At 45.2% G+C, this 72,089-nt stretch overlaps 1 protein-coding gene across 1 annotated transcript; it reads right to left on the reverse strand.

Annotated features, from left to right (window-relative positions):
* Nucleotides 1–5,183: 5,183 nt before the first annotated feature.
* TMED7 (transmembrane p24 trafficking protein 7) lies at nt 5,184–24,594 on the reverse strand. Its single transcript, XM_069753142.1, has 4 exons — nt 24,393–24,594; nt 22,520–22,733; nt 8,692–8,937; nt 5,184–7,992 (listed from the first exon to the last, which is right to left on the reverse strand). The coding sequence occupies exons 2-4, from the start codon at nt 22,688–22,690 to the stop codon at nt 7,756–7,758; spliced, it is 654 nt and encodes a 217-aa protein (XP_069609243.1). The 5' UTR covers nt 22,691–22,733; nt 24,393–24,594; the 3' UTR covers nt 5,184–7,755.
* Between the last annotated feature and the right edge of the window lie 47,495 nt (nt 24,595–72,089).

Raw genomic sequence — 72,089 nt, forward strand, 5'->3', positions numbered from 1 at the left:
TTCCACCCATGAGTTCCTCCTGGTTCTAAGTATGGTCCTTTGTACTGATCACACATATACATTTAAGGCTACGGTTGCGTTGTGTTGTGGCGGACCGTCGGCAGCAAAAAACGCTACATGTAATGTTTTTTGCTGCGTTGTGTCCGCCATTTCCGACCGCGCATGCGCAGCCAGAACTCTGCCCCCACCTCCCCGCAACTCACAATGGGGCAACGGATGCGCTGGAAAAATGCATCCGCTGCCCCTGTTGTGCGGGGCTTGCACAGTATGCGTTGGTACGTCGTACCGACGCTAATGTGAAAGTAGCCTAAATGAGATCTCCTCAGACGCATCTTTTTTTTCTAAGAAAAATAAGCCCAACTTTTCCAACCCCTCATCATGAGGCCTTCCATCCCTTGTAATAATCTAGTTACCCGCCTATGAACGGACTAACTTCTGAATATGCTTTTTTTAAATGTGGAGCCAAAAACTGGATCCCATATTCGAGATGTAGCCTAACCTGTGATGTATAGAGTGGTAATAATATGTTGGGATTGCGGGATTTTATCTCTTTTTATACACCCTAAAATCTTGTTTGCTTTTGCGGCTTGGCATTGAGTACTGCTGCTCAGCTTATTGTAGCCAGACTACCCAAGTCCTTCTCCTGCTCTGTAATCCCGAGCATACTCCCAGTTTAGCTTCTATTTTTCCATGGCAGTTAAAAACATGAAAGCTAAACTATGATTGGTTGCTATTTGCAACATGAACAGATTGTAATACCCAGCCCGAACGGTGGGTGTCCTGCCATGAGTCCGGCCAATGTATCAGGATCCAAGCTCGGTTTGTGTTTCACAGACTGTTAATTTGGCCTACATTGTGCTCCCTCCATGTTAGGACACCTGAGCATTAGTTAGGTTATGTGATATAATCGCATGATTATACAGTACTGTGGAGAGCGCAGATAGCAAAATACTTAGAATAAGATCTTTTTCACAGCCCTTCATTTCTATGGCTTTATAGTATGACATATGTGAGTTTACAGATGGGTGGACAGAATGCGGCCGTTGTAGCAGGGTGTGCCGAGAATGTGTAATATACTATTTATCAGTCATCTGTCCTTTTATTACAAAAGACGATATGTAAGTGGCTGTTTGCTCAGCTCATTACTTGCCTTCACTGCCATCTCTGGGTCCACAGCAATTACTGCAGTAAGAAGAGGACATGGCCCTATTAGGACTGGGAGTGAGGTCTCTTAGGCCAGGACAGAAGAAAAATTGTGGCACAACCTTATGTTCTTTCCTGGAATTAATCTCACCATAGATAGGAAGTCCGCCGGGCTTGCAGGTTTTATGGCCCCATAACAAAGATGGTTCTGTGCACCCGTCTATGTCGTATGTATGAGCCCTAATTCACATGAACATGTCCTGGAATTGGAGAACACTGAAATACACCATGTATAAAACAGCAATCATGAGAAGTTTTTTTTTTAATTTTTTTATACTGCAGATATAACACCCTTCTTTTTTATCGTGCAATTCCCTGACATTTTTACCAAACCCAAATTGTTGTCATGCGTGGTTTACATACATTCACAGCGGGAACGCATTAAAAACGCATATGCATTTTTTTTTTTAATTAGCAGATTTTCTGTAGCTCATGCAATTCTATGCCAAAAATCCACACATAACTCAAGAGGTTAACATGTTGTGGATTTATTAAAAAACAAACAAACCGCACCACAGGTCAGTTTACACAGCATAAAAAAAAAAGCACAGTGGGCAGTGTAGGACAGAAACTGACCTATTGTAGACATGTGGTGAGGGCAAATTAATCGGAAAAGGAGATGCTGCCCGGAATAGTTAGCAGTAGACGGAAACAGGGGAGACCAAAGGTCTGTAGGCTGGACACCATCAAGGAACAGGCAGGGAAACATGAAGACAACCAAGTCTACACAGTAACCAAGGATCGGCCACAACTCAATGGATAGAATCAAAATCAGATTTATCAAAAGTTGAGTTGGAAGCGTACATTTATGGAGTTGGTAAAAATTGTGCTATTTAATGTCTATTGGCAAAATCTTTACAAAATGTCTGACTTGACTGCACGGTCTATACACCATAAAGAAATGGTAATTAGATATATTTCAAGTCATCTAATGCATGAAAATACGCAAAAAATTGCTTTTAGGTTACACTCAACACTATAGAAGCCGGTTGCTGAGTCACCAAGTGTCTGGAGAAAATGAAGCTAACATAATGAGCTTGGCACTTCAGAAAGTTTAGGCCTTCAAATACATGCCCATGGTGTTTGAAGTAGACAAATTAACTTATTATGGGATTTGCTGTCTGTTTGGGCTAGTAGTGGCTGATGCAGATGTGAATAACGTCTTAGATTAGTTTCATACTTATGACATTCAAGTTCTGAGCACAGATCACGATGTCCGGACCATCCGTGGATCTCAAAGCTCAAACTCATCAGCCTCATCTATACCTTATAGACTGTCGAGTTCAAGCCAGGAGACCCACAGCTGTTTGGACAATCGTGGTCCGTACTTGGACAGTGAGTGTCAGAAGTGTGAAACAGATGTAAGGCCAGTATCAGGCATAGGTAGTACTGGCCTAACGGAGGGTCTACAAACCCTGGGTGTGAGGTTGGGTCGGTAGATTTCTGGTTGTGTTAACTCATGCATCGTTAATATGGGTGCTCCCGTTCATCCAACCTAAACTGCTCTCATTCATATAGGTTTTTAGAACTATTTTGTTCCAACTTAATATACTTAAAGGGTCATTCCCATCTTCATAAAAGGGTATTGTCGGATACTGCTTGTAAATACAAACAAATTTGCAATTTGCTGCTAGTTAAAATTTTCACCCGTTCTTGAGCTATTGCCACGTTTGTTTAGTTTATAGTTTTGGAGACCCATTAACCTCTGTAGCTTGCAGAATTTGCGCGGAGCTTACCAACGTTTGTTTATTGAGCTCCTGTTCTGCAGCTGGCCAGGATCGCCGGAGCATAGTCACCTCCTCATCCCAGTCAGCTTCAGCTCAGGGCTTGCAATCTCCACAGCAGCAGTAGTCTGTCTCCAAGGTAACAGGCTGTGAAAAAAAAGTGTTAACATCTCCAGTATGACTGAATATTTTAATAGCCCTGCCAATTTTATAATTGCAAAATTTTTTTTTTTTTTACAAGCGTTCTATGACTAGTTTTTCACTATGTAAACTAACAGTATTATATAGAGGCAGAGACCTTGATTCCAGCGACATGTCTCTAGTCTGTCATTTTGATACAGTCGATATTTTCTTAGCTGCCCCTAGAAAGCTAGTAAGTGGTGGGGGCGAGGTTACACAAAGCAGTTCACTAGGACCCACAATACATCTAGTCCTGTAGTGAAAATTTCCTGGTATAAAACACTGATTTTATTGAAACCGCAATTTCACACATGGATCTTTGTTTTTCATAGTTTTATCTATAGATCCACAATATTCTAGGGTTATGTGTGTTGTGCTAGAAAAAAAAAAAAAATACGGAAAGCACGTGCATGTGAGAATGTAGCATAAAACAAAGTAGGAACCAGTCTCTACTACATGAGGGTAGCAGAACGGACAGTGAAACTGCTGCCTTGTCTTGGAAGTGCCGCAGCATCTACGGCAGTGGACGGCACTTCCAGCCACCAAAAGGCCAACGCTACAGGTACGAGACCTGTTCTTCCGGCACCGGGATGGGCCTGGGACATTTTCCCTTCACCCATTACAGGTTACCGTCCAATTTCAGCAGGGAATCCCATCAAGGACAGGAACCCAACTGAAGCGGGTGAGAAGTACCGCCCTTTTATTACAGTAGTTTATGGTCCTGGTGGTGCAGATCCCTCTCTCAGGTGTGCTGTCATGGGTGAAGGGAAAATGAGCAACGTTGTGCAAAAAGGAAACAAGCAGAATCAGGTGAGCACAAGGGTGTTCACAAGGTCTTTAATGCAATTCTTGGAGCAAGTCACAAGTCCTCTTTAGGCATCAGCAAGAAGATGCAAGATGATTGTGTCCAGGTTGAGAATGCAGCCCAGAATGAAGGATATTATGTCATCTCAGGCTGTGTAGATTATACATACATATACTGGGTGGTCTCTTAAATGAGAATCATGAGATCCTGCCTCTGCATATGGTGCAAAATGTGTAAGAAACACTGCTTATGTAGGATGTAGCACGCTCGGGTGGTCTCTGAGTATTTGCTAATGCTCGGATTTAGTTTTTGTCGATGCAGCTGCATGATTTACGGCTGCTAGACAGCTTCAATACATGTGGGGATTCCCTAGCAACCAGACAACCCCCACATGAACTCAGGCTGGCTAGCAGCCATAAATCATGCAGCTGCATCGACAAAAATTAAATCTCCGAGCACTAACAAATACTTGGAGACCCCCAGAGAATGCACAGACAAACCCGAGCAACGAGTACACCCGCTCATCACTAGTAGATGGTAAAACACCTGCAAGACTCTTCCTATTGAATTCTGGTCATATGTTCAGTCTTTTGAACGTTTTTTCTTCTGCTACAGGTTTTAAAAACCCTTAATAAGAAAAACACTCTTGATGGGAAAATACCCCTAACTAGGCACTGTCCAATCGGACAACCACAAGAAATGCGTTGGAAAAAAACTCTGCAAAAAAACACTTAAAAACCTCTTCAAAACTGCTTCATGAAAAAAAAAAAAATTCTGAAAACTTCCAAAAAGTAAGTACACATGAAGTCTTTAGGATGTTTGTCAAGACTGCCACTGCTTCGATAAAATCCAGCAAAGCATTCCTGAAGTGCATCGTTTTTGTCTGGCATGTTTTCTTTCCAGAGCTGAAGCTATAACTGGTGAGGAATGAACACGATACTGCCTTTAACAAAATAAGTGGCAAATAACCGAACATGTACACAGCAATGTTGTTTTTACATTGCTGTGCATCATGTTCATTTTTTTGCGGAGCTTTTGCAGCTTTTCACGGGAGGATTCAGACGTCGTGCGCACATACCTGAAGCTATTTCCACGAGAAAACTTGTCAGGTTTGACTGCCTCAAAATTCCTCTAAATGCACACAGCCTTAGAAGTATTAAGAAACTTTAGTTTAATGTATGCCTTCAACCTGATAAATGAGCAGAGCAGATACCTGAAGAAACACGCCATATATTAGTCATCAGACGCCATTAAAATACCACAAGGCAAGATTGTATTATTTTTATCACTTATTTTATTCATTCCCTCAGATGTCTGGTTATACCAGCCAATACAGAGCTTGTCCCCTCTCATTCCAAGCCTCGGGCTGCAGCGTCCCACAGCAAAGTAATGATATTCTTTCCCCTTCATGACTAATTAAATAAGATAAAATTATGTCTACATATTTCATCAACACAAACCCCCCCCCCAATTGTACTGTTTGGAATGCTTCCCCCTTCCTGCGAAATTATAATCCAATGCAAACTTAGGCCGACATTTTGTAATATGCTTTAAATTTATCAGTTCATAAAAATATTAATTTTTTCTTAAATAGGAAAAAAAGACATAACTTCCAGTCTTTATTTGGGTGAATATTGAAAAAAGTTGCCAAAATATCAACTCAAAACTTATTTCATATGTAAGAGCTCAAGTTCATTGACCTTATTAGTCCTTTATACAATTTTGGAGATTTATGGACTCGTAATCCAGCACCCAGACTACTGTGGGACCTGACTATACCTACACGTGCCTCTGCTTCCATGTCCCATCAGATGGCGTATTGGAGAGAGATTCTTCCCTAGGGTTACTTCTAGAAATGAACATTTTCATGTATGGAGGCACCATACAGCGGAAAAAGATCTGAACGAGGCCCAACTGTGATCCAGAGAGAAAATTTAGGCAACAGCTGAATTTCTGAGGTCAAAGTGACCTGGCATAGAGGCATAACTAATATTTTTAACCCGAAAGTAAAAAAAAACAAAAAACTAAAAACAAAAAACACCCTGTCCGTTAACCATAGTGGTTATGTCTGATACTACAATGAACATGTCCCATAAATATATTGACTCCAATGTTAACATCATTAAAGGGAACCTGTCACCTGAATTTGGCGGGACCAGTTTTGGGTCATATGGGCGGAGTTTTCAGGTGTTTGATTCACCCTTTCCTTACCCGCTGGCTGCATGCTGGCCGCAATATTGGATTGAAGTTAATTCTCTGTCCTCCGTAGTACACGCCTGCGCAAGGTAATCTTGCTTTGTGCAGGCGTGTACTATGGAGGACAGAGAATGAACTTCAATCCAATATTGCGGCCAGCATGCAGCCAGCGGGTAAGGAAAGGGTGAATCAAACACCTGAAAACTCCGCCCATATGACCCAAAACTGGTCCCGCCAAATTCAGGTGACAGGTTCCCTTTAAGTGAGAATTTGGAAGAGGGGCAAATATGAACAATATTTACAACAAAAGAAGCACATTTTCCATATAGAAAATAATTACGTCATATCCAGATCTATAAGCTTTGGGCCGGGTTATGTATATGTATTCTCGGACCAGTCATTTGTCAATTGTGTACGTGACTGGGACCACTTGAAGCCCCATGTGCTCGTCTGCCTTGTGCATGGGTGCAGGAGCTGCCTGCCATTAAAAAAAAAACTAATCTGTAAAATCGCTGGCAAATTGACCAACATTGGGGACGGCGCTGTCCGTTGTACATACGTTCAGCCGTAGGCCAGTTCAACACACATGATATTGACGGTCCAAGTACAGGACCCTTGATCAAAACGCACCATGCTCACAGGCATGTATGAGGCTGTTGAGTGTGGAGCTAGCAGTCCTGGTACTAACATCGTGGTCCATACTCGTGTGAAACCGGCTTAGGTTATGGCAAGTTTCAAATAAATGTATGAAAATGAACAACTTAAATTTATATCGAACACACGTTTTATACAGTTTCAAAAAAAAAGGCAAAAACCCCAAAAGCATTTGACTATACATCAACTGTAGAAGAATGCAAATTTATGCCCCCATAACTAGGCCGAAAAAGCTAAACTAAACCTTCGTGTGCAACTATGAATGTACGCTTCATATCAACAAGCCGATGATTGGAGGCTCTTTCTTAGGTCGCACTCTGGACACCACTGAAGATGCCCTCGCGGAACTAAGCATAAAAAGACTTTTGCTTTGAAAGAACATCAAGTGGACAAAACATCCTTCGGAGGGAAATATATTAACATTAGTGATGAGCACAAGCACTCGTTACTAGACTTTGCCTAGGATGCTCGGGTATGCACAGAGTAGCGTGGGTCATCGAGTGACATGTTCGAGTCCACGGCTATTAGACTGCCACAAAACATGCGGGGACTGCCCATATTTGCCAAGCAATGGCTGCATGATTTGTGGCTGTCTAACAGCAGCGATATATGTGGCCACGGGGACTTGAACATGTCACTCGAGCACCCGCGATACTCAGTGCATACCCGAGCACCCTAGGCAAACTCGAGTACCGAGCACTTGCGCTCATCACTAGTTAACGTTAAAGATCAAAATCGAAATCCCCTTTGGAAGAAAAAAAAACCTTCAGACAGTTTAAAATAAAGTTATGTCTTAACACCATTTTTTTTAAATTCCTTTTATATATTTTTTTTTTCTTTCAGGGGATGGCTATAGTGGAGTTTAAAAGGTAAAACCTAGCTTTAGCAATATATACAGTCTTTTCCTTATCAATATCAGGAAAAAGAAACAAAAATCATTTGCAGTTGGGACAACAGTGTGTAATTAAAGAAAGCTATCCGAATAATTCTGGGTTATGATCCAACGCGTGTTGTGGTTGTTCTTTTATCGGAAAAGAAGCTTTTGAGGAGAAACACCTGTCCAATGCTGACAACTAGGAGTATAATGGCCTCGCCTACGGACCAATAGGCTACACGGGTGTTCAGATCCTCTGCCCTGCTGCGGCCCTGCGCCTCTCGTAAACGGAAGTGTGTCTGGTAATCGATGACCGACTTCAGAGCTTCGTGGATTGAAACACAAGCGGATTCCATCTGTACAACATAGAAGCAAGAAAAAAAAATATTTATTAGAAAATGCAAATATAGTTATAACTTCCAAGAGAACCTATGCTATAATAGAGAAACTACAGATTATTTTTCTATGCATTCATCCCATGAATTTTACCTGCTTTTCAGTACATTATATGGTAGAATGAACGATTTAAACTCAAAACTACACTTCATCCTGACAACCCCTCATACGGCTGGGCTGTGTAGATGGAAAAATAAAATATTATGGTCCTTGTAATAAGAGGAGGAAAAAACAAAAGTAAAAACCAAAAGCTGCCCTGACAAAGGTGTTATGGGCCTGTCCCCCAAGGGCTATCAGAAGTTTATGTGTTGTACTGTGATCTCAGAAGTGATTGGTCACGGTCGAGTCCTGGCCAAATATCAATGTCTCCTGGGCATCTAGCAGAGACGCACACAGACTTCATCCATCCATTTAGTATCTGTTTGGGCTGATGGCCCGGTCTGTTGCACAGGTAGAAGATGATGTACCAGCTCATTGGCATTACTGCATCCCACTTCTTCACGTACACTAAATGCGTGGGATGCAGCTGCACACCATGTAACAATGCAAATGGCAGCAAGATCAGATATTATTTCACTATACGCGTTTGGTTATGAAATGCTTTATAGGCTTCACTGATTAATATAAAAGCAAAAGAAAAAAAGAGGAGAGCGTCTGACCTGGGTCAGGGCTGTGGCCCGGTTCTCACTGGGGAAGAGAGGAGGGTCTTCACCAACTTGGAAGTCAAAGTAGACAGTCTTGTGTGTGAAGGTGGAGAACTCATTGCTGAAGCAGAACTTGTATGTTCCATTGCGAGAGGCTGTGAAAGTGAAGCTGTCGTACTGTTTCTTCATCTCCTTATACAGCACATTCCCATCTGCGTCTTCAAGACGGCAATCCACGTCATAATGGCCGCCGGTGATGACCTGTAGAAAAGGACAATGTTAGAGCACACATTGGAAGTGAGGAATACCAGTTTCTACTTGGGGCAGCCATTTTTCCAATATGGTTGAAAAACAGGCAATGTGAAATATAGAAGTATCAGGTTTTCTAAATTGAATGATTAAAGGGAATCGGTCACCCCCAAAATCGAGGGTGAGGTAAGCCCACCGGCATCAGGGGCTTATCTACAGCATTCTGTAATGCTGTAGATAAGCCCCCGATGTATCCTGAAAGATGAGAAAAAGAGGTTAGATTATACTCACCCAGGGGCGGTACCAGGAACGATGGGTGTCGCATTCCGGGGCCTCCCATCTTCATCAGATGACGTCCTCTTCTTGTCTTCAGGCTGCGGCTCCGGCGCAAAGTACTGCAGTGCGCAGGCGCCGGGAAAGGTCAGAGAGGCCCGGCACCTGCGTACTGCAGTACTTTGCTCTGCCCTCAACAGGGCAGACAAAGTACGCCTGCGCCAGAGCCGCAGCATGAAGACCACAAGAGGACGTCATCGTAAGAAGATAGGAGGCCCTGGACCGCGACGCTCACCTGGGCGGGCGGCCCGATCCTATGAGTATAATCTAACCTTTTTCTCTCATCTTTTAGGATACATCGGGGGCTTATCTACAGCATTACAGAAAGCTGTAGATAAGCCCCTGATGCCGGTGGGATTACCACACCCTCGATTTTGGGGGTGACAGATTCCCTTTAGACTTAAAGGGGTTGTCCATTACCTGGATAACCCCTTTAAAGAAGTAGTCCACTTTGTAAAAGTAACATATACTTACCTCCTGTACTAGCACTAGGTCTCCAGGGGCTTGCGTGACACTTATGCCATGTGAGCCCTGCAGCCAATCAGCGTCTTCTCTAGTCGTGAGACTGCAGCAGCCCAAAGCTGCTGCTGATTGGCTGAAGGGCTCATATGGCATAAAGTAATGGGAGTGTTGGGGCAGACAACGCTTAACCCCTTCACGACCTTGCCCTTTTCCATTCTCGTTTTTCACTCCCCTCCTTCCCAGAGCCATAACTTTTTTATTTTTCTGTCAATATGGCCATGTGAGGGCTTGTTTTTTTGCAGGACAAGTTGCACTTTTGAACGACATCATTGGTTTTACCATGTCGTGTACAAGAAACGAGAAAAAAATTCCAAGGACGGTGAAATTGCAAAAAAAGTGCAATCCCACACTTGGTTTTTGTTTGGCTTTTTTGCTAGGTTCATTAAATGCTAAAACTGACCTGCCATTATGATTCTCCAGGTCATTACGAGTTCATAGACACCAAACATGTCTAGGCTCTCTTATCTAAGTGGTTTAATTACAAACTTTGCTAAAAAAAATAAAATAAAAAAAGCGCCATTTTCCGATACCCGTAGCGTCTCCATTTTTCATGATCTGGGGTCGGGTGAGGGCTTATTTTTTGTGTGCCGAGCTGACATTTTTAATGATACTACTTTTGTGCAGATACGTTCTTTTGATCGCCCGCTATTGCATTTTAATGCAATGTCGCGGCGACCAAAAAAACATAATGGCGTTTCGAATTTTTTTCTTGCCAAGCCATTTAGCGATCAGGTTAATCCTTTTTTTTTTTTTTATTGATAGATCGGGCAATTCTGAACGCAGCGATACTAAATATGTGTAGGTTTGTTTTTTCATTGTTTTATTTTGAATGGGGCGAAAGGGGGGGGGGGGTGATTTAAACTTTTATATTTTTTTTTTTTCACTTTTTTTTTTTTTACACTTTTGCCATGCTTCAATAGCCTGGGAGGCTAGAAGCTGGCACAACTCGATCGGCTCAGCTACATGGGAGCGATCATCAGATCGCTCCTATGTAGCTGAATTCCTGCATTGCTATGAGCGCCGACCACAGGGTGGCGCTGCCAGCAAATCGGCATCAGTAACCACCTCTATGGTTACTATGCAGATGCATCGCTGACCCCCGATCATGTGACAAGGGGGGGGGGGGGGGGCTTGGGGTCGGCGATGCGCTCATTTCCGGCCCCGTGGCCGGAAGTGCCGGTTAAATGTAGCTGTCAGGCCATGTTCACACTATGCGGTTTTTACTGCGGAACCGCGGCGATTTTGCCGCTGCGGGTCCGCAGCAGTTTTCCATGCAGGGTACAGTACAATGTTACCCTATGGAAAACAAAAACCGCAGTGCACATGATGCGGAAAAACCCGAAAAAAACTGCGCTGAATTGCTGCGGAAAAAAAGAAGGACCATGTCACTTCTTTGTGCAGAATCGCAGCGATTCTGCACCCATAGAAATGCTTTGATCCGCTTACTTCCCGCATGGGGCTGTGCCCACCATGCCGGAAGTAATGCGGATAATGTGCGGGTTATACCCGGGGTGGAGGAGAGGAGACTCTCCTCCAGGCCCCGGGAACCATATTTGTGTTAAAAAAAAAAAACAATTAAAATAAAAAATAATGTTATACTCACCTCTGAAGTCTCAGCGCTGCACGCGGCCGTCCGGTCTCAGGTTTGCTGTGCGACCAGGACCTGCGGTGACGTCGCGGTCACATGACCGTGACATCACCGAAGGTCCTGGTCGCACAGCATCTTTGGAACCGGACCGCCGCCTGCAGCGCCGAGGAGATCGGGACGTCAGAGGGTGAGTATACCATGATTTTATTATTTTTAACATTACTATTGATGCTGCATATTGCTGCATATGCAGCATCAATAGTAGGGGTAAATCCCGCAGCGGGACCCGCAGCACAAACCGCGATAAATCTGCAAGGATAACTGCAGCGGGTTTGCCCTGCACATTTATCAAATCCGCTGCGGGAGAACCCGCAGGACAGAACGCATAGTGTGAACATGGCCTCAGCGTTTGACAGCGGCATTTAACTAGTTAATAGCGGTGGGTGAATCGCGATTTCACCCGCTGCTATTGCGGGCACATGTCAGCTGTTCAAAACAGCTGACATGTCGCGGCTTTGATGTGGGCTCACCGCCGGAGCCCGCATCAAAGCGGGGGATCTGACCTCGGACATACTATCCCGTCAGAGGTCAGAAAGGGGTTAAAATTCTAAAACTATTTTTTTTTTTTTGCATAAAACATGTCAGCTAGAGCACATTACACCAGGTCCAACAAGCACTAATGTATGCCCCTATACCACAAATGTAACTTAAAAGCAAGGGATTGTCTTCTATCCAAACTGCCAGGCATTCAAGAACAGCTTGGCAGGTTAAAAGTGGTATTCCCATCTCCAAGATCCTATGCCAATATGTAGTAGGTGTAATAATAATAATAATAATATTAGCAAATATCTCCAATTAGAAATGTAGGTCGTTCTGATTCGCTATGTCCCTTACCCATTGTGCAGGGCATTGCAGTATTTTAGGTATCCATGGATACGACCACTAAAAGCTAACTCACTATATCAGTGGCTGTAATAATGGATACTTAAAATACTGCAGTGCCCTGCACATGGGGTAAGTGACATAGCAAATCAGAATTATTTTTATTACACCAACTACATATTGGGATAGGATCTTGGAGATGGGAATACCCCTTTAAAATAACTATGGGGGATGTCCAACGAATGCCAATCCTGCCACCTTTACATTCCCGTCTGAAAGACTGATCACAGAAGTTCCTATGTTATAAACTCCTACACATTGAATACAGGACACATGAGCTGAAATACCATAAGGCTATGTTCACACTTTGCGGATTCCACTGCGAATTTTTCCGCAGCAGAATTCCAAAATCCGCAGTGAAAACCCATCGCGGTTTTTACTGCGGTTTCTTCTGCGGATTTTCATCTGCAGTTTCCTATTGGAGCAGGTGAAAATCCGCAGAAAAGAAGTGACATGCTGCGGAATGTAATCCGCAGCGTTTCCGCGCGGATTTTTCTGCAGCATGTGCACAGCGTTTTTTTTGTTTCCCATAGGTTTACATTGTACTGTAAACTCATGGGAAACTGCTGCGGATCCGCAGCGGTCAAATCCGCTGTGGATCCGCAGCAAAATCCGCAAAGTGTGAACATAGCCTAAATTTCCAGAGTGTGTGGCCAAATATGCATTAAAAGGTGTCTACGGCTAAATGAAGGAAATGGTCGTTAACTACAGATATACCATTACGTTTTTATGTTCAAAAACAAGCACCACCGCCTCGTATTTAGCCCATAAACAACGAGTTACTGTAAAATGCCACATGGCAGGAGTTTTAGGACTTGTCACACCATGTTTTAGAAGAACAAAATGGGAGACTGATACATCAATAACAGTCATAAAACAATTTGCAATTTTTATTTTATTTTTTTAACACAATGCAGAGTTGTACAAAATTTTAAGCAACTTTTAGCATTTAATTTATAGCACTTAATTGTAAAGTGCTGCGGAATATGTTGGCACTGTATAAATAAAAAATTATTATTATTATTATTAGCATTTACTCACCAATTTCAAGCAGTGACTATGCTCGCCTGTCAAATTCATGGAAAGTGGCGGCGTTTATTAGGCAAGAAACTTTGCTCCAGTCCTTGATTGGAGTAACATTTCTGGCAAGGTGCATGCCTCTTAGTGAATTGGAGCATCTTATTCCTGCACACCCGTCACTAAGACTGGCACACGAAACACTAGTCTTAATGAAATCAGGGACCCGCTGTTTACCAAAACACGTAGGAGCGAATATTTCTTGGACGCTGCAGTGTTGACACATTGGGATGGTCACTGAAAGGTGTGATAAGATTGTGGCTAGGCAGCAGATGGCGAGAAATCATTTATTAATATCACCCAAACAACTGACAACAGAAGTGCACCCACCAAATACTGGGCAGGGGTAAAAAACTGTAGCAAAGGGGTTGTGCAAGTTTCCGCTTTACTTAAAGTTTCTAAGGGTTGTCTGACACGTAACCATTAGACCACCCCCTCCAGTTGGTTTTCAGGGCTAGAGTGGTGCTTCTAAGGTCCCTGCCCGTAGTCTTGTACTTACCAGCTGCCGCCTTCACCAGCTATTGGCGCTGTTTTGGTAGCACGACACCATCTTATGGCCGTTAACTTCAGACTAGCCAGAAGTCAGAAGCTACGTCACAAGTGCTCAATGCAAGTCTGTGAGAGAAACAAGGATCTCATAGACTTGCATTGAAAAAGTGACCTCCGACTCCCTCCAGCAAACAATGCAGCGCTCCGGCAGGTCACAAACTACAGGAGAAGGTGAAGATGGCGATGGGCAAGTACAAGACATTATAGGCCAGTTAGGGACCTTAGATAACAAGGACGAGCACTGCAATAAAAATAAAATAAAGAGCTGGAGAGGTGCTTTACTGACCAGATAGCTCATCAATAGGAGATCAGGGATCAGATAAAATAAGCTTCGCAATAAGAAGAACTGGGAAAGAGGCTGCTAAACAATGTAAGGAGCTGCAGAGCGCTTTCCAGCACATTATTTGTATCCGGTCGATAACAGCTGATTACTGGGGTGAGATGGGGAAGGTGGTCTGGTTTTTGGACCCCTACAAATTTTATTTGACTGTTGGAATTTTTTTTTCATCCAGTAACTTAATGTATTGGTTAAAAACAGATGAAACACGGAAGCCCAAAGTCCACCTTCCTAGTTTCATCCATTTTAATGTCTGATCTACACAAAGGAGGAGAATCGGACATGTTCTGGGTCTTCTGGATCAGAGACACGGACCCGTTTTTTAAAACGGATGTGTGTAAGCATCAATAGAAAGCTATAGGTCAGTGTGCTGGCTAAGAAAAAAAAAAAACAGACTGCACTAGGATGTGTCACACAGATGTGTGAATGGAGCCTTATTCTGATGTGTTAGCATTGGCAAATAATACATGGTGATTCACTCGCTACTGAAATATGGTTTATGATAAACGGATGTTTTAAAGCAGGTGTTGAAAATGTCCACCGTTCGCATCCAAGCACGCCTGCACGTGCAGTTCCATATGTTGAATATATTCCGCAGGAAGTCTGGGGTCATAGCCTGAATTTCTCTATATATGCTTGCTCAGAGTGAGTGTAATGTTTGCCCCTTGTTTCTGTACAACCGACCATTCAAATGGCCATAGAAGGAAAAATCTGGCTGTACTGATTTAACACAATGACTCTGCATGGGGTAACACAACCTTTCTAGGAAGCTCATTGACAGTTGAATACAACAAGCCAGTCTCCTGAGAAAGCCTGTACAACAATTTACGTGGAGATGCCAGAAGTCACCGTTTCACATCTTTAATGGTTTCCTTAGACATTTTTAGACGTCCTCCATCATGCCTATCCAGAAGTGTTCTTGTACGTTGCAGCTTATTCACCAATGGCAGAATACACTGTTTACACAGCAGATCTCGTAGTGGAGACAAGTCGGTGAGACCACTTGGTGCGAGGAGGTTTATCGTCACTGAGGTTCACTGCACGCTCACTTGTCAAGAACCAAGGTGTGTACGGCTGACCAGTTCTTTTAGAATAGTAATAAATCACTTGGCACGCAAATGGTTTCTTTCAGATGAAAAAGTGAACATCCCATTTATTTGTGCATCCAGTTCAAAGATTATTTAAACGTTTTCGGTCGAATCACAAGACCTTCATCAGAAATATCTTTAACAAAACTGGAAGCATAGGACAATGGGGTATATGAGCCTAGGCAACCCGGGATGGAAAGCGCCCCCGGGACTACTCCACACAGCGCGACGGACCATATGCAGCGGCGGATACACGCCCTCCTTCTCCCTTCAGGATCCGTGAGACGTCTCATATACCCCATTGTCCTATGCTTCCAGTTTTGTTAAAGATATTTCTGATGAAGGTCTTGTAATTCGACCGAAAACGTTTAAATAATCTTTGAACTGGATGCACAAATAAATGGGATGTTCACTTTTTCATCTGAAAGAAACCATTTGAGTGTCAAGTGATTTATTACTATTGGATTGACGGGCTGGAAACCTGACTTGAGCACCACACAGGATCCTTGAGTGCCGTGTGTTTTGTCTTTTCTAGTTCTTTTAGGGTACTGTCACACTATAACATTTCGATCGCTACGACGGTACGATTCGTGACGTTCCAGCGATATCGTTACGATATCGCTGTGTCTGACACGCAGCAGCGATCAGGGATCCTGCTGAGAATCGTACGTCGTAGCAGATCGTTTAGAACTTTCTTTCATCGCTGGATCTCCCGCTGTCATCACTAGATCGGTGTGTGTGACACCGATCTAGCGATGCGATCCAGCGATGCGTTCGCTTGTAACCAGGGTAAACATCGTGTAACTAAGCGCAGGACCGCGCTTAGTTACCCGATGTTTACCCTGGTTACAAGCGTTAAACTAAAAAAAAACAAACAGCACATACTTACATTCTGGTGTCCGTCAGGTCCCTTGCCGTCTGCTTCCCGCACTGTGCTGCCGGCCGTAAAGTGAAAGCAGAGCACAGCGGCTGTGCTTTCACTTTCACTTTACGGCCGGCAGTCACTGAGTGCGGGAACCAGACTGCAAGGGACCCGACGGACATCAGAATGTAAGTATGTGCTGTTTTTTTTTTTTAGTTTAACGCTTGTAACCAGGGTAAACATCGGGTAACTAAGCGCGGTCCTGCGCTTAGTTACCCGATGTTTACCCTGGTTACCCAGGGACCTCGGCATCGTTGGTCGCTGGAGAGCTGTCTGTGTGACAGCTCCCCAGCGACCACACTACGATTTACCTACGATCACGGCCAGGTCATATCGCTGGTCGTGATCGTAGGTAAATCGTATAGTGTGACGGTACCCTTAGAAGTTACAGCAGTTTTCCATGGTAAAGTAGCTAGTGAATCACCCTGTACAATGACTGCATAGCTAAGTGGATTTGCGTTAGCATACGGAGACAAGTCCAACAGATCAGCTTTACATTGAAGACAATCAAATCACTGCCAGGAGCAACAAATGCCAGCTCATCAACTACACCACACATGACCAAAGCCTAAAGGTACCGTCACACTAAGCGACGCTGCAGCGATACCAACAACGATCCGGATCGCTGCAGTGTCGCTGTTTGGTCGCTGGCGAGCTGTCACACAGACAGCTCTCCAGCGACCAACTATGCCGGTAACCAGGGTAAACATCGGGTTACTAAGCGCAGGGCTGCGCTTAGTAACCCGATGTTTACCCTGGTTACCAGCGTAAAAGTAAAAAAAAACAAAAAAAAACCACTACATACTTACCTTCCGCTGTCTGTCCCTCGGCGCTCTGCTTCTCTGCCCTGTGTAAGCACAGCGGCCGGAAAGCAGAGCGGTGACGTCACCGCTGTGCTATCTGGCCGCTGTGCTTACACAGGGCAGAGAAGCAGAGCGCCGAGGGACAGACAACGGAAGGTAAGTATGTAGTGTTTGTTTTTTTTTACTTTTATGCTGGTAACCAGGGTAAACATCGGGTTACTAAGTGCGGCCCTGCGCTTAGTAACCCGATGTTTACCCTGGTTACCAGTGAAGACATCGCTGAATCGGCGTCACACACGCCGATTCAGCGATGTCAGCAGGAAGTCCAGCGACGAAATAAAGTTCTGGACTTTCTGCAGCGACCAACGACATCACAGCAGGATTCTGATCGCTGCTGTGTGTCAAACTGAACGATATCGCTAGCCAGAACGCTGCAACGTCACGGATCGCTAGCGATATCGTTTAGTGTGACGGTACCTTAAGGGTATGTGCACACATTGTGGATTTGCCTATGGAATTTTCTGAGTGGATTCTTCCTCTCTTGGCAGAAAACGGAGTTGACAATCCGCACGTTTTTCATGTGGATTTTCATGCGGATTTGCATGCGTTTTTGTAAGCTAAATAAAGATATATTTAACAAAAAAAAAATAAGAAGAATTGTGATGTCATTTCCTTGTCCAACGTCTTACATACTCCACTGAAGAATAAGGTTTCCACACACAGATAGATATATCTATAGATAGATATGGGACAGATAATACACCAAGCCCCATGTTTAGTAATAAACATAAAATGGTACATAAAGAGTTAAATAAAGACAATCTGCGTTAGGCCGGGGTCACACTTGCGAGAAACTCACACCTCAATACCCGACACTGCCGCCAGCACTCAGACCGGAGCGTTCAGCTGCATAGAAATACATGCAGCCCCACACTCTGGTCCCAAGTGCCGGCAGCAGTGTTGGGTATTGAGGTGTGAGATTCTCTACAGCGTGACCCCGGCCTTAAACGCATTATCCGTTTAACAAAAAACAAACAAAAACAAAAAAAGTGGCGTGGGCTCCCGCGCAATTTTCCAAACCAGAGAAGGAAAGCCAGCGGCTGGCGGCCGATGTTTATAGCCTGGGAAGGGGGTAATACCCATATAGCCTCCCAAGCTATTAATAGAAGCTCACAGCTGTATATTTAGCCTTTACTGGCTATTAAAATAGGGGAGCCCCCCAAAAAAATTACATGGGGTCCCCCTATAATAACCAGAAAAGGCTATGCAGATAGCTGTTGGCTGATATTAATAGCCTAGGAAGGGGCCATGGATATTGCCCCCCCCGGCTACAAACACCAGCTCTCAGCCGCCCCAAGAACTGGCGCATCTCTAAGATGCGCCAATTCCGGTACTTAGCCTCTCTCTTCCAAATTGCCCTGTAGTGGTGGCAAGTAGAGGAATAGTTGGGGGGGTGGATGTCACACACACACATTCTCCGTCCAAACACTCTTCCTCCTGCCTTTCTGCAGCTTTTTTCGCACACACATCCGCAAATCTTTTTACACCTTCGGTTTTGCTGTGTATTTGACTGACTCAATGGAAGTCAATGGGTGCAGAAATGCTGCAGATCCGCAAAAAGAATTGACATGCTGCGGAAAATAAAATGCTGCAAATCTGCTCGGATTTTTCGGCAGCATGTGAACGCCAATTCTGGATTCACATACATTAAAATTGGTTGTGCACTACAGTGCGGATTTGGTGCAAGTCCAAAAACACCGCGAATCCGCAACAAAATCCGCAACGTGTGCACATACCCTATAGGGTCACACACAAAAAAAAGAATAAAAAAAATCTATCATTTGTACCAATTGTAACTTCTCATTAGCTAAAAGTAAATGTTAGGATTATGCATTTAAAGCTGAACCTCAAAACCAAGGTAAAATATAGTCGGCACAGCATCAACAGGAGGACCTGACATACAACACCTCGCCTTCTACGCAGAACTGAACTTTCCAGTCTGACAGGCGGCGTGCCTAAATTTTAATAAATAAAATAAACACAAAGGGCTGAATGAATGGAAGTTTTCACACCAGTATTCTTGCAAAGTTGTACCAAAATTTTGTGGAATTTGGCAGTTTCTCTCAGCTCCGACAAGATGGGCAAGAGCGACAGACCCTCGTCATCATTCATGATGAGTGGCAGAGTTGGCTACAACACAAATCTTACTCCAGCGGGGACTGGATTAATATTTGTGGTGAGGCGCACACAGCGGTGTACGACGCTCCCGATTCATGAAACGGCTTATGCGTCAGGAATCAGGAGCGCCCGACTCCAGTACACCATCGGGCCCAAAATTCAGAGAAACAATGGCAGTAAAAGGAAGGCTAATGGCAGCTTTTTTTTTTTTCAAACTAAACAAGCCTAGATATAATTACTGAGAAATAGATGTAGACTGCTGTCAGACACTGGCTGTGACCATCGCGTTAATGCGCTCCTTGAGCACTCTTAAAAATGGAACCCTCAACCAAATATTTGGCGTAAAGTATGAAAATGATATGAACCTAATGGGGATATGGTGCCATGAAGGGTCACTTTAAAGGGAATGTCAGCAAGATCAAGACCTCCTGAACTATTTATATGGGCAAGATGATCACTAAAAGAAACGCGTTGGTACTACTATATATGCACTATCCATTACCTGAAGGTGGATAAATCCGTGCTTTTTGCGATATGCAAATGAGGCTTAAGCTACAAGTGATGGGTCAATTTGTCTACCGTCAGCTGCAGACCAAGAAATCCGATGTAGATCAGCACTTTCCTCGCCTCTGTGCACTAAGATGTCTTGCGGAGGGCACTGGCTTTTGTGTTCTACTGCGCATGCGCCACTCAGCCTCGCTGTATGCCAGAACATACCAAGTGTCCTCAATGCTTTTCTTCCAGGTGTACAGCAAAGCTGGGTGTCGCATGCCCAGTAGAACACTAAAGCCAGGGCACCTGAGTGTAGAGGCGAGGAAAGTGTTGATCTATGCATGAGCTAGATTTCCTGGCTGGCGCCTGATTGACACACATTGACCCATCTCTTATAGAAAGAGGCACCAAGGATGTTAAAAACTCAAAAAACTATTTTGTTATGTGCCCTGGGTGTAGCAAAGCACACAACGCCTCATTTGCATACTGCTTAAGTTATGGATTTTTTATTCAGGCAACAAATAGAGGTACCAATACATTTGGTGGCTTCAAATGTATATACACACACACACACTCCCAGCATATTTGGTGTTTTGCCACCACAACTAGGAATTTCAATTTTTTTGTTGAGGGTCTGAATCAGTTCATGTAAAGAATATGCCTGCATCTGTGAACATTTTGTTTATTTTTATTGCGAAGTAAACAACAAAAAGGGCAAAATAACTGAAAACTTCAGTGTGCATATCTATTCACCCCCTAAAGTCAGTACTTTGTAGAGCCTCCTTTTGTGGCAGTTACGGCTACATATCACTTTAGATAAGTCTTTATGAGCTTTCCACATCTTGCCACTGGGATTTTTGCCCATTCATCAAGGCAAAACTGCTCCAGGTCCTTCAAGTTAGATGGTTCCCTCTCGTGACAAGCAATTTTAAGTCTGACCAGTTTCCCCTTAAAGTACTTGAATGTTGATTTAGCAGTATGCTTTACGTCATTGTCTCGTTCAAATGTGAACCTTCGTTCCAGTCTCAAATCACTGACCGACAAACAGGTTACGTCCAAGAATATCCCTATATTTCACACCATCCATCTCCCCCTAGACTCGGACCATTTTCCTTGTCACTGCTGCTGAAAAACATCCCCACAGCAGGATGCTGCCACCACGTTTCACTGCTTGGGGTGATGAACCATGTTGGTTTGGCACCAGACATAACGTTTACCCTGGTGGCCAAAAAGTTCAATTTTGGGCTCATTTGACCACACCTTCATACATTTGGGGAGTCTCCCACATGTCTTTTGGCAAACTCAAAACGAGCCTGACAATTATTTTGTGTGTAAGTAAAGGCTTTTTCCTGCTCACTCTTCCATAAAGGCCACCACTATGGAGGGTACGGCTTATTGTGGTTGTGTGGACAAATGCTCCAGTCTCTGCTTGGGAACTCGGCAGCTCCTTCAGGGATACCTTTGGTCTCTGTGCTACCTATCTGATTAATAACCTCCTTGCCCGGACCTTGACTTTTGGTCGGGCGGCCCTTTTCTTGGCAGGTTTGTTGTGATATTTTTTCCCTTTGATGATAATGGATTTGATGGTGCTCCGGGGAAGGGTTATCAGATTGCGATATATATATTTTTTTTGTAATAACCCCAAACACCTTTGTCCTTGGCTTGTTTGCAGATCTCCTTGGTCTTCATGGTGTTTGGTTAATGGTGCCTCTTGCTTAATGGTGTTGCAACCTCTGTGGCCTTTCAGAAAAGGGGTGTATATACTGACAGACCATGTGCCATTAGATTGCACACAGGCGGACTTCCTTTCACTAATCATGCGATTTATGAAGATAATTGCTTGCACCAAAATTTTGGGGGGGGGGGGGGGGGGGGTGCTTTGTAGGAAAAGGGGTGAATATATATGCAGGAACATAAACCAGCTCACCCATGATTCAGCAACCAAACCTCGGGAGCACGGACCCGCTGTGTCCAGGCGTGCAAGATCCAAAAAAAGAGAAAGCAATGTCCAGCTTCACTGGACTGGTCATGATTAAGGGAGCCTAGTCTCCAGAAACGCGTTGAGATTCTTACCCATATGGTTGTGCTGAAGTCTGTATCCTCCATGTTTAAAGTTTAATAAAGAAATCGCCTTTTTACGGACTCGGTGAAGCTGGACATTTCTTTCTCTTTTTGTGAATATATATGCACATGCCAATTTTTTCTTATTTGATCCCATAAATTTAATTTATGTCTATATTTTTCTCACTTCACCAACTTAGACTCTTTAGTGCTAATGCATCATACGCAAATCAGATTATAAAAATATTTAAACACAGGATGTAATGTAACAAAATAGGTGAAAAGCCAAGAAGGTGAATACTTTTGCAAGACACTGTACATTTTTTCACCTACATGGCCATATAAACAGTTGATCTTGCTCATGAGCCCAAACACCACACTACTCTAGTCTCCGTGCAGTGCGAAACACCGCCAAACCGCCTCTGCACTGCACCCCATAGTCATAAGGGGTTATCCGGCACCTGTCACTGCCCTACTGAAAGGCAAATGGCGCTACTGTCGCAGGGCGCCAACAAATGCTACAAGTATTGGGACAAGTACAGGATACCAGCGAGACACCTGTGTACAAGACCTGGGAAGCAGCCGACGGACGCAGCGCCAGCAGTGCCCCTCACCTCCCAACGCCGAAGAAGTCAGGCACACTCAATAACCCAACTGTATGGGAGGAACACACGGACTAGAGAATAACGGAGTGAGATTTACCTGGAATTCGAGCGTACACTTGGTGCCCTGAATGATGTCTTCATAGAAGCACTGCTTGGCGTTATCGGGAAGTTCAAAGGTAATTTCGGAGGCAGTGGCACAACCCAGAATAAGCAGGAATAGAGATAGCAAGGAGCCGACCCTGGAGTCATTTACCAGACACTGCAGCATCTTCACGTTATTACTGGCCACAATCCACAGAGACAATCACCACCTACAAGGAGCCAAGAAACGAGAGCATAAGAGATATTAAACATTGGATATCACTCTTCACAATCCTATCTGATAAATCCAGGTAACATGGTAGGCGCTATTCATACACCGTGCATCAGAAGAACATTTCTGTGGGCTCCCAGCCCAGTGTCCCCCGATGTCACTGTGGCTGCACCCCTGTATTACACCAGGTGCCAAATATGCCTTCCAATTCAGTCATGACAACCAGTGTGGCCATCGAATTACAGGCTGAAGTCGGCCATGCACATACCACAGCGGACGGCAGAATGAGCTGCAGGCTGTCAGTCATCTCCCCAACTCACCAGTCACACGAGTGCTCGGCACCGCAACGTGTTCATGTGTTTTCAATGGGGAGAGCGGAGAAAGCGGCTACAAATGTTGGATGTAAGCCCGGACATGAGCCACTGAGTGCACAGTGACAGCGCCATAACACAGATTCTATTAAGAAGCCGAACATGTGCGACAGCAAATCACATCATACACGGACTGCAGACTTGTCCCAAGCAAGGACGCCCCTCCTTGGCTACTGCCAGATGTGCTTTGCGGGAATTGTAGAATTAGGGCCAAGTATCAGACTGGATCCTTTCAGCACAAAGGTTTTATTTGGGTAAGACGCCCATGATAAGGCCTTACAGAATCAAACCCCTTTCTTGGCCCTGCACAGCACAATCATAGGGCTAAAGGTCCCATACACCGCAGAGACGTCGTCCAAACCGGCAGATGACTTGTGTATTGGGGCTTGTTGGGAACGTTGTTCCATCACCCGATGTGTCTGGCAGCGCCTTACGCTACTCATTTCAATCGCCTCCAACCCACAGGAGCGACACGTGCAGATGTGGGGGGCCGGGAACTAACAATGCCACTGACCATCAATAAGCCCCTTGTGTGCAGGCTCCTGGAGAGATGGCCGATCCGCACTACGCTGCCATCCAGTAAGGCGACAGTTCACCGAGGGGCATTTACACTGCACCAATATTGGGAACACGCGCCAACCGGGAAATCACGTATTGGGTGGAATCTTTTAGCTTGCTTCTGTACGGTGGCATCCTGCCCGTCCCAACGTACACCCCTGACCGATACTACCATAGGCCCTATACCAGCAGTGTGCGGCCATATTCACACTCAGGGACTGCTCTACATGTGCAGCGGCGGTCCGTCCAGGTGTAAGAGGGGCATCATTCCACAAAGGAGCCAACATCTTCTGGGGGTCTCAGGGCAACAATACAGCCCGCGCCCTACATACAGACACCGGCACATCATGGCCACCGCGCCCTACACATCCTCAGGGCGGCACCAATGCCCCTTCATGGGAAGAAGGCCACATAGATGTGGTTACCAGGGGTCCATCTGCCGGAGCCCCCACAATCAGCGGACGGTGGGCAGCGCTGCACACACCACAGGCTGACGACCCATTATACAGGCTCGCATACACCATGGAGGAAGGAGAATGACGGGCGCCTGCTAACAGCTGATAACAGGGAGCAGTAGCTTGCCTTGGGCCGCACACAGACCGGTTACCCTGCGCCTGCTGTACGAGTCCCACAGTAATCCGTGCACATGGCCGGCGCCTGCATTGCTGTCCCCAGAGCTCCCGGCCCTGCACGGTCCCCCCCGGCGCCGACCCCCGGCTCTCACTCACCCCGGCCGTGTCCCGGATGTAGGGGACAAGCAGCTCCTGTAAGCGTGGCAGATGCGGAGGAGGAGGCTCGGGACGAAGGAGCCTACAAAGCGGAAACCGGTGACTGCTGCCCCGGAAACAACCGCACAATGTCTACGTGTAGGTCAGGGAGTGAGGAGGCGGGAGCGGTCTCCATGGCGGCGGCCAGTGTGCCTGCTGTCCTATGGGCGGGAGGGTGTACGATGAGGGCTGGTCTGCGTACACAGGCATCCAGAGCTAGTGCAGTGGGTTTTGTGAAGAAGAAACCTACCAACTATGGAGGACTAAGGAAATACAGGTCCGAGGCCACAGTTATTATATATATATATATATATATATATATATATATATATATATATATATATATATATATATATATATATATTAGTCCTCATGTGCCCCCACACAGGAATAGTGCCCCTAGTGAAGCTGCATGGTGCCCCCTCACAGGAATAGTGCCCCTAGTGAAGCTGCATGGTGCCCCCTCACAGGAATAGTGCCTCTAGTGAAGCCGCCTGGTGCCCCCACACAGGAATACTGCCTCTAGTGAAGCCGCCTGGTGCCCCCACACAGGAAACGTGCCCCTAGTGAAGTCTATTGCTGCCCCCACACAGGAAGAGTGTCCCAGTGAAGCTTCCTGGTGCCCCCACACAGGAATAGTGCCACTAGTGAAGCCACCTGGTGCCCCCATACAGGAACAGTGCCCCTAGTGAAGCTGCATGGTGCCCCCACGCAGGACTAGTGCCCCTAGTGAAGCCGCCTGGTGTCCCCACACAGGAATAGTGCCCCTTGTGAAGTCGCCTGGTGCCCCCCCACAGGAATAGTGCCCCCCATACAGGACCATTGCCTCTAGTGAAGTCGCCAGGTGCACCTACACAGGAAGAGTGCCTCTAGTGAAGCCGCCTGGGGCCCCTACACAGGAAGAGTGCCTCTAGTGAAGCCACCTGGTGCCCCCACACAGGAAGAGTGTCCCAGTGAAGCTTTTTGGTGCCCCCACACAAGTGCCTCTAGTGAAGCTGCATGGTGCCCCCACACAGGAATAGTGCCCCTAGTGAAGTCGCCTGGTGCCCTCACACAGGAACAGTGCCCCTAGTGAAGCTGCATGGTGCCCCCACACAGGAATAGTGCCTCTAGTGTAGCCGCCTGGTGCACCCACACAGGAATAGTGCCTCTAGTAAAGCCGCCTGGTGCCTCCACACAGGAAGAGCGCCTCAAGTGAAGCCGCCTGGGGCCCCTACACAGGAAGAGTGCCTCTAGTGAAGCTACCTGGTGCCCCCACACAGGAATAGTGCCTCTAGTGAAGCTGCATGTGCCCCCACACAGGAATAGTGCCCCTAGTGAAGTCGGCTGGTGCCCCCACACAGGAATAGTGCCTCTAGTGAAGTCGTCTGGTGCCCCCACACAGGAAGAGTGCCCCTAGTGAAGCCGCCTGGTGCCCCCACACAGGAAGAGTGCCCCTAGTGAAGTCGCCTGGTGCCCCCACACAGGAAGAGTGCCTCTAGTGAAGCCGCCTGGTGCCCCCACACAGGAAGAGTGCCACTAGTGAAGCTGCATGGTGCCCTCACACAGGAATAGTGCCTGTAGTAAAGCTGCATGGTGCCCCCACATAGAAATAGTGCCCCTAGTGAAGCCGCCTGGTGCCCCTACACAGGAATAGTGCCTCTAGTGAAGCTGTATGGTGCCCCCACACAGGAATAATGACCCTAGTGAAGCCTCTTAGTGCCCCCACACAGGAATAGTGACCCTAGTGAAGCCTCTTAGTGCCCCCACACAGTAATAGTGACCCTAGTGAAGCCTCTTGGTCCCCCCACACAGGGCTATACCCCTTTACTGGCCTTCGCACACACAGTCAAGGCCCCGTCACACATAGCGAGATCGCTAGCGAGATCGCTGCTGAGTCACAAGTTTTGTGACGCAACAGCGATCTCAGTAGCGATCTCGCTATGTGTGACACGTACCAGCGATCAGGCCCCTGCTGTGAGATCGCTGGTCGTGTCGGAATGGCCTGGGCCATTTTTTGATCGTTGAGGTCCCGCTGACATCGCTGAATCGGCGTGTGTGACGCCGATTCAGCGATGTCTTCGCTGGTAACCAGGGTAAACAGGGCCGCGCTTAGTAACCCGATGTTTACCCTGGTTACCATCGTTAAAGTAAAAAAAACAACCGCTACATACTTACCTTCAGCTGTCTGTCCCCGGCGCTGGGCTTCTCTGTTCTGGCTGTGAGCACAGCGGCCGGAAAGCAGAGCGGTGACGTCACCGCTGTGCTTTCCGGCTGCCTGCCGCTCACAGCCAGAGCAGAGAAGCACAGCGCCGGGGACAGACAGCGGTAGGTAAGTATGTAGCCTTTGTTTTTTTTACTTTAACGATGGTAACCAGGGTAAACATCGGGTTACTAAGCGCGGCCCTGCGCTTAGTTACCCGATGTTTACCCTGGTTACCGGGGACCTCGGGATCGTTGGTCGCTGGAGAGCTGTCTGTGTGACAACTCTCCAGCGACCAAACAGCGACGCTGCAGCGATCCGGATCGTTGTCGGTATCGCTGCAGCGTCGCTAAAGTGTGACGGTACCTTCACTCGCCAACATCTCTGGGGACTTATAAAGAGAGCCTATCACCAGGTTTTACTCTAGTAAACTAAAAGCACCCACCTTAAAGGGAACCTGTCACCCCCAAAATCAAAGATGAGCTAAGCCCATCAGCATCAGGGGCTTATCTACAGCATTCTGTAATAATGTAGATAAGTACCCATGTAACCTGAAAGATGAGAATAAGAGGTTAGATTATACTCACCCAGGGGCGGTCCCGGTTCTGTTCTGGTCCGATGGGTGTCGCGGTCCGGGGCCTCCCATCTTCTTACGATGACGTCCTCTTGTCTTCAGGCTGTGTCCTCTTGTCTTCAGAGAGGCCCAGCACCTGCGCACTGCAGTACTTTGCTCTGCCCTCAACAGGGCAAAGTACGCCTGCGCCGGAGCCGCAGCGTGAAGACAAGAAGAGGACGTCATCTGATGAAGATGGGAAGTGCCGGACCGGACCGCGATGCCCATCGGACCAGAACAGAACCAGGACCGCCCCTGGGTGAGTATAATATAACCTCTTTTTCTCATCTTTCAGGATACATCGAGGGCTTATCATTTATTCCAAAATGGTACCATTAAAAACTACAGATTGTCAAAAAAAAACCTTTAGCGCAGTTACATCAACAGAAAAATTTAGGGATCTTGATCTTGCAATATGGCAACCAAAGAGTTTTTTTTACGAAAATGAAGAAAAACATTAAAAAAATATAAATTGGATATCAATGCAATCGTATTAACCCGCTGAATAACAGAGAAATTTGTAAAAAATATCATTTAAAAATTACAGATTTAATAGTTTTTAAAAAGTTCATGCCTACTACAAAAAGAAAACAGTGATCAAAAATTACTGCTTATCCCTCAAAAAACAAGCTACAGATTTATGTAAGCAAAAATAAAATTATGGGTGTCAGAATAAGGTGACCAAATAAAAAGGTGTTTTTTTATAAGTAATTTATGAAAAATAGCAAAACATAAAAATAAAATATCTAAATTTGGAATTGGTGGGATCCTATCAATCCGTAGAATTAAGATATGTGAATTATGCAGATTGGTGCAAATAATTGGTAAAATAATATTACTGTTTTATTTTTATTTGCCTCACAAAGAGTTAATCAACAGTGATCACAAAGTCACATGTACCACAAAATGCCACCAATGAAAACTACAGCTTGTCTTCCAGAAAATAAGCCCTCACACAATTCTGCTGACGGAAGGATGGGAAACATAAGGCTCTCAGAATATGACGACCCCAAAAGAAATGATTTATTTTTCACAAAGTGTATTAATTGTTAAAGCATAATGAAATATAGATAAAAATAAATAAATGATTTTATGCCACTGAGAAATACAACTCACCCCTCTTCCAAAAAAACGAACATGACTATGTCACCAAGAAAAAAAAAGGGCTTCTGGAATACGACAATAGAAAAGGAAAAAATGGTTTGCTATAAAGGCCAAAACTGGCTATGGCTCCATAGGGTTAAAAGTATCAGAAAGTAGGACCTACATAATGGTTCACTGATAGTACAGCAGTAAAGGGGTTGTCCGCCAAGTTTGGCCCCTGTTGAACACCAACGGTAAGTCAGGGCTATGGCTGCTCTCAGACTTCCTCTTGATTTTCGATTTGTCCTAAGGCGGGGACAGTGAAGCGAGCGCTGAATTGGGTCAGGACTCGTGTGACATAACTTCCTCACGTGAGCGCCAAGGAGAGCGTGTACCAACACCACTGGAACAGCGCCAGCAGTGGAGACGAGTATAGGTGTTTTTATTTTAACTGTGCCAAACATGAGGAATGAGAAGAGGTTGTCCTAGTAGTGTTGCTCCAATATACACAAAGGGAATAAACAGCGAAATTAGTCCAAATGATAGAAGGCACTTCAACAGAATTCAACAACAAAAGCTTCCCATATGTAAAGTACCCATGCGAATATGAAGAGATTACAGATTCATGTAAAATCCAACACTTTTTAAAATATTGATTAAAATTACCATATGAAAAAGCAAAATACCATCAAGGGACACCAAGTAGAAAAAGGGGGGGGGGAATTTGCACCTAAATTAATATGAATAACCAGCACTATGCAAGTCCTCTGCCAAAAAGCCGGTCATGTGTACAGTAAGAATTCTTTCAATAAGTAGGACTATACATAAGTTATGTCTCAATATGGTTACTCATTAAGAATTCAACTAATAACCAATGTAAAACAACATCTAAACAATGTCCCCATACAGTTACCCCTCATAAGCGAATACCGGTAGGAAAATAAGACAGTACCTATCCCAAAAATCATGATAACGAAAAGTCAGATACAATATTCATGCTATAATAGCTGGGAGAGAGATAGTTAATACTGCCCAAGATAGTTATATTCTTAAAAGTAAAGGTAACATTACCAGTAGCTAGAGGTCCTGCTGGTCTGCTGGCATCCCCTCACCCCGACGTGCGTTTCGCCCCCAGCTTTTTCTTCCGGGGACGCCGAGCAGACCTAAATGGGAAATCAGACTTTTTTTGTGTGGGGAATAACAGTGATCATAACACTGAGGTTGGTAAAAACCGACCTGAGTCATGTCTCAGCTACCCCGGAGAATTTGCAACAGTGGCGGGCGCTATACGCTTATTTCTCAGCGCTGTTAACCAAAAAAAGTCCCCTATTTATGTTCAAGTGTAAAATTACAATTCAAAAACATTGTGCTTTGGAGCAAAATTGGGATTTTATATAATTGTAAACCGTTTTTTGTATTGTTTACTGTTCTTTATTGTTTTTGTCACAATGGTTGTATAACAACAGAAAACAAAATGTTGATAATTCTTTGTTTTGTTCCATAAAAACGAACTGATTGAAAAAGTTAGGGTCCATGTTTTCTGTAGACAAAAAGAGAAATGATCCAGCTGGAGGTGGAGGCAGTTCAGACTTTGTGAGACTTTATTAGACAACTAAAGCGATAAATAGTTCTTCAACAAGAAAAATCTTTACATAGCAAACACCTGGCACACCAGTGAGGAGGATCAACGCGTTTCAACTATGAAGTCTTACTCATGATCTACCTAATAGTGCAATAAGAGCATATATATATATAGTGTGCACATGACATTGATTGGACAAACAATTAAAAATGCAAAAAAAAAAAAAGAAAGAAAAAAAAAAAAAAAAAAAGGGGAAAGAAAAAGGGGAATCACCAGTTAAAATAATCATAAAAATAACAGATTGATATATGAAATACCCTTAAGAGACATTGCTAGAACATTACTTGAACATTAATTAATATTGCTTTATTAAATCATGTCTAGCATTAAGGCCATAGGGAATACGTGTGTCTAACATAAACATCCAATACGTTTCCCGATTAAAAAGTTTCTGCTGTAAATTCCCTCCTCTCGGAGGTTTGTAAACCTTTTCTATTCCACAGAATCTAAGACTAGTTAAGTTACCTTTGTGCACGTTGTAAAAGTGTCTGGACACAGCTGTGGCAGAGAGGGCTTTAGAATTCACTGCATCTGATAGATGCCGTCTCACTCGTACTGACATGTAGTGCAGCCTATGTACTAAACTTTACATGTAATACATTCTACTAAATACACTACATTTTCGGTGTTACAATTAATGTAGTCATGTATATCAAATTGTTTATGGTTGTGAAAAGATGAGAATTTGTTAGTTTTATGCACATAGTTACATGTTTTGCAACGAGTGGCTCCACATCTAAAAAACCCTGTGGCGTTGAGCCATGTAACTCTGTTAGTGTCCTGGAGAATAGGCTTGGAGATAGGATCGAGCCCAAGGTGGGAGCTCGTTTAGCAACGAATTTGATATCGCTCTGTATTAAAATTCGTTTTAATTTGTCATCTTGTTTTAGCATGGGTAAATGATTCTTGACAATATCCACGATCTGCCTGTATTGTGAGCTATTGGGGTACTGAATATTAACATTATTGTTGTTTTTCTGGGGATTATTATAAGTAGATTTATAATTTTTCGTTGTTAATAAATTTTTGCGATATACTTTGGAGATTTTTCTACGTGCTTTGTCCAGATTCCATTTAGGATACCCTCTATGAGAAAGACGCTCACAGGTTTTCTCTGTCTCTGCCAAAAAGACGTCATTATCAGAGCAATTCCTTCTTGTTCTGATAAGTTCACCATATGGAATGTTATTTATGACATGATTTGGATGGCAGGAATTGGCTCTAAGAATTGAATTACTTGAGGTAGGTTTTCTCTAGGGAGTAATCTCAACAGTATGTTTTAGTGTATTACCTGAGAGATTCAAATCCAAAAAATTGGTGTGTTTTTTCTGAAAGGAATGGGTGAATTTTAAATTAAAATTATTATTGTTGATATGATCAACAAATTTAGTCACTTCCTCCTGTGAACCCCTCCATACTACGGAGGAAGTGACTAAATTTCATTGAGAGCGGTCACTCCAGGACGCAGCTCATTACAGCTTCCTCGGATTTGCTGAGCGGTTACCTCGAGACACAGCTTACTATAGCTTCCTCGGTCTGCTAGAAGCCCCACACCTTACCCTGATGAACCCTGGTGTATTATCCTAGGGGGAAACGTGTCGGGATGGGCGGTAGTATTAAAATGAGTACATCCTCTTTTTTGACCATCTTTTTCATGTTTATTATGTGAGAGGTGCCGGTGTATGGCATATTGACGCTTGATTTTGTCTAATATGTTGCCTGCATAGGTGTATACCCCCTCCTTTTTTCAGTTATTATACTGTATTAACTATTAAGGGTATACTATAAGTGTCTTGTATAGGTGTTAAAAACAGGTTCATTGTTGCCGTATATCGTAATTATTTATCTTGTCTCTGAACATTAGACACTTTGTGCACCTGTCTTTATTAGAAGGGTAACTGTTTATATGACCCCTTCTTGTGGAAATTATCCCATATTAGATGTTTTAAGCTATTTATTTGCACCTTATAAGTATTTGTGCACTTTATGTTAAGTTATGGTGTGGTGGTAGTTTCATTTTGTTAAGATCCTGTAGGGTCACAAGGGAGAGCCGTCGACGAGTGGGGGCGCCACATCGATTTTAGGGTGCCAACCTCCGCTGTGAGGTAGGGCGAGTTAGGGAAAGATCACGCCCCCCCCCCCCCCCCACCGTCTAGTCTCTATCCTTTCATATATTATTTGTGTTAAGATAGATTAAGGTGTTACTGTCTCCCGACCCGCCTATATGGGTATTTTTACTCAATATTTATTAAAAGTTACATTTTAAAAGGGTTTTTTCAGTCCTATGGTTATATACGCTATTTATACCCTGTATATATTATTTTTTGGTTATTAGTAGAATGTATTACATGTAAAGTTCAGTACATAGGCTGCACTACAGGTCCACTTAAAGTACGAGTGAGACGGCATCTATCAGATGCAGTGAATTCTAAAGCCCTCTCTGCCACAGCTGTGTCCAGACACTTTTACAACGTGCACAAAGGTAACTTAACTAGTCTTAGATTCTGTGGAATAGAAAAGGTTTACAAACCTCCGAGAGGAGGGAATTTACAGCAGAAACTTTTTAATCGGGAAACGTATTGGATGTTTATGTTAGACACACGTATTCCCTATGGCCTTAATGCTAGACATGATTTAATAAAGCAATATTAATTAATGTTCAAGTAATGTTCTAGCAATGTCTCTTAAGGGTATTTCATATATCAATCTGTTATTTTTATGATTATTTTAACTGGTGATTCCCCTTTTTCTTTCCCTTTTTTTTTTTTTTTTGCATTTTTAATTGTTTGTCCAATCAATGTCTTGTGCACACTATATATATATATATATATGCTCTTATTGCACTATTAGGTAGATCATGAGTAAGACTTCATAGTTGAAACGCGTTGATCCTCCTCACTGGTGTGCCAGGTGTTTGCTATGTAAAGATTTTTCTTGTTGAAGAACTATTTATCGCTTTAGTTGTCTAATAAAGTCTCACAAAGTCTGAACTGCCTCCACCTCCAGCTGGATCATTTCTCTTTTTGTCTTCATTTGCTGTGGGCGCTCACCCCGAACCGTGCTGGGCGTTGGCAGGTCTGGGGATTTCGTCTAAGACCGGTAAGCTGACTACATTCCTTTTTTCTTTAGTTATTCATGTTTTCTGTAGTTTGACTAGTCAACACAAGATGGCGTTTATGTATAATGAAAAGTCACCAGAGGTAACTGGTATAATTGGTAATGTATTTACTGTGCAGTGTGCTGTTATCAAAACTACATTATTTTAAGGACATGTATGACAATCATCTGTTCACCTAATTACATAATAAGCATTCCACAGACTCGAGAGACTTGGACAGGTTTTCTACACAACACTGCTGCAGTTCTTAAAGAGGTTTTTGCCACCTAATCTGAGCATAATGAAGGGCTCAGCAGTCAGAGAACAGGTAGATCTGCAACAGATAAAACAGGGATTTTATAAAAACTGAAGCAAGTAGTTCAGTAAGTGACACATCACTGGAATGAGGGTCTCTGCCCTTACATTATGCTGCTCTCATATGAGGTAGCAAAAATCTGGTGACTGATTCCCTTTAAGATATTAATGGCCAGTCCTAAAGCGGGCAATATATGTTAGATAACTCCTGACTGCCACATAGATAGGAACAATTGGCTTGGAGAAGCAATCCTGTGTTCTCTAAGGAAATAGCGTAGTAACTAGTGATGAGCGAATATACTTGTTACTCGAGATTTCTCTAGCATGCTCAGGGTCCTCTGAGTATTTTTTAGTGCTCAGAGATTTAGTTTTCATCGCCGCAGCTGAATGATTTACAGCTAGTAGCCAGCTTGATTACATGTGGGGATTCCCTAGCAACCAGGCAACCCCCACATGTACTTATGCTGGCTAACAGATGTAAATCATTCAGCTGCGGCGATGAAAACTAAATCTCCGAGCACTAAAAAATACTCGGAGGACACCCGAGCGTGCTCGGTAAATCTCGAGTAATGAGTATATTCTCTCATCACTAGTAGTAAGCTGTTTACAGTCAGATGGCTCAATACATGTTAGATGGTCAGTCAATCCAACTGAATTGACTGACTTTAATCTAAAGTGTATGAGGGTCTTAAGGATCATCAATATCAGATTGGTGAGAATCTGGCACCCTCACCGGTCCGCTGTCTTAAGACCTGGTGACAGCCAGACGTTATCCATGAACAGAGCCGAACAGCACAGCTGTGTTCATTGTGTAGTGTCCTTTCCCAGGTACTACAGCTCAGCTACTATTGTAAGGAAGAGACAGGTATTATATGCGAGGGTCGCTATGTGTCCCCCAGGTTACGCATAGAAGCATATTCAGACCGCTGAAGTGCATTGCAGTCACAGATATAGCTGTGATTGCAGGGCAAAATAACAGTAAGTTTGGTCTTGGGCAAGCTGTTTGCACCTAGGCAGATTTAAGAAAATCCAGCATAGGCTTTTATTTTTGGAGCAATCTACAGGATGGTAGTGGGGCAGGTTGCTCCCTCCAGGCTGGGTCTTACAAGTGGCCATGGCTACAGATTCCATTTTAAAAACCCTGCAGCAGAGGGTTGGGTGTGTCAGTCTTGGTTTGCAATATACAGAGCAGGTGGCTCTGCAGAGCTTCAGCCTGTGTGAAGTAACACAGAGCCAAAAAGGCCTGTCACCCCTCAGCGTGACATGGCGGTGCAGTCACCCACGGCAGTCGGTCTTGGACACAGACTGTCTTGTTTCCCGGCTGTGATCCAGAGGATACCTTTTGTTTTCCATTTGTGAGTACGCTGAACATTAAAGAGACTTTGCTTTGAACTTTCCTGTGGTCACTTCCTGTCTGTTACACTGCACCAACCCTGCTGCACTACATATGGTTGGAGAATGCAGGCAGTGTGAACTGAGGCATACCCCAAAGCATGCTGCATATCAGTGATTAAGCCTGTAATGCTGCAGCTAAGGTCTGCCAACAAGATGGAGGAGCTTTTGAAGCAGTTGTTCCTCACTCAGCAGCGGCAATAGGAGCAGCAGCAGCTACAGTATCAGCCGATAGCAGCAGGAGCAGCAGCAACGGCAGCAGGAGCTATATAATCAGCAACAGCAGCAAATAACCTGTTGATGCAGTAGATCATGGCTATGTGAGAGGCGGCCCTTCCAGCGACCTCATTCCTATCGGAGGCCTGGTACAAATTCTGGTCAGCGTTGAGGAAGATGAGTCCTGAAGATGATTTGGAGGTTTTCCTCACCGTGTTTGAGTGCACAGCAGAGAGGGAGAGCTTGCCGATGATTCAGTGGTCTGAAATGGTGGCCCCTTTCCTGACGGGAGATACCCAGAAAACATTCCTGGACCTCAGTCGAGACGATGCCCTGGACTATGAGAAGGTGAGAGGTGATATCCTTGCCCAACTGGGGGTTAATACATATGTGCCGGCTCAGCGGGTGTGCCAGCGTCTCACCCTGCCAGGTCTCAGGCATATGACTTGCTGCAGCTGGTAAAAAAATGGCTCCAGCCTGAGACCTTAACCCCTCTCCAGTTGGTAGAGAGGGTGGTGGTCAACCAGCTGGTTAGGGCTCTGCTAGCGGCCATCCATTGGGTGGGGCACGGGGACCCGGGCATTCGGACTGGTTGAGCAGTATACGGCCACTCAGGACTTTATATGGGACACTACTCCACTTCGGCTGTCACATTGGACACCGCCAACCCAGGAGCCTGGGAAAGGTCCCCGACCCTCTGCTGGGGCCAACCAGGACTGAGCCCGTAATAAAGGAGTTCCCTGAAGTGAGGGTGACAAAAGTCCCGCTTCCCCTAAACCGGTCCCGAGGTCCAGTCGTGCCACCGTTATTAGGTGTTGGCAGTGTCAAGGAGCCGGATATCTGGCTGCCAACTGCCCCCTGACGAGTGAACCTATTGACTGCAGGTTTATGCGCAGAGTCTTTATGTACGCGCAGCCAGTCTGCACTGCAACTTTGAGCACTGCCGGTAGCGAACCCCAACTGTGCCAGCTACTCGTCAACGGGTACCAAACGGAGGCTTTCTTGGTCCCGGGGATCTTAGTGACTCTGGTCCATGGGTCTCTTGTTGCTGGGGATAACCCCAATGGATGGAAAGTGGGGGTGGCGTGTATACATGGGGATCTCCGAGAGTTCCCAACTATGGACGTTACTTTTTCCACACTGTGGAGAAAGAAAACATGTGACTGGTGAAGACCCTTCCATAAGGAACTGTTTTGGAAAGAGACTTGCCCCTATTCTGGTCCCTGTGGGAGACCAGAGTTAACCTTCCCAGGGTAAATATTATTCCAGACGCGGAACACCCTTGATCCCGAGTCAGGGATACCTGCCATAGGCATCGCCAACCTAGGGACAGAATGTAGCCCCGATAGGTTTCCCCTAGAGGTATTGGCAGGAGAGGTCGAGGAGACTCCACCGATCCCCGAGCTGGAAGTGTCCCCTGGTAAGTTCAGGACAGCTCAGCTCCAGTATCCCACTCTGGCCTGGGCATGAGAAAGGGTGATAGAGATAAATGGCTCAGCAACTGAGTGCCGAGGCAGTTTTTCCCAGCAGGCTATCCACCATGATTTGTTATATGGGGTGGATGAGGTGGTGGAACAACTGGTAGTGCCCCAATCCTACCGTCGGGCGGTTCTCAAAATGACTCCCACCCACATGCACTTGGGGCCCAAAAAGACGCAGGAGCACATACTGCAGCATTTTTTTTGGCCTGGAATCTGCGTGGATTTCCAGAGGTACTGTGACATGTGTCCGGAGTGACAAGTAACCTCGCACACCGCGAACTACTGGAGTCCATTGGTACCTCTGCCCATCATAGAGGTACGATTTGAGTGGATAGCAATGGATCTGGTGGGGCCTATAGTGAAGGCCGCCTGTGGCCACCAACAAATTTTGGTCATAGTGGACTACACCATGCCGTACCGAGAGGCGATACCTCTCCGCCATACTTCGGCAAAACTAATAGCCTGCCAGCTGTTTGCCATGTTTTGTCACCTTAGGCTACCAAAGGAGATCCTCACAGATCAGGGGACTCCTTTTATGTCCAAGGTGACCAAGGAGTTATGTAAGCTGCTACGGATCAAACAGCTACGCACGTCGGTGTATCACCCACAAACTGACGAGTTAGTAGAGAGATTTAATAAAACCCTTAAATCCATGCATAAAAAGGTAGTCTCCAAGGATGAGAGAGACTGGGACATGTTATTGCCCTGTCTAATATTTGCTGTCCGTGATGTGCCACAGGCATCTGTTTCTCCCCGTTTGAGCTATTGTATGGCAGGCAGCCAAGGAGGTTGCTCGACGTAGCTAAGGAGACGTGGAAACAGAAGCCAACTCCACATCGGAGTGTAATTGAGCACGTGGCAAGCATGCAGCTCCAGATTGTGGTGATCAGGTCCATAGTAAAAGAGCATCTAATGGATGCCCAGGCCATGCAGAGCCGCAGGTATAATAATAGAGCCTCAGTCACGTTCTTTAAAGAAGGGGACTGGGTGTTGGTTCTAGTGCCCACCATGGAAAGTAAATTCATGGCCAAGTGGCAAGGGCCATATGAGATATGGGGGAAGGTAAGAGAAGTAAATTATAGAGTGTACCAGCCCACAAAGAGGAAGCCCGAGCAACTGTACCATGTAAACCTGATAAAACTCCGGTCGTACCAATAGGGGACCCTCTGGCACCGACCAGGACACGGCCGGGGATCAGGTTAAAATAAATGATGCTCTCACCAAACAGGAGAGATGGGAATCTCGTGTTCTGGTGCAACAGAATGCGTATGTATTCTCAGAACTGCCAGGGCGGACCTCGGTGCTCCAGCATGACATTGTCACCTAGCTCTGGGTAAGGGTACAGATGAAACAGTACCGAGTGCCAGAAGCCCGAAGGGAAGCCATCGCGGCCGAAGTGAAGCAAATGCTTCAGTTGAGAGTCATCGACGAGTCTCGGAGTGAGTGGGCTAGCCCCATTGTGCTAATTCCAGTGCCAGACAGGTCATTACGATTCTGTAATGACTTCAGAAAATTAAATGAAGTGTCAAAATTTTACCTCTATCCAATGCTCTGGATGGACGAGCTAATTGACCGACTGGGCGAGGCCCAGTACTTCACCATGCTCGATCTCACCAAACGTTACTGGCAGGTTGCTTTAACAGAATCGGCGAAAGAAAAGACAGCTTTTAATACGCCAGAGGGTCTCTATCACTATGTCGTCTTGCCCTTTGGATTACATGGGGCTCCGGCCACATACCAGGGGATGATGGACATAGTGTTAGAGCTTTATCGGAAATACGCATCGGCATATTTAGATGACATAGTCATCTTTAGTGCTGAATGGAATACCCACCTATCCCAGGTACAAGCAGTGCTAGAGTCTCAAAGAATCGTGGGGTTAACAGTGAACCAAAAGAAATGTGTGATAGGACTCATGTAAGCCTGGTACTTAGAATACGTGAAGATCGAGGCCATCCAAAACTGGCCCAAGCCGTTAAGTACCAAACAAGTGAGGGCGTTCCTTGGCATCATTGGGTACTACTGATGGATTATACCCAAATTTGCTGGGAGATCAGTACCCCTAACTGACCTGTTAAAAGGTAAGTCGGTTATGGTCCAGTGGAATCCTCAAGCGGAGGAAGCATTCCAGTCCCTAAATTTGGCGTTGTGTGGACTGCCATTCCTCGTCATTCCCAACTTCAGAAAAACCTTCATTGTACAAACGGATGCCTCAGAGGTAGGCCTAGGGGCGATGCTGTCATAAGAGGTGAACGGGGATGAACAAACAATCAACTACTTGAGCAGGAAACTGACCCCGGCGGAGAAAAATTATAACATAGTGGTGAAGGAGTGCCTGGCGATTAATTGGGCCTTGGAGTCCCTGCGCTACTATTTGGTTGGGGTGTCAGTTTTGGTTGAGAACGGACCATTCACCCCTCGCAATGCAAAAGAGAGGAATGCTCGAGTCACCAGATGGTTGCTGTACCTACAAAACTTTAGTTTTTCAGCGGAACATCTGGCTGGGAAGTCGCAGGGAAATGCGGATGCCCTGTCACGGGCCCCCTGAATGGTGACAAATGTTTAACCCCACAAGTTTGAACAGAGGGGGGTATGTAAGGTAATGACAGGTGTAAAATTGTAACAACTCTGCTGGCATCACGGCATGGCCTCTCATTTCTCACACTTTCTTACCCACTGCTCCAGGCCATGATGTGGTTTCTGTTTCATGCCAGCTCCATGTTCTGTGTCTCTGCTCTCTGCATGCCTCATGGCTGTGTGTATAGGGGGCGGCGCCTGAACTCTCTGGTTCTTATAGGAATCAGGTGCATCTGTCTAATCTGTTCCTGACCAATTACCAAGAGGCCTCCAGTATATAGTGCAGCTCCACCCTGTGGTCTGGGCCTGTGCAATGTGTTAGCTCAGTTACAGTTTAGCTTCTGAGTTTGCCAGGTCTTGCTCTGAGTTACTCCCTCTCTGGAGGCTTTTCTCTGTGCTATAGCCTTGATCTTGTTGTCCGCCCTCCAGGAGGCAGAATATCCTGGTCCCTGTGTCTTTGTCCTTGTGTCTTGTTCCATTGCCTTGTCTGTACTTAGTCTTATCTCGGTCTCCTTGTCTGTGGCTTCCTTCCCTGCTGTGTCTTTCCTTGTGTTCTCAGTCTGCTTATGCTCCGCACTCTTGCGGCTCTGCCTACTTTGACAAAACACTCTGGGATCGCCTTTGCTGGGGTCAAAGGTCACGTGGTTTGTGCATTGAATCTGAGGCGTACAGCAGGTTTCTGATTAAGCTGACCTCAGGTCAGATTTATTAACCTGAAAGCAACATGAACAAAACAAAACATAAAAATAAATCCTAGCCTGTCCGGCACTAACTAAACAAATACGTTGCTATCTCAACAACTGGGGGGCTTCTCCCACCCAGCTAACATCACACAGATCTTGAGCAGAGCTCTCACTCACGTTTTGTCTCACACAGGCAGGCAATCTGTGTGCCCCAGGCAGACACTGGAAACCCCCAGCTGGTCATCTTTTATTCCTGCAATCATTAACCCATTAGCATCCTGAAGATACTGAGTGGCCTAATTCACATAGGACAAACACCTGGGCGAGATATACCTGCCTCCAACTACCACACCAGCATGAGTCTTACATATCCCCCCCCCCTTGCTCAGACCACTCCGGTCGAGCAAGAACACTTTTGAAACAGTGTACTCGGGATAGGGCATCGGCGTTCCCCATCTGCACCCCAGGTCGGTGCTCCACCGTAAAAGAGTAAGCCTGCAGGGCAAGGAACCACCGGGTTACCCGACTATTACGGTCTTTGTGGAGGTGCATCCACTTGAGAGGGGCATGGTCTGTGACCAGCCTAAACTTCCTACCGGCCAGGTAATACTTGATGGAGTCGAGAGCCCATTTAATGGCTAGGCACTCTTTTTCAACCACCGCATACCTCTGCTCATGTACATTCAGTTTCCGACTGAGATAGAGGACCGGGTGTTCGACTCCGTCCCTCACCTGGGAAAGTACAGCTCCGACACCAGTATCAGAGGCATCAGTTTGTACCACAAACTCGCTGCTGAAATCAGGAGTCACTAGTACGGGCTGAGAGCACAAAGCCTGTTTCAGGCTGTGGAAGGCCTCTTCAGCAGCTGAGGTCCATTTTACCATGATGGAACCCTTCCCTTTGGTAAGATCCGTCAAGGGGGTAGCCATGGCTGCAAAATTGGGTATGAACCGGCGATAATAGCCGGCAATCCCCAGGAAAGCTTGTACTTGTTTTTTGTTCACTGGTTGTGGCCAGCCCTGGATTGCCTGTATTTTGTCGATCTGGGGTTTAACCACTCCTCTGCCAATCACGTAGCCCAAGTATTGGGCTTCTTCAAGCCCGATGTGGCATTTCTTGGGGTTTGCCGTTAAACCTGCATCTCGCAGGTCATCAATCACCGCTTGTACCTTCTGGAGATGAGTTTCCCAGTCCATGCTGTAAATTACGATGTCATCCAGGTAGGCAGAAGCGTACTGTCTGTGAGGCCTCAAGACTCGATCCATCAATCTCTGCAACGTTGCGGGAGCTCCGTGAAGTCCAAACGGCATATAGACATACTGGAACAGACCTTCCGGTGTAGCAAATGCCGTCTTCTTTCTGGCCGCCTCGGCCAGAGGAATCTGCCAGTACCCCTTTGTTAAATCCAGGGTCGTAATGTATCGGGCTTTACCAAGCCGGTCGATCAACTCATCGACTCGGGGCATAGGGTACGCATCAAATTTAGAAACTGCATTCAGTTTCCTAAAGTCATTACAAAACCGGATAGAGCCATCCGGTTTAGGTATCAACACAATTGGACTGGACCAGGCGCTGTGCGACTCCTCAATGACTCCTAAGTCCAACATTGCCATCACTTCCCGGGAGACGGCTTCACGGCGGGCTTCCGGAATCCGGTAGGGCTTCACATGAACAGTGACGCCAGGCTCTGTGACAATCTCATGTTTCACCAACTTAGTCCGGCCAGGTTTTTCGGAGAAAAACTCGGTTCTGTAACGAAAATTGCTTAACCTCAGATTTTTGTCGTTCTGAGAGAGTCTCGGCAACCTGCACCTCTGGTACAGTAGGTGAACAAACCGGACGGGGCAGATCCGCCGTTAGGGCAGAGCGGTCTTTCCAGGATTTTATCAGATTCACATGATAAATCTGTTCCGGTTTTCTCTTACCCGGCTGGTACACTTTATAGTTCACTTCACCAACTCTTTCTCGGACCTCAAATGGGCCCTGCCATTTTGCTAGGAATTTACTATCCACCGTAGTGATTAGGACCAACACCCTATCGCCGGGTGCAAATGTACGGACCTTAGCGCCTCTATCATAACTTTGCCTCTGGGCTCCCTGGGCCTGTAACATATGGTCCCTAACAATGGGCATGACAGCGGCAATACGATCCTGCATTTGTGTTACATGGTCGATCACCGTTTTAAAGGGAGTGACTTGACCTTCCCAGGTTTCTTTTGCGACGTCCAGCAGTCCCCGGGGACGACGGGCGTACAACAGTTCGAAAGGCGAAAACCCTGTGGAAGACTGGGGAACTTCGCTAATGGCAAACAGCAAATAGGGTAACAAGTAATCCCAGTTCTTCCCATCTTTGTCTATCGCCTTCCGGAGCATCTGTTTTAAGGTTTTGTTGAAGCGCTCAACCAGGCCATCTGTTTGAGGGTGATAGACAGACGTACGCAACGGGTCTATTTGTAAGAGCCTGCAGAGCTCCTTCATTACCCTCGACATAAAGGGAGTCCCCTGGTCGGTGAGTATCTGTTTTGGAATTCCCACCCGACTAAACACTTGTACCAATTCCTTGGCGATCGTCTTGGTAGCTGTGTTACGCAAAGGGATGGCTTCCGGGTAACGAGTGGCATAGTCCACGATGACGAGGATATGTTGGTGTCCACGTGCGGATCGGGGAAGGGGCCCAACCAAATCCATCCCAATTCTCCCAAAAGGGACCCCGATGATAGGAAGGGGTACCAAAGGGCTACGGAACTGAGATTTAGGGGCCGCGATTTGGCACTCTGGACAGGACTCACAATAGTTACGCACATCATAATGTATTCCAGGCCACACAAAACAATGCAATATCCTTTCTGTGGTTTTCTGTACCCCCAGATGTCCCCCCATTATATGTCCGTGGGCCAAATCCAGTACCTTCCGCCGATAAGGTTTGGGTACCACTAACCGTTGCACTGTGTCTTCCCCTTTTTTTTCTACCTGGTAGAGCAAATCATTTTCAAGAACCATATACGGGTACGCTAGCCTAGTGTCAGGTTCTACGGGTACCCCATCTATCATTTTTACATTTTTCCTAGCCGGAGTCAGGGTAGGATCTTTCATTTGCTCGCTGTGGAAGTCATCCACCTGGACTCCCAAATCTGGCAGGCAGGGTGCCGGATGGCTGTCTGCCTCCGCCTCTCGCTGAGGTTCCTCAGTTTCCTCCGTTTCCCCCGCCATGACGGAGAAGGGGTACTGAAGGTTAGATTCACTAACCTCCCCAGCAACATCTTCCTGTGGGGTCTCCTCTAGGGACTCGGGACCTCCAGATGGCATGGGAGAAGATTCACGGGTACAGCTACCGTGAAGGAGCAACTGATTCTCCCACAACTGCCAGAAATAGGGGAAATCCCTGCCCAGGATTACATCCTGTAACAATGCGGGAACGAGTCCCACTTTGTGCTGCACTGACCCATAGGGAGTAGAAATCCATATGACCGCTGTTAAGTACGAGCGGGTGTCACCATGCACACACGTCACAGAAAACTTGTCAGACGGACCAGACGGAAGTGCCACCAGACTAGCTTTCACCAGAGTCACCACACTTCCAGAGTCTAGTAATGCCACAACATTTTTCCCATCAACAGATAATTCACACAGGTGTTTCACGGTATCATTTTGACCCGCATTCACACTCACTAGCTGTGTAACCAAAGACATGCGTTTTCTAGAGTCTATAACGTCGCACTGCATGGGTTCAGCGGTAACAGGACAGTTCGCAGAAACATGGCCCTTCTCATGGCAGCGGAAACACCTAACAGGTCCCCTACTGAGACCACCGTCCAATACTCTTGGTCTCGGAGTGCGAGCAGTCCCGGACTCCTCCCCCACAGTTTTAAGCGATTTTCCTTCACCCGTGGTCACTGGAACAGTCTTACCGGTTCCACGAGGAGGAGGCACAGACCGGAGATTGGCGGTGTCGTCGGGAAGTCCTTCTGCCACGGAATAACGCTCGACCAACTCTACAAGTTGATCCGCTGTCGTGGGATTTCCTTGGCTTACCCACCTTTTCAGCGCTGGGGGTAGTACTCTCAGGTACTTGTCCAGGACAACCCGCTGGATTATTTCGGGTATTGTCAGTACCTCGGGTTGCAGCCATTTCTTTGTTAAGTAGATCAGGTCGAACATCTGAGACCGCGCCGGTTTATCTTGCTGGTATGTCCACTGATGTACCCTCTGTGCCCGGACAGCCGTCGTCACACCCAGCCGGGCCAGGATCTCAGCTTTCAGCTTCTCAAAGTCCTGAGCGACCTCCGGGTCCAAATCATAGTAAGCTTTTTGGGCCTCGCCGGAGAGAAACGGGGCGATCAAATCGGCCCATCGTGCCTTCGGCCACTTCTCTCTCAACGCCGTCTGCTCAAACGTTGTCAGGTATGCCTCGACGTCATCTTCTGCAGTCAGCTTTTGCCAGTATCGACTCACATGGATCCTTCTGGACTCTGCTTCCGGGTCAGCGTCAGGCATGCTCACCAGGCGCTGCGCCACCTGTTGGAGAAGTTGGCGGTCTGCAACCGTCATGTCCACTAACTCCTTCAGCTGTGCGGCCATCAAGCGATTAGCTTCGTGCTGTGCGGCAGTGGCCTGCTGCTGTACGGCAGTGGACTGTACTAAGGCTTTCACCACGTCTTCCATGCTGTCGCCTGTGCCACGGTATGCCCGCGTTTTCCACCACAATGTGACAAAACACTCTGGGATCGCCTTTGCTGGGGTCAAAGGTCACGTGGTTTGTGCATTGAATCTGAGGCGTACAGAAGGTTTCTGAGCTAGCTGACCTCAGGTCAGATTTATTAACGTGAAAGCAACATGAACAAAACAAAACATAAAAATAAATCCTAGCCTGTCCGGCACTAGCTAAACAAATACGTTGCTATCTCAACAACTGGGGGGCTTCTCCCACCCAGCTAACATCACACAGATCTTGAGCAGAGCTCTCACTCACGTTTTGTCTCACACAGGCAGGCAATCTGTGTGCCCCAGGCAGACACTGGAAACCCCCAGCTGGTCATCTTTTATTCCTGCAATCATTAACCCATTAGCATCCTGAAGATACTGAGTGGCCTAATTCACATAGGACAAACACCTGGGCGAGATATACCTGCCTCCAACTACCACACCAGCATGAGTCTTACACTACTCTGTATCTTAGTGGCTTTTCCGCTGCTCCGCACTCCTGAGGTTCTGCTCCGTTCTACTCTGCTCCGCTCCCGTTGCTGCAGAAACCTCTTGCTGCAGCTCCTCTCCGCAATCCTTGCGGTTCCACTCTGCTTAGCTTCAGCAGTATCTCTTGCTGCAGCTCCTCTCCACATTCCTTGTGGCTCCGCTCTGCTTAGCTTTTATTGCTGTGCTATCTCTTGCTGCTCTACCGCTCCTATTCGCAGCCTTGCAGTTCTATTCCAGTCTGAACAGGTCCCAACCTGTTCCCTCTTACTTCTTTCTGCTTGTTTCCTTATCTGCACCTCTTGTGTGAACCGTTCCCTACCTGTTCCTCCATATTACATTTCCGTACCAGCACCTCCTGTGTGAACAGGCCCCTACCTGTTCCTTCATATACCACATCAACCAGTCCTGTGTTTCCTGCCGTCCTAGCCAGTCCTGTGTTTCCTGCCGTCTCTGCCAGCCCCGTGTTCTCTGCCATGTCTCTGCCAGCCCCGTGTTCTCTGCCGTGTCTCTGCCAGCCCCGTGTTCTCTGCCATGTCTCTGCCAGCCCTGTGTTCTCTGCCGTACCAGCCTACTCGTCTGAGTTCCAGCCGTGCTCTTCTGCCAGTCCTGCCTGATGCCCGCACCAATCCTGGTGTTCCTGTGTCCCAAGTGGGATCAGCAGCCACAGCCAGACACCACCCTGGAGTAGCACCTGGCAGCTGCCTGCTGCACAAGCCTGACCTCACCATCAGAGGCTCCAGTGAAAACCCAGGCAGCTGTCATAGTCACGCCCCTTCCAGGGTAGTCTGGTTTGTGGCTCAGTGGGGCCACAAACCCCCCAAGCTCACACCCACCAGTCAGGGTGCGAGCGTGACAAAAATAAGGGGGTCGCTATGTGTCCCCCAGGAAGTGCATAGAAGCATATTAAGACTGAGTGCACTGCAGTCACAGATACAGCTAAGAAAACCCAGCAAGGGCTTTTATTTCTGGAGCAATCTACAGGTTGGTAGTGGAGCAGGTCGCTCCCTCCAATCCTGGTCTTACAAGTGGCCATGGCCACATTTTCTATTTTAACCCCTTAGCGACCGCCGATACGCCTTTTAACGGCGGCCGCTAAGGGTACTTAAACCACAGCGCCGTTAATTAACGGCGCTGTGGAAAAAGTGTATAGCGCCCCCCCAGAGTCCGATTTTCTCCGGGGTCTCGGCTGCCGGGGGTAGCCGAGACCCCAGAGAACATGATTCGGGGTTTTTTTTACCCACCCCGCATTTGCGATCGCCGGTAATTAACCGTTTACCGGCGATCGCAAAAAAAAAAAACGCGATTTGCGTTGTGTTTCTCTCCCCTCTAATGTGATCGGACATTAGAGGGGAGAGAAATAGGGTCCCCCGAGCCCCCCACGGTACCTAATGTACCGGTGAAGGTGCCCCCCGGTCCCCGACCCTCCTCCCTCCGTAATCCCTGCATCATCAGCAGAGGATTATAAAAAAATAAAAAAAAAATTATAATTTTTTTTTTAATTTTTTTTTTAGGGTTAGGGTTAGGGGAGGAATTAGATAAAATGGCCCACAGAACTTTTAGCGCGGAGCAAGCTTACAGCCTGCTTTGCTCCGGCAGCTCCGGCAGCGAAACAAATTCTGCCCCTGAAGTTGAGCAGTTTTCAGACAGTGATGACGACTCTTCCTCCACGGGATCCCCCAGCCCGGTGGTAGCGGAGTCGGTCGTCACTGCTGAAGCTTCAGAGGCAGGACCAAGTACCGCAGTCCCCCCACTGCTGTGGTATAATGACACCTCATTTTCCCCTCAAATTCCCCCTTTTTCTGCAGTCCCTGGAATAAAAGTAGATGTCGCCAATTTGACCCCCATTGATTTTTTTGAAATTTTCATTAGCCCCGAAGTCCTGCAATTAATCGTCCACCAAACAAATCTATATGCCCGGCAATATATTTCCCAAAAACCCACTGCCTTTCATTCCCGTTCCTGGATCCCCACAAATGTCCCTGAAATAAAAAAATTCCTAGGCCTCACCCTGAATATGGGTATAGTAAAAAAAACCACTCTCCGCTCTTACTGGGCAACAAAAGCTGTCCACTGCACCCCTGTATTTGCAGCCATCATGTCCCGAGCCCGTTACGAAGCCCTGATGAGATTCCTCCACTTCAGTGACAATTCCCAAGCTCTCCCAAGAACTGACCCCAACTACAATCGGCTAAATAAATTAAGACCCCTAATTTCCCTCCTAAAAACTTCCTTTCTAAATTCCTATACCCCAGAGCAAAATATGGCAGTCGACGAGTCCTTGATGAGCTACAAGGGCCGTCTGTTATTCCGCCAATTTATTCCCTCCAAGAGAGCCAAATACAGCGTAAAATTATATAAAGCTTGCGAGAGCTCATCAGGGTACACGTCCACCTTCCTAATTTATGAAGGTAGGGACCGCCAAATAAACCCCCCAAACTGCCCCCAGACAATTGGTATCCCAGGCAAAATTGTCTGGGAGCTAATGACGCCCTTTCTCAATCAAGGGTACCACGTGTATACCGATAACTATTACACGAGTATCCCCCTATACAAATCCCTCCATGCTGCAAATACAGGGGCCTGTGGGACAGTGAGGAAAAACAGAGTGGGGTTTCCGTCACAGTTGGTGTCCAGACGTTTGGAGAGGGGGGCGTCATTTTCACTTGCAGGCGACCAACTACTTGCAGTGAAGTGGAAAGACAGGAAGGACGTCTATATGCTTTCCACACTGCATACGGACACCACTGTGATGGTCAGAGAGAGGGGTGCCACCAGGGACAAAGAAAAACCTGTCTGTGTCACAGACTATAACAGACATATGGGTGGCGTAGACCTGTCAGACCAGGTTCTGCAACCATACCTGGTCAAGAGGAAGACCAGGGCGTGGTATAAAAAGGTGGGAATCTATCTAATTCAGACTGCCACATATAACAGTTTTGTCCTATATAAAAAATCTCAAGGACCGCTAACTTTCCTGCACTTTCAGGAAAAAGTAGTAGAGAGCCTCATATTTGAGTCCATGGCACCGGGGGAAGCCTTCGACTCTGAGGATTCCCGGAGACTGTCAGAACGCCATTTTCATCACCCTGTCCCTGTCACTCCCACCCAAAGGTATCCTCAAAAAAGGTGCAGAGTTTGCAGAAAGCATGGCAGGCGGAGTGATTCCCGATTCTATTGCCCCACATGCCCATCCCAACCAGGCCTTTGTATCTCCCCCTGTTTTGAGACCTACCACACCACCTACAATTATTAGTTTGCTTTTTTTTCAATAATTTTTATTTTCTGCTTAGTGGCCCCAGTAGTACAATTTGGAACAATTGATAAATAATATTTTAATTAGTAGATCCCATTTTACCCCATTTCACAATTAATTCCAGAACTTGATCAATCCCATACCAAACTACTATCCCAACAAATTCTCGTCCACGTACCCACGTCTGTACGCTCTAGAGTGTGGACCCCACAAATGTTCTTGCAAAGTCAGGTCATCTGAAAATTCTACGACTCGATCAATCCCATACCAAACTACTATCCCAACAAATTCTCATCCACGTACCCACATCTGTACGCTCTAGAGTGTGGACCCCACAAATGTTCTTGCAAAGTCAGGTCATCTGAAAATTCTACGACTCGATCAATCCCATACCAAACTACTATCCCAACAAATTCTCATCCACGTACCCACGTCTGTACGGTCTAGAGTGTGTACCCCACAAATGTTCTTGCAAACTCAGGTCATCTGAAAATTCTACGACTCGATCAATCCCATACCAAACTACTATTCCAACAAATTCTCGTCCACGAACCTATGTCAATAAGCGTTAGAATGTGGACCCCAGAAATGATCTTGAAAAGTGAAATCATCTGAAAATGAATTCTAGGACTTGATTACTCACAAACATTTTTGACCATTTATCTAACTTTGACTGTTTTATGACTCTTGCTACACAAAACTTTGGCTTCCATTTATATTACTTATATTTATGTTGATGATACGGGCATGATCATTTTATTGTAGGATTTCTAAAAAAATTAGGGAGTTCCGTACTTATACACTATGGGCTTTACTTTATGGTTCTTGCCGAACCTCTGGTACCAGACAATACTTTCTATAGAGAACTGGTTGTTTTGTGCATATAGCGGTTCTGACCTTGGCGGGTGGGAGCTTGCTATGGTGTACCACGTATATTGGCACATTCGTCTCTCATATAGGGATTGATGGAGCTAAAAGGACGTTGTACGACCAGTCTCTGAAAGTGTCTGCCATTCTAGCCCTGATGGTGTTCTTTCATCTTTGGAACAAACTCCACTTTGCCACATAGTTGGCTGCATTTTCCTACACATTTTGCCCTTCATTCCAGTACAGTTTATTCTTCCTGCTACAATATACGCAAATGCGGGACAACTGTTTTGTTAGCAAGACCAATTTTATAGTCAGCCATTGTGTTTTAGGAGCATGCCTCCCTCTGTGAGTAATAATTCCTGGAAGGATTTTCTTTTTTGCTCAATGTCTCTAGAAGCTTTGAATGTGTCCTGGATCTTCAATTTCAAATAAAGCCAAATTTTGTCACATTGTGCCCCTTTCTGTCCAAGCCCTGCCATTTGTCCAAACAGAACTTTTTGACTACATATGGGATATCGCTGCGCTCATAATAAAGTGGGTAACGAATTGTGGGGTCCACTTTTTGATGTTATTTCTGAAAAAGTGAGACATTCAGGTCTAAAACAAGATTCTCGTGGAAAAAAATGAATTTTTTCAATATGACGACCTAATGTTATCAAACTCTGTGTCATACATGTGGGTTCAAATTGCTCAATATACCCCTGATTAAAATCTTTGAGGGGTGTAGTTTCCAAAACGGGGTCAGTTGTGGGGGGTTTCTGCTGTTAGGCACATCTACAAACCCAAAATGGCGTCCGCTCTCACAATTAAGAGATTAAAAATTCAAACGGCGCTCCTTCCCTTCCAAGCTCCGCAGTGCGCCCATACAGAGGTTTACCCCCACATACGGGGTATCGACATACTCAGGACAAATTGCACAACAACTTTTGGGAACCAACTTCTCTTGCTACCCTTAGGAAAATAAAAAATTGGGGGTGAAAAGATCATTTTTGTGAAAAAAAAATGATTTTTAATTTTTTCGGCTCTACGTTATAAACTTGTGTGAAGCACTTGGGTGTTCAAAGTGTTGACCACACACCTAGATAAGTTCCTTAGGGGGTCTAGTTTCAAAAATGGTGTCACTTATGGGGGGTTTCCACTGTTTAGGCACATCAGCGGCTCTCCAAACGCGACATGGTGTCCGATCTCAATTCCAGAGAATTCTATGTTGAAAAAGTCAAATGGCGCTCCTTCCCTTCTGAGCTCTACTGTGCACCCAAACAGAGGTTTACCCCCACATACGGGGTATCAACATACTCAGGACAAATTACACAACAACTTTTGGGGTCCAATTTGTCTTGCTACCCTTGGGAAAATAAAAAATTGGGGGTGAAAAGATCATTTTTGTGAAAAAAAAATGATTTTTAATTTTTTCGGCTCTACGTTATAAACTTGTGTGAAGCACTTGGGTGTTCAAAGTGTTGACCACACACCTAGATAAGTTCCTTAGGGGGTCTAGTTTCCAAAATGGTGTCACTTATGGGGGGTTTCCACTGTTTAGGCACATCAGCGGCTCTCCAAACGCGACATGGTGTCCGATCTCAATTCCAGAGAATTCTATGTTGAAAAAGTCAAATGGCGCTCCTTCCCTTCTGAGCTCTACTGTGCACCCAAACAGAGGTTTACCCCCACATACGGGGTATCGACATACTCAGGACAAATTGCACAACAACTTTTGGGGTCCAATTTGTCTTGCTACCCTTGGGAAAATAAAAAATTGGGGGTGAAAAGATCATTTTTGTGAAAAAAATGATTTTTAATTTTTTCGGCTCTACGTTATAAACTTGTGTGAAGCACTTGGGTGTTCAAAGTGTTGACCACACACCTAGATAAGTTCCTTAGGGGGTCTAGTTTCCAAAATGGTGTCACTTGTGGGGGGTTTCTACTGTTTAGGCACATCAGCGGCTCTCCAAACGCGACATGGTGTCCGATCTCAATTCCAGAGAATTCTATGTTGAAAAAGTCAAATGGCGCTCCTTCCCTTCTGAGCTCTACTGTGCACCCAAACAGAGGTTTACCCCCACATACGGGGTATCGACATACTCAGGACAAATTGCACAACAACTTTTGGGGTCCAATTTGTCTTGCTACCCTTGGGAAAATAAAAAATTGGGGTGAAAAGATCATTTTTGTGAAAAAAAAATGATTTTTAATTTTTTCGGCTCTACGTTATAAACTTGTGTGAAGCACTTGGGTGTTCAAAGTGTTGACCACACACCTAGATAAGTTCCTTAGGGGGTCTAGTTTCCAAAATGGTGTCACTTGTGGGGGGTTTCCACTGTTTAGGCACATCAGCGGCTCTCCAAACGCGACATGGTGTCCGATCTCAATTCCAGAGAATTCTATGTTGAAAAAGTCAAATGGCGCTCCTTCCCTTCTGAGCTCTACTGTGCACCCAAACAGTGGTTCTTCCCCACATATGGGGTATCGGCATTCTCCGGACAAATTGCACAACAAATTATGTGGTTAATTTTCTTTTTTTACACTTGTGAAAATAAAAAAAATTGGTTCTGAAGTAAAATATTTGTGAAAAAAAGTAAAATGTTCATTTTTTCCTTCCACATTGCTTCAGTTCCTGTGCAGCAACTGAAGGGTTAATAAACTTCTTGAATGTGGTTTTGCGCACCTTGAGGTGTGCAGTTTTTTCTGCCACATAGACCCCTCAAACTGACTTCAAATGTGAGGTGGTCCCTAAAAAAAATGGTTTTGTAAATTTTGCTGTAAAAATAAAAAAATTGCTGGTCAAATTTTAACCCTTATAACTCCCTAATAATAAAAAAATTTTATTCCAAAATTGTGCTGATGTAAAGTAGACATATGGGAAATGTTATTTATTGACCATTTTGTGTGACACATCTCTTTGATGTAAGGGAATAAAAATTCAAATTTTGAAAATTGCTAAATTTTCAAAATTTTCGCCATATTTCCGTTTTTTTAATAAATAATCGCAAGTAATATTGAAGAAATGTTACCACTAACATGAAGTACAATATGTCACAAAAAACAGTCTCAGAATCAGCGGGATCCGTTGAAGCGTTCCAGAGTTATAACCTCATAAAGTGACAGTGGTCAGAATTGCAAAAATCGGCTTGGTCATTAAGTACCAAATTGGCTCTGTCACTAAGGGGTTAAAAACCTTGCAGCAGAGGGTTGGGTGGGTCAGTCTTTGTTTGCAAACTACAGAGCAGGTGGCTCTGCAAAGCTTAAGCCTATGTGAAATAACACGGAGCCAAAGGCAACCGGTCTCGGACACGGACTGTCTTGTTTCCCGGCTGTGATCCAGAGGATACGTTTTGTTTTCCGTTTGTGAGTACGCTGAGCATTAAAGAGACTTTGCTTTGAACATTCCTGTGGTCACTGTCTGTCTGTCACACTGCACCAACCCTGCTGCACTACACTATTAAAGTGAATAATAGATGAGCTAAGGTTAGTGAAGTTAAAAATTTTCTATTTTATTTATACTATTAAAGTATTGAGGTTTAGATTATCAGTCCACTGTTTTCAGTGATTTATGTTGCAAATATATTTGGTTGGCCTGTATTTATTTATTTTTATTTGGTTTAATCTTTTATATAGTGCCATTATTTCCACAGCACTTTACAGACATCAGGAGGAAACCCAAGCAAACGGGGGGAGAACATAAAAACTCCTTGCAGATATCGTCCTTGGTGGGAATCCAACACAGGACCCCAGTGTTGCAAACAGGGCCTTTCACCAGATTTGTCTTTGGGACCTGTGCTTTTTCCTCTTCTTGAGGCTGACCAATCTTAACCCTTTTCTGACATGTGACGTACTATCCCGTCGAGGTGGGGTGGGCCCGTATGACCACCGACGGGATAGTTCGTCACAGCGATCGGCAATGTTATAGTGTAAAAAAAAAATATTCACATGTGTAAAAAAAATTCCGAAAAAAATATTGTTAGGGCTAGCGGAAAGCACCAAATAATAAGACAGATAGAGTATGGTGCGTTCGCAGCCCGGGGTCCACCGTGCAGAGATGGAACCTGCTGCCAAGTAATGACGGACTATATGGCGGTACTCATAAGTATACACACGTGGGTTAAACTTCACCCAGCGTGAAGGAAGCGATCCTGTTGCGTCACAGGACCGCGGTACCGCACATAGAGTGCGAGCAAGTAGTCAGCGAACTCAACCCCAACTAGGATTGAAGTCCGATTAGACCCTTGCTGGCACAACACCGCAACTGGGTGTGTAAGGAAACCATATAACAATATTAAGGCACAAGAGTGCATGCGGTGCCGCACTGACGAATGCCACTAACCACCCAGGCTTGGGTAAGGAAAGCACAGAGGAAGTGCACGGCGCCGTACGGGCGGTCACAGCAACTGGACGCTGTAATGTGTGATTCGTGCAGTAGGATAAGTCGGGCGCTAGATAACAGCCATACACCTTCCGCGAACAGACATTCAATAAGGTAGGGGTATCCAAGGACGACTTGCACTCACAACATACACACATTAACAATTGTACACTAGCGCATGGCCGTGCACAGGAAGTGGCCACAGAAACTTTGCCCTTCCAAGATCTGCCAAGAGGACCAATGGAATGTGCTGCAGAGCCTGAGCACATGACCCTCGATCTCCAACGGGAGATCTTGCCCTGGGCATGCTCAGTGTGTGCAGACAAGGACTTAGTCCCAGAGAAGTCCGCTCGCTGCTGACCAGCACTGGCTTTAATGGCAGAAGCTGAAGAGGCAGCAGTAACTCTCTGTACAGAGTGAGACTGAGCAAGATGCTGGGACCGACGTCCCTGCTGAGCAGGCTCCACTGCGGCTGGATAAGAATGGGAGACCGCAGCGGAGATGGCTCGAGATTCCCCCTGTGCAGAAGTGGGAACTCGAGACCTAACATTACCCCCCTCCTAGGGCCCCCCCCTCCTTGGGCCTCGCTACGCTCGAAGGCAGCAATGAGCTGCGGGGACCGAATGTTTTCAGCAGGCTCCCATGACCTGTCCTCTGGGCCATAACCCTTCCAATCCACCAGATAGAACTTTTTGCCGCGTACCACCTTGCACCCCAAAATAGCGTTCACCTCGTAATCTTCCGTAGACGAACCCGATGTCCCGGCAGATGACTCGGAAAATCGGGACATGTACTCGGGTTTCAAGAGGGACACATGAAAGGTGTCGGTGATACCCAAGCGTGGAGGAAGAGCCAAACGGTAGACCACAGGATTAACCCGTTCGAGAACCTTGAAGGGACCCAAGTAGCGAGGAGCAAACTTAGTGGACTCAACTCGCAGCCTGATGTTACGGGCGGAGAGCCACACCAAGTCGCCAGGAGCAAAGGTCGGAGCGGGGCGCCGATGAACATCGGCGGAGGACCTCATTCTCTCCTTGGAGGCCCGAATGGCATCCTGCGTGCGGTCCCAAATGTCCCGTGCCTCCACAGCCCAGTCTGCCACCCTGGAGTCAGCAGAAGACACAGGCATGGGCACAGGAACACGCGGATGCTGGCCGTAATTTAGGAGGAATGGAGTCTGACCGGTGGAGTCGGCTACGGCATTGTTAAGTGCAAACTCTGCCCACGGTAGCAAGGATGCCCAGTCATCCTGCCTGGCAGAAACAAAATGTCGTAAATATGTGACCAAGGTCTGGTTGGCCCTCTCTACCAACCCATTCGTCTCGGGATGATATGCCGAAGAGAGATTCAACTCAATACTGAGTAGACGACAAAGCTCTCTCTAGAATCGAGACGCAAACTGGGGACCCCGGTCACTAACAATTTTGTCTGGCATACCGTGTAGGCGAAAGATATGCTTAACGAACAAGACAGCCAACGCCTGTGCAGAAGGTAGCCGTGGAAGAGGCACCAAGTGCACCATTTTGGAAAAATGGTCGGTGATCACCCAGATAGTGGTGCAATTACGAGACTTGGGTAATCCCACCACAAAGTCCATCCCGACCATCTCCCAGGGCCTGTCCGCCACCGGCAGAGGATAAAGCAAACCAGCTGGCCGTTGCCGAGGAGTCTTGTTCTTGGCGCAAGAGACACACGCCCGAACATACTCTGCGACATCACGAGCCATATGCGGCCACCAGTATGTCCTCGCCAGTAGCTCAGATGTCCTTTTGGTACCAAAATGTCCACCCACCCTGGACGAGTGTGCCCAATAGAGAACCTCCGGTCGCAAACTGGATGGAACAAAAGTCTTGCCCGGGGGCACAGACTCTAGCGAAACCGGAGCCACAGTTCTCAAGCTCTCGGTGGGGACAATAAGCCGAGGCTCCTCCTCCTCCTCCGCAGATGACACAACGGAGCGAGAGAGAGCGTCGGCCCGAATGTTCTTCTCCCCAAAAAGAAAATGGAGGGTGAAATGAAACCGGGAGAAGAATAAGGACCATCTGGCCTGGCGAGAATTCAACCGCTGGGCTGTCTGCAGGTACACCAAATTTTTATGGTCTGTGAAGACTTGGAAGGAAAAACGTGCTCCCTCCAAGAGATGTCTCCACTCCGAGAAAGCCAACTTCATGGCTAGCAACTCCCTGTCCCCGATGGAATAATTCCTCTCTGCTGGTGAGAAGGTCTTGGAGAAAAAGAAGCAGGGATGCTTCCGACCTTGAGCATCCTTTTGGAAGAGGACTGCTCCAGCACCAACAGAAGAGGCATCCACCTCCATGATAAATGGCTTATCAACATCGGGGCGATGTAGGATGGGAGCGCTAGCGAAGTGTGACTTTATAGAGTTAACACTAGGACTACTGGACTCGTGACCCCGCCTAGAACTACTGAAAGGAGTCATTTTGATTCCTTGCTTGTTTTCGTTTATTTTTAGAGTTTCATTTGTGGTTATTTATTAATAATTATATTTTTTGTAATGTATTATTATTGTGAGATCCAACAGTAATGCTTTTGATTGTTTTTTTTCTGCTTTTCTTATTTTTCTACAGAAAATAACAATAATTATAATAGACGTTTTTCAAACATTTTTTTTTATTCAAGTGCACACATATAAACAACAACTGAAGAACAAAAAGCAGAGAAAATGTAGGTGGAGGAGCATAAAAATGAAAATATGGCGCAGAATTCACCTTCTAAACATTTGGTGTTTCGCATTTTAGGCATTGCCTTTGATTTATGGCAGTACATTGCCCACACAAAGACTTACCACAAGTCTTACAATTGCCGACAGATCTATTTTTCTTGCACTTTTCTTTGATCTGGCAAAATTTTGTTTGAACCATCACTTCTGAACATGTAGAAACTTGGGACGTGGAACCCTTTTCCCTATCTGTGACATAAGGACCACTCAACTCTCTCACAAGCGTTTGCAAAAATGCCTTGCGTGACATTTTTTGATGGGTAATCTCCTTGAATATTATACATGCATTTATACCCGCAAAGTCTAAGGCATTTTCAAATGCATGAACAGGCCATCTCCTTGTGGATGTTCGTGTGGTATATTTTCGTGCCATCTGATCCACTACATCTACTCCATATTTTGTTTCATTGTAAAACTTTACCGTTTCTGGAGTTTTTTTTAGCAGAATCAGACGCAACAACAACATCTGGATGGACGGAACTCAAAATGACAACATTTTTGTTGGGCTTTCCTTGATATACTGTAAGTGTAAAATTGTCTTCATTTCTAAACACTTTAGTGTTGTTGTACAATTCCTCTTTCATGGATTTTATTTCTTTAGGCACTTCTCGCCTTATCTTATTCAGTGTTCCCACGATGGTTGTTCCTTTGCTTTTTAGCTGTTTAGCTAATTTTAATGAAGTAAAATAATTATCGGTTGTAACATTGCGACCTTTTTTCAAAAACGGGTCCAATAACTTCATTACCACATGGTCAGCTAAACGGTCCTCAGCACGGCGTGTGTCATCTTTGCCTAGATAAGGGAAGCCATTTGCTAGATATTTGCTCTCCTTATCAACAGCTAGCCAATATTTGTGGCCATATTTATCTGGTTTGGAAGGCATGTACTGCGTGAATGGACACCTAGTTTTGCTTGGGAAAAGTTGCTCATCCACCGTTATGTATGGGCCAGGTTTGTAACACGCAATACAATTTTCAATAAACCTGTCCCACACAGTAGAAAATAGAGCAAACTTGTCCGTTTGCAGTCTCTCCGATCGAGTAGATTTCTCATCAAATCTGAGAAACCTCATAATTTCAACAAAGCGGTCCCTAGACATTGTCGCTTTGCAAAACGGTATTCCCCAGTCATTACACCAAATACTGCTAATCGAGTGACGGTTCGTGCTAAATATTCCACGAGCATAGAATATCGCAATGAATGCATCTAGCTCCTCATCAGATAGAGTAAACTGTAAATTATTGTTCCTGCATGCTTCTGCAAGCGTACAGTTCTTTATATGTGTCAATATATATGAATCAAAAAATAAACGCCATGCGCTTAAAGGACTATCGATAATGATATTTCTTCTGGCGTATCCTGTAGGGCCAGGTGCTTCTCGAAGAATATTTTGGCTGTCACGCCTACCAGGCAAGTGTTGTCCAATTTCAACAGGTTTCCATTGAATACCATCCGCTGAAACTAGTATTCCTTCAGATTCGCCTTCTCTGGTGTTTGTTGTTGCATTACCTTCGCCGCCATCGTTATCTGTTGTTCTTTCATTTCTGGGACGTTTTGCTGATTTTTTTCTGTCCACGACCAGGAGGATGGTCACGAGGCAACATAACTGCATGAGCCCGATCCTGTTGTGATAGACAATTCAGTAACACAATGTACATAGCGATCAGAGCACATACAGTGATATGACAATAACCCAAAAATAATAGAACGAGCTCTGAGACGTGGAAACTCTGTAAACCGCAATTCCTGATCCTCTCCAAACACAACTAGAGGCAGCTGTGGATTGCGCCTAACGCTCCCTATGCAACTCGGCACAGCCTGAGAAACTAACTAGCCTGAAGATAGAAAAATAAGCCTACCTTGCCTCAGAGAAATACCCCAAACGAAAAGGCAGCCCCCCACATATAATGACTGTGAGTAAGATGAAAAGACAAACGTAGGGATGAAATAGATTCAGCAAAGTGAGGCCCGATATTCTAGACAGAACGAGGATAGGAAAGATAACTTTGCGGTCTACACAAAACCCTAAAGAAAACCACGCAAAGGGGGCAAAAAGACCCTCCGTACCGAACTAACGGCACGGAGGTACACCCTTTGCGTCCCAGAGCTTCCAGCAAAACAAATAGACAAGCTGGACAGAAAAAATAGCAACAAATAGCAAAGAAGCACTTAGCTATGCAGAGCAGCAGGCCACAGGAATGATCCAGAGAAACACAAGTCCAACACTGGAACATTGACAGGAAGCATGGATCAAAGCATCAGGTGGAGTTAAGTAGAGAAGCAGCTAACGACCTCACCAGATCACCTGAGGGAGGAAACTCAGAAGCTGCAGTACCACTTTCCTCCACAAACGGAAACTCCCAGAGAGAATCAGCCGAAGTACCACTTGTGACCACAGGAGTGAACTCTGCCACAGAATTCACAACACGATCCCCAGTTGATGTGCTTGGAATATCTGGAAAAAAGTTGATGAATATTTAGAATTTTTGTTTTGTAAGGGTCCGTGCACACTGGCTGGATTAGCGGCGGAATATCCGACCGGATATTCTCACCACAATCCGGCCCGTACCTGCCCGCTCAGGTACAGAGCGGAGTTTCATACCTGAAGCTCCGCTCCGAACCCCGGGCTGGAGCCGCTGTCTGGGACGGAGCCGTGCTCGCGCTTAAGCAAGCGCTGCTCTGTCCCTGACAGCGGCTCCAGCCCGGGGTTCGGAGCGGAGCTTCAGGCATGAGCAGGCAGGTACGGCCTGTATTGCGGCAAGAATATCCAGATGGCTATTCAGCCAGAATTCTGCTAGTGTGCACAGGCCCTAACTCAGTGTGTGGAAGAACAAATAAATACACATAACTACTTACCTTCTGGATTTGTTCCTTCTGAGTCTTCAGAATAACTTGATATGTTCTGAGGAATGAAATCTTCATCACTGTCAGAATCAAATACATGTTCCTGCAATTCGCATTCCGATTCATCCTCCGGTATGGATTGCAAAGTAGCCAGAATATCCTGAGGCTTTATCAAACGTCTTCTCTCCATATTCCTCACAAATTCCATAATTCTATATAGTTCCCTGCTGAAAAATAGAAATGAAATGAAAACTAAAAGAAATAATAACTGTTCTGCCACCTTCAAAAGTAGGTGGGCTGAATCAGTTGACAGACAGCTAAACTATTTCATAACAATTCATACCTGTATGAGTCTTCAGAGCTCGTATGTCTGCGTCTGTTCTCTTTGTCTCTTCAGCTGAACTGAAAGTAAAGTTACTATCCAGAATACTGTCTCCTGCTAGGACCTTAGAAAAACACCACCCTTCATTAGCATAAGATAAGAGCCTAGAGTAAACAAGCTATTTTGTTCAGCATTACACAGTAATACAAGCAGGTAAAACACAAGGAAAATGTGAAAAGTTGACATGTAAATTGAACTACATCTATATGAACATCAGGGTAAATAAGACAGAGTGAAAAAATTATGCACAAAACTTTATAGCAACATTTAGTGACAAAAGGACCTCAAAATATAGTAGGGAGTCAAAATGACTCCCTTCAGTAGTTCTTGGTAAATTTTGAAAAAAACGCGCAAATTTTTTACCAAAATTATTTATTCTCACAAAATCTTTTTTCACATCATATTTGAGGAAAAGTCACCGAGTTTCAAGCCGGAATTCTGAAAAATGTAGTCACAGAAGAGAAATAAAAAACGAAAGGAGTCAAAATGACTCCATCAGTAGTTCTAGTGTTAAAGGCCTTGGAGACCTCCTCAGACCACAATTTGGGATTTGCCCCCTTCTTGGTGAGGGCAACCAAGGGAGCTACCAAAGTTGAGAAGTGCGGAATGAACTGGCGATAATAATTAATGAACCCCATAAAGCGCTGCACCGCTTTAAGAGAATGGGGTTCCTGCCAGTCCATCACAGCCTGTAGTTTGGCAGGATCCATAGCCAATCCCTGGGCAGAGATGATGTAACCCAGGAAAGGTAAGGACTCCTGCTCAAACATACACTTCTCCAACTTGGCATAGAGGGAGTTTGCCCGTAGGAGGTCGAAGACTTTGCAAACATCTCTCCGGTGGGAGTCAATATCTGGAGAGTAGATGAGAATATCATCCAGATAGACTACGACCGAGGTGGAAAGCATATCCCGGAAGATATCGTTCACAAAGTCTTGGAAAACGGCTGGGGTATTACAGAGCCCGAAGGGCATCACCAGATATTCATAGTGCCCATCCCTGGTGTTAAAAGCCGTCTTCCATTCATCCCCCTCACGGATGCGAATCAGGTTGTAAGCACCCCGCAGATCTAGTTTAGTAAATACCCTTGCTCCCCGAAGCCTATCGAAGAGCTCAGATATCAAGGGCAAAGGATACTTATTTTTAACGGTAATGGCATTAAGACCCCTGTAGTCTATGCATGGACGCAATTCCCCATTCTTCTTCTGCACGAAGAAGAACCCTGCCCCAGCAGGTGACACTGACTTCCTAATGAATCCTCTTGCCAGATTTTCCTGGATGTACTGTGACATTGCCTCCGACTCCGGGAGAGATAGCGGATAGACTCGACCCCGGGGAGGCTCAGCACCAGGCAAGAGATCAATAGGACAGTCATAGGGGCGATGGGGCGGAAGGATCTCCGCCGCCTTTTTGGAGAACACGTCTGCATAAGACCAATACTGCTTGGGGAGAGAGGAAAGATCTGCGGATACCTCAGTAGTAGCAACCTGAACGCACTCCCTCTGACACCTACCCCCACAAGATTCGCCCCATCCCAGGATTCTGCCAGAGGACCACTCGATATGAGGAGAGTGGTACCGTAGCCAAGGTATTCCCAACAGGACCTCATCAATTCCCTCAGGAATGACGAGCAGAGATATAATCTCCTGATGAGATGGCGACATGGACAGAGTAAAAGGGATGGTCTGGTGTGTTATCTGTGAGGGCAGTGTCGACCCATTCACCACTCGTACCATTACTGGTTGAGCTAGCATAACCAGGGGTATTGCGTGACGTTGGGCGAAGGCAGAAGACATAAAATTGCCCTCCGCCCCAGAATCCACACAGAGCTCTACCGAGTGGGAGAATGAGCCTATAGTAATTGTCCCCTTAAAGGACAATTTAGAGGCAAACGTCGCCGTGTCTAGTGTACCTCCACCTACTACCACTAGACTCTGACGTTTCCTCGACCGCTGAGAACATCTGGTGGCTAGATGTCCTGACTGCTGGCAAACATGACAGACCTTGAGTGCACAAGCGGTCCGGGACTTAGATCCCGCTTGTGACACTTCTCTGGCCTCATGTGACTCAGGAACCAGGACCGGAGATTCCAGAGGTTTGGCGAAGGTAGGAGCCAGCCGAAACCTCTGTCTACACTGGGCTCGCTCTAACCTCCGCTCGTTAAAACGGAGGTCAATTCGAGTGGAGACAGTTATTAACTCCTCCAGTGTGGCAGGAACCTCCCTAGTGGCCAGAGCGTCCTTAACGTGGTCAGCCAGACCCCTCCAAAATATGGGGATAAGAGCTTTATCCGACCAATCCAGCTCAGAAGCTAAAGTACGGAATTGGACGGCAAAATGACTGACCAAGGACTCACCCTGAGTTAATGCCAGCAGTTGGAGCGCAGTATCATGGGTGACTCGAGGTCCTAAAAAGACCTGTTTCAGAGTGCTCAGAAACAGCGGAGCACTCTGCACCACATGATCGCCACGCTCCCACAGCGGCGTAGCCCATTCCAACGCCCTGTCCGACAAGAGAGACACTATAAATCCCACCTTAGCCCGCTCTGTGGGAAAACGTGCAGCCAGGAGCTCAAGGTGAATAGAGCACTGACTCACAAATCCCCTACAAAATTTGCTATCACCAGAAAATTTTTCTGGCAGCGGGAGGCGAGAAAATGTCGGAGCAGGGGTGGCAATGGACAGGGTTGCTGCAGCCACGCTAGCAGCCTGTACAGCAACTGCGGTAACATCCTCAGCTGAGGTTGCGCTCTCAAGAGCCGCCAACCTACCCTCCAGCTGCTGGATATACCGCAAGGATTGCTGTTTGTCCGTCATTACTAGCCAGACCCTGGCGCTAGTGTAATGTTAGGGCTAGCGAAACGCACCAAATAATAAGACAGATAGAGTATGGTGCGTTCGCAGCCCGGGGTCCACCGTGCAGAGATGGGACCTGCTGCCAAGTAATGACGGACTATATGGCGGTACTCATAAGTATACACACGTGGGTTAAACTTCACCCAGCGTGAAGGAAGCGATCCTGTTGCGTCACAGGACCGCGGTACCGCACATAGAGCGCGAGCAAGTAGTCAGTGAACTCAACCCCAACTAGGATTGAAGTCCGATTAGACCCTTGCTGGCACAACACCGCAACTGGGTGTGTAAGGAAACCATATAACAATATTAAGGCACAAGAGTGCATGCGGTGCCGCACTGACGAACGCCACTAACCACCCAGGCTTGGGTAAGGAAAGCACAGAGGAAGTGCACGGCGCCGTACGGGCGGTCACAGCAACTGGATGCTGTAATGTGTGATTCGTGCAGTAGGATAAGTCGGGCGCTAGATAGCAGCCATACACCTTCCGCGAACAGACATTCAATAGGGTAGGGGTATCCAAGGACGACTTGCACTCACAACATACACACATTAACAATTGTACACTAGCGCATGGCCGTGCGGTCATGCGCAGTTTATATAGCTGCAGCACAGGAAGTGGCCACAGAAACTTTGCCCTTCCAAGACCTGCCAAGAGGACCAATGGAATGTGCTGCAGAGCCTGAGCACATGACCCTCGATCTCCAACGGGAGATCTTGCCCTGGGCATGCTCAGTGTGCAGACAAGGACTTAGTCCCAGAGAAGTCTGCTCGCTGCTGACCAGCACTGGCTTTAATGGCAGAAGCTGAAGAGGCAGCAGTACTCTCTGTACAGAGTGAGACTGAGCAAGACGCTGGGACCGACGTCCCTGCTGAGCAGGCTCCACTGCAGCTGATTAAGAATGGGAGACCGCAGCGGAGATGGCTCGAGATTCCCCCTGTGCAGAAGCGGGAACTCGAGACTTAACAAATATATATGTATATATTGTTCCCATAAATACATTTCTTTATCTAAATAAAAAAAAAACAAAAGTACACATATTTAGTATCGCCGCATCCGTAACGACCCAACCTATAAAACTGTCCCACTAGTTAACCCCTTCAGTGAACACCGTAAAAAAAAACGAGGCAAAAAAACAACGCTTTATTATCATACTGCCAAACAAAAAGTGGAATAACACGCAATCAAAAAGACGGATATAAATAACCATGGTACCGCTGAAAACGTCATCTTGTCCTGCAAAAAACGAGCCACCATACAGCATCATCAGCGAAAAAATAAAAAAGTTATACTCCTTAGAATAAAGCGATGCAAAAATAATTATTTTTTCTATAAAATAGTTTTTATCGTATAAAAGCGCCAAAACATAAAAAAATGATATAAATGAGGTATCACTGTAATCGTAATGACCCGAAGAATAAAACTTCTTTATCCATTTTACCAAACGCGGAACGGTATAAACGCCCCCCAAAAAGAAATTCATGAATAGCTGGTTTTTGGTCATTCTGCCTCACAAAAATCAGAATAAAAAGCGATCAAAAAGTGTCACGTGTCCGAAAATGTTACCAATAAAAACGTCAACTCGTCCCGCAAAAACAAGACCTCACATGACTCTGTGGACCAAAATACGGAAAAATTAAAGCTCTAAAAATGTGGTAACGCAAAAAATATTTTTTGCAATAAAAAGCGTCTTTTAGTGTGTGACGGCTGCCAATCATAAAAAATCCGCTAAAAACCCCCACTATAAAAGTAAATCAAACCCCCCTTCATCACCCCCTTAGTTATGGAAAAATTAAAAAATTAAAAAAATGTATTTATTTCCATTTTCCCATTAGGGTTAGGGCTAGGGTTAGGGCTAAAGTTACGGTTAGGGCTAGGGTTAGGGCTAGGGTTGGGGCTAGGGTTAAGGCTACAGTTAGAGTTGGGGCTAAAGTTAGGGTTAGGTTTGGGGCTAAAGTTATGGTTAGGGTTTGGATTACATTTACGGATGGGAATATTGTTGGGATTAGGGTTAGGGGTGTGTCAGGGTTAGGGGTGTGGTTAGGGTTACCATTGGGATTAGGGTTAGGGGTGTGTTTGGATTAGGGTTTCAGTTATAATTGGGGGGTTTCCATTGTTTAGGCACATCAGGGGCTCTCCAAATGCGATATGGGGTATCAGCATACTCAGGACAAATTGTACAACAACTTTTGGGGTCCATTTTCTCCTGTTACCGTTGGTAAAATAAAACAAATTGGAGCTGAAGTAAATTTTTTGTGAAAAAAAGTTAAATGTTCATTTTTATTTAAACATTCCAAAAATTCCTGTGAAATACCTGAAGGGTTAATAAATGTGGTTTTGAGCACCTTGAGGGGTGCAGTTTTTAGAATGGTGTCACACTTGGGTATTTTCTATCATATAGACCCCTAAAAATGACTTCAAATGAGATGTGGTCCCTAAAAAAAAATGGTGTTGTAAAAATGAGAAATTGCTGGTCAACTTTTAACCCTTATAACTCCCTAACAAAAAAAAATTTTGGTTCCAAAATTGTGCTGTTGTAATGTAGACATGTGGGAAATGTTACTTATTAAGTATTTTGTATGACACATCTCTGTGATTTAATTGCATAAAAATTAAAAGTTGAAAAATTGCGCAATTTTTTAAATTTTCGCCAAATTTCCGTTTTTTTCCACAAATAAACGCAGGTAATATCAAAGAAATGTTACCAGTGACATGAAGTACAATATGTCACGAGAAAACAATGTCAGAATCACCGGGATCCGTTGAAGCGTTCCAGAGTTATAACCTCATAAAGGGACAGTGGTCAGAATTGGCCCGGTCATTAACGTGCAAACCACCCTTGGGGGTAAAGGGGTTAAGCAGGGAGCATCATGCAGGGGAGAAAAGAACACCTCCTCTCCTCACTCATCTTGGCTGCTACTATGAAGAGATACAGCAGAGCTAAGTTATGTATCATCATAAACAATTAGAGATCTCATCTCTTAGTGCAGTCGGTTCTACCTCTCACCCCACGCTGACTGTCAGATGAGATCTGGAACTAGTTGTAATGATACATAACTCAGCTCTGCTGTATTTCTACACAATAACTGCAGAGATCATCGAGGAGAGGGGGAGGTTTTTTTCCCTTGTGTGTTGCTGCCTACTTATGATTGGTCGCTGGTGAAAGGTCCTCTTTAAAGTAGTTGTGTTGTACATTTCAATAGTGACTACCTATCCTTAGGAAAGGTCATAAACAACATTGATGAGGATCTGACACATGACACCCTCTATTATCAGCTGTTTGCAGTGGCCACTAGATGTGAACAATGCATAGAGCTTTAATGGCACTGCTCCATTCACCATGTAAGTGGTGGTTCTTAGCTATTGAAATGAATAGGCGCTGAGCTGAGCTACCAAAAAATGGCCACTACGCAAGGAGCCATGCTGTTCAAATTTGGCATACTGTTCACATTTAACTCCTGTAAGGTTTTACTCACTCAGCTGCCCTTGGAGACAAAATGGGATGACACTGGAGTATATTACGCACAGCCCACCCCCACATCCCAGAATTTCAGGAACATTTTCTGCCATGCTATAAGCGCCCCTCTAACATCCGTGACTCCCTAGTCAAAGCTGACCTGGGGACCAACAAGGATAAGACGCAACGTTTTCTTAACCAACCGAAGTATGGCACCTTTCCATGCCTACACTGCAACCAATGTAACAATATAATTAAGAGGGATTCTTTCCATCATCCCCACTCTGGTAAGAGGTACAAGATCAAAAGTTATTTTACCTGTGACTCATCATTTGTGGTTTATGCTATTAAATGTCCATGCGGCCTTCTATACATTGGAGAGACTACTCAGCCAATTAGATCCCGTATTTCCAAGCACAAATCAACTATCCGCTGTCAGAACTTGTTACTGCCACTCCCATCCCATTTTGTCTCCAAGGGCCATAATGTATCACAACTGAGGTTCCAAGTGTTGGAACACATCCCGGTACCCAGACGGGGTGGCAACAGAATCCACCTCCCCAAAAAGAAGGAGGCATACTGGATTCATGAGTTGCAAACCCTGGCTCCAAAAGGTCTAAATAGAGATTATGACCCCTTAGCTTTTATATAAGATCACCTAGACTCTATGGTTATTTTGCTTTGATAACATGAATTAGGTCATATAAGTTGTTGATGTTTTGTATGCTATATACTAATTTGCCTGTCTTTGTCTACAGAGTCGCCTTTATTGACACTCATCATGCAAGTCACTGCCTGCTCCCTCCCCCTCCCTGGATTTTCCCATTCTTTGTTCCTTACCCGACTGCATACTAATATATTGTCATATATATATATCTATTTTACACTTATATTTACATCTTCTTGTATATATGTCCACTTTTGCCCGATGCACACATCGTTTATATATCATATCAGCGATCAGGTGATCGCTCCTGCCTTCATGGAACACTAGCACCGCACCACAGGAAGTTCGCATCACTCCCGATGACGCACTTCCGGTCTCGGCTGCTCCCCGGACTACATTACCCATAACTCCCGACTCCTACACACTAGCTATGCGCGTATCTCCTTCCTGGATGACGCGCTTCCGGTTCTGGCACCTCAGACAGTCCCGCCCCACCGCTACTTATACCGGTCACAATAGGCATGGAGCATTCAACTAGTGGCGGATACCGCGTTGATGCACACCTCCTGCCTACCACACACCGGTGGGTCACACAGAAGTCTCCAATTTTGTCTGTTAGTGGTACATTAGTCGGCTTAGATTACGTCTATACATCTTGCTATTATATAGGAGCAGACCTGTCTCGCACTTCCTCTATGGAATCTTCTCCATGAAGCCTCCCTTTAAAACCTTGTGCATTAGGTGAGCCCAATTTGTTCTCTTTAACCTACCTATAGTACAGAAATCACCTAGTTTATTACATTCATATTGTATCTCCATGCCTAGATTACTCACCGTCTCTCTGGTGCCATATATTTCTGCTCCGGCCAGAACATATTACTCCAGGGTGAGAAAAATGGAATTTTGGAGTTGTCTATTCTCTTGGCTATGGCATAGCATTATTTTACTTTATTATTTTCCTTTTATAGCTATCTATTTGGATACCACTCTATATCTTGAGTTTTGGCATTATTCCAGTACCTTTTATAGGTTAAATTATCCATACTAGGTGAGAATCCTTTTCTTTTGTTTTCTTTTATATTCTCTCCACTGCTTAGTCTTACTATCTTATACCTAGGTTTTTATTTTTCAGTTAGTTACTCTACAAGCCCATTTTGGACGAAAATATATACACATATATCTCATTTATCTGGTTAGTCACTTATGCCTGTTATGTACTGGTGATCTACATGGCATATCCCCTCACATACCTCTTTCGCTATCTTAGGATACTTGCCTTTACCATAGAGGTCCAACAAAATACTTCATCATAGGACCTTTTCTACATACATCAGTGCCCCATATTCACCACTACACCAGCAGTCGGGTATGTAAAAAATGTTACCTTGTTCCCACCTCTCTTTCCCTCCTTCCCATCCTTCACATATCTAAATTTGAGATGCACCTTATTGTTTTATTTTTGATGTTTTCGACATTATAATTGTCATGTTCTGTTATACATTTATGCAGTTTACTGAAGAAGGTCTAAATGTTAGACCGAAACGTTTATGCTGGGCTGCTATTCAAGTAATAAAAATATCTTTGTTTATTATCACTACCCACTAAGTTGAGTGCCAAGTTATTTACTGACCCTAGCAGTAAGCCCTGCTTAATGAAGGACAGGTTGAACCCTGTTCGATCCCCACTATAACCAAAGACAGATGGGGATACACAAACAAGGGGAATGCTTAGCTTGAGTAGGCTCAGAGAGAAACATAGACGTCCTCCAGCAACACAAAGGAGGAAGATAGCGGACTGCTATAGCTCCAAGCCTCAACAGGGGAAAATGAAAATATCACCGGCCACTCCTGCAGCAAGCTGGATATAATCACCCCAGTCCAGATTAGTCAACTAGTGCCGAGGGAAGGCTTTCACTGGGTCCTAGAGTTACAAGGACCAGAAAGAAGTCTGCAAAGCAAACTGCTGAGACCTTCTGCAGTCAGATGCAGAGCGACAGTCTGCAGCCTCTGACACACACGTGACAGTGAGGATATGTGAGCAGTCATTCCCACCCATCTCTTTTGACAGCTCGTAAAACCAGTTCTGGAATGGCCTAATAACTCAGCACTATATGTGCTGGAGCATGCTTTCCGAGCTCACATTACCAAAGCTACCAACTGTGATGATATATTTCTCCCCTCAAGGACCCATCCGGCGGCCATCTTACACCATCTTACACCCCTTAGCGATTACCGATATGAATTAAAACAGCGGCCAATAAGTGTACTTATTCTTCCATCGCTGTTTTCCTCCAGAGTCAGAACATATCCGGGGTCTCGGCTATTGGGGGTATCTGAGACCCGGGAGGACATGATCAATTTCAGAGGAGAGAGAAATTATAGCCACCCCCCCCCCCCAGCCATCACTCCTGCTCTATCCCGCGGCCCAGCGTCATCTTCCTGAAAAATATATGCTGGGTGCATGTGCAGTGCGACTGCCGAGATCTGCCGACCGGTATCCGAAAACAATAGGAAGCTTTTCCTATTGGTTCCTTTTAATCAGTGTAATAGATCCTATCACAGTGATAAAAATAAAAAATAGTAAATCAAACCCCCCTTTGTCACCCCCTAAGGTAGATAAAAATGATAAAATATATATTTTTTTATTTTTTCCATTCTTTGCGGTTGGGTTAGGGTTGGCGTTAGGTTTGAGGTTAGGTCTGTGTTAGGGTTAGGGGTGTGTTAGGATTAGGGATGTGTTAGTGTTATAATTGTTTGTTTTTTTCAAAAGTAAAAAAAAATTAAGACATGACAGCTACTGTTTAGCTCAAGTGATTGCTACTCGAGTATTGCAGCTCACTGCATTTTTTTGGGTGTCTAACAGCCGTGAATCATGCAGGACAGGGACTCGAACATGTCACTCAAGCACCTGCAATATTCGTTGCATATCTAAGCACCCGATCATATTCAATATGACTACGTAAGGTATTCTGTGTCGTACCTGTGGGTTCAAAATGCTCACTAGACCCCTGGAAAAAATCCTTGAGGGGTTTGGTTTCTAAAATGGGCTAACTTGTGGGGGGTTTATACTGTTTAGGCACATCAGGGACCCTCCAAATGCGACAAGGTGTCCGCTAATTGTTTCAGCAAATTTTGCATTCAAAAAGTCAAATGGTGCTCCTTCCCTTCTGAGCCCTGCCGCGCAGCAAAACAGTGGTTTTCCCACACATATGGGGTATCGGCATGCTCAGGAGAAATTGCACAACAAATTTTGGGGTTGATTTCTTCCTGTTACCCTTGTAAAAATAGAAAAAAAAATGGTCTAAAATATTTTTTTGTGAAATAAAGTTAAATGTTCATTTTTGTCCACATTCTAAAAATTCCTGTGACACACCTGAAGGGTTAATAAACTTCTTGAATGTGGTTTTGAGCACCTTGAAGGGTGCGGTTTTTATAATGGTGTCACTTTTGGGTATTTTTGTTCATATAGACCCCTCAAAGTCTCTTCAAATGTGAGGTGGTTCTTAAAAAATGGTTTTGTAAATTTTGTTGAAAAAGTGAGAAATTGCTGTGAAAATTTTAAACCTTATAACTTCCTAACAAAAATTGTTTTTGTTTCAAAAATTGTTCAGATGTAATGTAGACATATGGGAAATGTTATTTATTAACTATTTTGTGTGATACAACTCTCTGATTTAAGGGCATAAGAATTAAAAGTTTGAAAATTGACGACCGTTTTTTTCACAAATAGAAGTAAGCTATATTGAAATAAATTTTACCACTATCATGAAGTACAATCTGTCATGAAAAAACATTCTCAGAATCAGTGGGATACGTTGAAGCGTTTCAGAGTTGTAACCTCGTAAAGTGACAGTGGTCAGAATTGTAAAATTTGGCCTGGTCATTGAGGTCAAAATTGGCTCAGACATTAAGGGGTTAATAGGCAGTGTTAACAGCTGATCAATTAGGTGCCATGTGTTACATCCTCACTGATTTAAAATTTACATCATATAATCTTTTCTAAGCATAGGTCCACAGCATCAAAGCAATGGACAAACCCTTAAACCATGGCTCTTGTCCCGCTTGACTTCAGAAGAGAGTGTTTTGAAGGAGTTGTTGATTTGATATGAAAAAAATGGGAAGATGCTGATTACACTTTAAACTAATATAACATTTATTTACAGGGCATCTGCAGTTATATCTGATACATTCATCACCGCTGAGATCATGTTGTTCTCCCTTGAAACCGAAGACCAATACAGAAGACCAATGTGGGCAGGTAAGAGTCTGATGGAGCATACTACAACTTTATTGTACTCCATATGCTTTTGTTTCAAATTTGAGACTTAGGAAAATATTTAGAATTGAGAGTCCTCAGTGGTTGATACCTTTTAATGACTAACTGAAAAGATGGTAACAAATTGCAAGCTTTCGAGACTACACAGGTCTCTTCATCAGGCAAAGACTAAAACAAATTCTGAAGAATCACATGCGCAACATAGAGAGAGAGAAAAAAAAAAGACTTAGACTAAGGCCAGGATCACACATGCGAGAAACACGTCCGTGTCTCGCATGTGAAATCCAAGCTGTGGTGCCGGCACTCCAGAGCGGAGCGTGCGGCCGCATAGCAACAAATGGAGCCGCACTCTCCGCTCCCAAGTGCCGGCACCACAGCTTGGATTTCACATGCGAGACACGGACGTGTTTCTCGCATGTGTGATCCCGGCCTTAGAGAGTTACCCCAAAATGTATTCTGGTTTATTGAGATTAATTGAACAGTTGTATTTCACATTGAGTGCTGCTTTATACTGGATTTTTTCATTATTTGACTCATGTATTCAATGGTAATCATTTTTAAGGTAATTTTTCAATTAAAAATTTTTAGATTCTATTGGTGGTTTATGGCTACTCTGCTCTGTTGTTATGTTAGCCATTATACACCATGTAGTTATTCACATGACCCATGTTTTTTATGGAACAAACATGCGCAAAAAAATTCATGGAAATGATACAAGTCACTGATCAAAGTTACTCATACAAAACTATCATGATCAGCACACAGATGACATCAGTGTATAATCCGTGTACTGTCTGAGAATAATATTCCAATGAATATGATAAGCATTGTAAATTACTTCTTATTTATTTATTTTTTTTCCATAAGAGAAAATCACTGATAAAACACTAATGGCAAAAAATGATAGAGCAAGCACAGAAAAATCATATGAAAAACGCTGATGAAACTTCCAACGTTTTTTCATATCACACACATAGCAGCTAGATTATAACTGTTAGCTGGCTGATCTGTTGCTATAGAAAGCTACTCATTTGCACTAGCTTTGCTAAATCTTCACTCAGTTCATTCATATCTGACAGCTCAAGGTAGGTTAGAAATGATGGTGGCTGAATATGCCCTGAAGTTCATTGACCCATGACCTTAGATTGTATAAATAAGTCCATCAATCATAATGAAACCATTGATGTTCAAAAGTATTATATCACTTGTAGATAAGTTTTTTTCTCCATTTAAACCATATCCGTAGATAATGGCTGCTCTAATCATTTTGAAACATGAGAGATTTTGTAAACATCTAAAAAGTATCAAGATGTTTACCCTAGAACAGTTTATATATGTGAGTCCTGATATTTTCATTTGTATTGCATATGATTCATTACCCAAGAAATAGGACAATTATTGGAGTGGTTGTGTCATAAAGACGACCCCTTTCTGCATATTTCACAGTTTTAGACAAATTATCTCTGTACAGGTATTTAGAAGA

The sequence above is a fragment of the Ranitomeya imitator genome, chromosome 1 (genome assembly GCF_032444005.1).
Source record: "Ranitomeya imitator isolate aRanImi1 chromosome 1, aRanImi1.pri, whole genome shotgun sequence".
Lineage (NCBI taxonomy): Eukaryota > Metazoa > Chordata > Amphibia > Anura > Dendrobatidae > Ranitomeya > Ranitomeya imitator.

Bases quoted from the DNA above. Each gene is read 5' to 3' on its own strand.
- TMED7 (XM_069753142.1), bottom strand. From the start codon at position 22,690: ATGCTGCAGTGTCTGGTAAATGACTCCAGGGTCGGCTCCTTGCTATCT. The intron at 8,938-22,519 runs GTAAATCTCACT...CCTTTTCTACAG, and splicing joins AGTGTACGCTCGAATTCCAG to GTCATCACCGGCGGCCATTA. The intron at 7,993-8,691 runs GTCAGACGCTCT...TATGTTGTACAG, and splicing joins GGGCCACAGCCCTGACCCAG to ATGGAATCCGCTTGTGTTTC.